At 35.1% G+C, this 53627-nt stretch overlaps 1 protein-coding gene across 1 annotated transcript; it reads right to left on the bottom strand.

Annotated features, from left to right (window-relative positions):
• Positions 1-2750: 2750 nt before the first annotated feature.
• On the bottom strand, positions 2751-51821 carry LOC107193778 (protein gooseberry-neuro-like). Its single transcript, XM_015583283.1, has 6 exons — positions 51770-51821; positions 45796-46109; positions 37606-37717; positions 7580-7776; positions 5294-5717; positions 2751-2974 (listed from the first exon to the last, which is right to left on the bottom strand). The coding sequence occupies exons 1-6, from the start codon at positions 51819-51821 to the stop codon at positions 2751-2753; spliced, it is 1323 nt and encodes a 440-aa protein (XP_015438769.1).
• Between the last annotated feature and the right edge of the window lie 1806 nt (positions 51822-53627).

Below are 53627 nucleotides of genomic sequence, written 5' to 3'. Positions count from 1 at the left end.
GAATAACGAATAAAAGACGAAAAAGTACACCGCCATTTTTAATACTTCTTCTCGAATGACTAGACACTGGGCAAACAATTATTTCATTTCATTAACTGTTCAAAGGTCAGAATGACGATCCCAGATACTGCTGCTTTTCACGAATAAAATTGTGCCCAACTCTGGTCGCCGAAAGCCGAAGGACCCAGCGTAGTCCTCCGCCACCATGCGACGCCAGGTCTGTTTATGTAGTGTCATGCACCCTCTTCCAAGACCGCACGCATTCTAGAAATCCTGGTTTAGAAATTCTCCAACGATCAATGAAGGACAGGCTATCCGCCTTCGATTTCGACTCCTGTGGGCCGTCAGCTGTGTACGAGCGATCACACAGTCAACGAGAATCGTATATATAGGGTGTAACAAAAATGTTGTCCGACCCGGAAATGGGGCACTCGGGGGGTGAATTGAAACAAATTTTTCCTGAGCAACAATGTAATTCGCGGCTTCGTTACCGAGATATTAACGAAAAACTCCGACCAATCAAAGCGCGAGTTTGCCAGCCGAGTTCCCGCGGTAGCGTTGGCTACAAATCACAGCACGTAGTCACCGCTAGAGGGAGAACTCGGCTGGTAAACTCGCGTTCTTGTCGCCTCAAGTTCATGATTGCTAAATGATAATATTTTTTTTACATAATACATCGCGCTTTTACGAACATTTTTATATGATTTATGATAAGAAATAACTAAGGATAATTATTTTCTATCCTGAAGTTAGTTATTATATTATAAAAATTTAATATTAATAAAAATTCACGATAGTGTTCCATCACCAGGACGTGTCCAACCACTGAGACATTTACCTTATATGCAATGTACAAGAGAGACAGTCGATTTCGTAGAATCTAACTTCCGCCTTGATAATTGCACAAATGAGATTTTCGCGGGTGTAGTACTCATGGACTTCACTACAGGGTGGTCTGGATCTTAGAAACACCAAAAAACACCACATGAGTTGCATTCTCAAGACGAGTGCAATTCAACGTTAATTTTCTGTGATGTTGTCAAATGTTCGTGGCTGAAATATTATTAAGTAGCAGTTTGCATTAAGAAATAACAAAAGAAACGTTTGCAGCAAATCATGTTACGGGATGGATGCCTTGGCAGGAGTATTTTTGCACGATTGTTGCCCCATATGATTTACCATTTAATTAGATGATTAAAACTATAAGAATTATAAATTGAGAAACGGACCGAAAAATGTTGAGAAACAGATAAGCGAATATGCTTTACATATTTAACGGTAATTGTTATAATTTTTTGAAAAAGTATAAAGCATCTCGTTATGTATTAAGATTTTAATTATTTTTCTTATAAATTTTCACGTACAAAGAATTTATTTACATAATAAAATTATACTAAATAAATTGTACATTTAAAAAACAGCTGGAAATTGCTCTAGAGACCATATCAATATATGTATGCACTTACAAAACAAGTGTTCATCAGAATGTTGAACCTAATAAACGTTGCAAACTATTTATCAGAATAAGTTTTTATCTTCTTGTTGCTAGAATCATTCTGTATTAATAATTGTACGAATACAACATAAATGAAATGGGTTCATCTATAGTCTATAGCTGTAAAGAGTGCAGAGCAATAAGTAATGTATAAAATGTTGGAAGTACATAGAAAAATGCAGTTGATAGTTAACAACATATTTTATATACACATTTTAAAAATATATTTTACATCAGTATCATTTCAAATATTGGTACATACAAAAATATTTTGTTGGACGTATTTACAAATTGCCAAATTTAATAATAAAATCCTTGTTAAAAATACTATTTTCAATTTCATTAAATTCCCTATTTCTTCATTAACATCAAGCAAGTAGAATATACAATGCGCCCTGCTTATTAAAAAAATCAAGGTCTGTTGTTTGAGGTATTTCAATGAGATTAACAGTAAATGTAAAATAATTAACAATCAAATAATCACTATTAATGTCTTATTAATAAATAATTTATATTACTTTTCTACAATAATGTGTATGTTGCAAATAATACAAAATAAAAGTGGCGCTTTTTATACCTGTCTACTTACTTAATTTATAATAATATTTTTGTACAAAAATTACAAGACAATTTTAACAATTACGGAATGTGAGTAATGTACCATGGAGTCTCTATCTACGTCTGTTTACATTGTATGCCGACTGTCGATCGTTGGCCTTTGACGTTCGACGCTCGACGCTGTCAGCGCGTTTTTTCGAGCTGGTTGGCTGGCCAAATTTATTTATAGATTTACTCGAAGTTTCCGGATAAAGATAAAAGTGAAAGATGAGAGTATCGTCAACGCTATGCGTGAAACACTATGATTACAAAAAGTAACTTTTACTCATCGGATAATTCTCGGTCAATAAATTTATTTAATCGACGCTCGTCGATAAAGTTACTTTTTTCTTCAAGCTGTGAGTAACGATAAAAATTTGTTTAACTTTATTTTTTTAATCACGATTTTTATATATATAAAAATTTTTCCCGTCTCCGGCGAGGGAACGAAGTTGAAGAAGAAACTCCCCTTGCCGCTGTGCCGGCCCGCTAATCATTCCGTTAACTCTCCATAGTACATAATAAACCTATTTTGAGCTGGCAGTATAATACAAGAAGGAAATACAAAGTTCATTAAGAAAAGTAAATCTGCCGTGTGAACAAGACAGAAATGGGTCCGAAAACTCACATTCACTAATGTTCACAGAATCATATTTCCTCAAAATATTCCACCCGCGCTTCGATGATAATTGAGTTGAGTGTGTTGAGAATAATCGTAACCCTGGTCGTACCACTCCGCTGCCGATGCAGCATTCACGCTACCGGAAGGTGGTGTGCCAGTATGTCCCGTGTGTGCCGCATGTTGATGACTCGATGGATATTCACCTTGAAAGTGACTGAACTGTCCCCAACCGAATTGCGCTCTACACCAATCAGGGTTTCCTGGAATTTAATATTATTATTGTATAATTTACTGTTAATTAGTTTGTGATTATATGCTAACGCACCCAACACAGTAAATATTGTGCAAAAATATTGAGCAACCTATTACAGTAGACTACATATCTCCGTTATTTTTAGAGATATCAAAAAAGTTTAATCGGGGGAGTTATTGAGTATTGAAACTTTTTACTAAAACAATATTATATACACGGCACTTTCTGTGATGAAAAATATGCGAGTCAAATGCGACACCGTGTGTATTGCGTTCCTTCTTTGCTGGTCAACAGAGTGGGCTATGCGCACGTGTGTGAGAAATATGTATCAGCGAGGGGCGTTCTCAATATACAATAAAAGGGACTCCATTTAACGAATGTTTACTGTATTCCTATACAGTAGACAATCGTTTAATGTAGGCCCGTTTATTGTACTTCAGGAATGTCCCTTACTCACATGTATTTCTTCTCATACAGGTGCATGCACCCCGTTCTGTCGCCCAGCAAGGAAAGAATGGAATCATACTTTTGGAATCACTTTTGTGAATAAACATTTTTGATATGTATAAAAATAACGGAAATAATTAAGATGATCAAAGAGTGTGTACATCCACGGCTCGCCCTATATATAGCTACGTCGCACAATTGAACAGATGATTTACGGGGAGAGCTCGTGGGTGATTGGAGCTCGCTTAATGCAATATTCCAAGAAAAACTCTCTACGGTTTCAAATGCTGCAATAAACGAGCTTCTATAGTAAACAGGTTGTAGAAATAATTGTTTCAATGTCCGGTAGATGGCAGTGCATGATTGACCCATAGCATATATAATAAACTGCGCGTTCTTATGGTAGGGATAAAGTCGGTACTAGAAAGAGAGGACAGTAACTGAGTAACTTCCCTCTCTTTCTAATGGGGCTCTTGGTGGGGGGTTCTCCTACGGCTGTAGTGGAGATATTACATGCGTGCAACATTCCTTCCAGAGGTGGACAAACTCATTATCTGGATAAAAAGTTTCGAATAACGAATAATAGATAAAAAAAGTATTTTATTATTTGTAACTGTTTAAACGTTGAAATTTTAATTTTTATAATAAGATGATACTTCTTTATGAATGAATCGACATTTGTCGAATAATTATTTAATCTCATCAACTGTTTAAAGTTCAGGACGACACCCTTAGATACTGCTGCTTTTCACTGTGTATTATTCGAATAAAATTCTGTCCAAATCTGATTCCTTCTTCTCATCGCCCACCAGTCGCTTTCCCCCCTCCCACAGCGATGTGCGAGCAAAAGAGGAGTTACTCCAGCGCTACTTCTGTCCTTCGGTCTCGCTTCATCCCTACCATAAGACTGCGCAGTCTTATTTATCAGAATTTATTATATGTATAATATGTATTGTATATTGTATGTCTATGGATTGACTTATCCAATAGGTAAGTGATCAAATGTGTCCAGCCAAAATACAAATTATGTAGGTCACAGTAGGTTCGAAAAAAGAAGCAGTGTTACAATGGGTAACATTTTGTGGGTCTATACAAAATTCAATAAACAATTCAAACACATTGGTGAAAAGAAACTAGTTTGATTAAAATTGAAACAAATTAGTTTACATACTTTTCAACTTTAATAGAAATAAACAATCAAGAACTACCTATACCACTACCTCACAAAAATTTCAGATCAGTTACTGAACAAGTATTTAAATTGGACTTTCTAATGAAAATCAGAGAAATAATAAAATTACAAACGAATTTAATATGACATGATTTTGAATGAAAAGAATGCAAAAGGTCATCAAAAGATCGTATTTCTCTATATTACACAAGTCATTAGTATTTTATTAAATAGAGGGGTATGCTCTTTCATAATGTAATGATACTTCGAATTGAGTTAAGTACCCTCAAGAGCAAACTCGGTTTTCACTGAAAGAGTGACATAGGGCAAGGGCTTCCTACAACTTGATAAATTTATTCCAAGTACTGAAATAAACGTTAAATTGAATGTTAATTTGACACACATTTCCGAAACCAAATGGCAGAAGGTCCTTCCTCTACGTCACTTTTCCCCTAGTGGAAGCCGAGTTTGCTCATAAGTGTACAAGGGCCATACACTTTCATATTTCTCTCTTATTACTTTATTTAAAAATATATTAACTACTCTCTAGCTAATGGAAATATATTTTTTATATTATCCATAGAATAGAAGATTGTTTCACATTTTATTTTTCTTTGTTAACTATCTACGCAAATACGAGGATTGTACCGCTGAAAGTATGAAACACTGAGATGGTAAAGTAAATGATAAAAGAATTTAACAACTAACCTGCATTGTGAGAAAGTGTTGTGGGTGCTCCATGAGCAGCGGGTGGTTGAGTCGTGGGAACCTGTCCGATTTGCATCGCGTGTCCTTGCAACGAACTAAGGTGTCCAGAGATGGATACTGTGTGACCTGGAAGGACGCTGCTAATCGTAGTCGGCACTTGGGTAACGGAAGCGCTGTTGTGTATTTGTGAATTCGTCCCTGGGACCTGGTGAACACCAACGTTTTGCTGCTGTAATGTTGTCGGACTGTGGTGCAACGCGGTTGGTACCTGTGGTATTCCAGCTGACATTTGAGGTAGTTGCGGTAGTTGTCCCAACTCATGACTGGCTGCATACTGACAGGGAGTCAAGGGTAAACTGGCTACCGAATGAGCTATGCTGCCAGCGTGTTTTCGCAGCCGCGCTCTACGATTGCTGAACCATACCTGAAACAGAGACGACACCGATTTACCCTTTCAGTACAGCAGAGTACATCAGAGAAGTATTTTCGTTCATCACGTGGTCATGCCAAATGGTTTTATGCAGTTTTTAGAATACACTAAAACCTCAATTATCCAAAATAATTAGGAGACAAATCTGTTCTACTCGACTCTTCGACTAATTAAATTGTCTAGGACAGGGGTCGCCAAACTTTTCAGAGGGAAGAGCCAAACCTGTCCCTTACAACAATTTAAAAATTATTTCAGAGCTATAAATATATTTTTATAAATAAGGAAAATTTAAAGTAACATTATAACGAGTTTTAATATTAATTATATCTTTATTAAATGAAGAAAAAATCTTAGAAAAATTGCTTTCATTGATTGTATTTTCATTTTTAATTGTACTTCAGAGTCACGTGTAAGTAGGTACCCAAAGAGCCGCATTTGGCTCGCGAGCCGCAGTTTCCAACCCCTGGTCTAGGAGGACCAAAGTTGCAAAGTCATAAGACAATTGAGAATAAAAGAATTTTGAAGGACAGACGTTTATTGAGTGAAATAGCACAGAATAAACAAACTACAGAAAGCAAATAAATTATTTTCCGGTACGACCAAGTTTCGTACTCTTTCTAGAATAAATGTTTGAACATCTATTTCTTCTGGTGCTCTAACCCATCTTTATCTTTCAACTTCGGATTATCATTTTTTTCGGCAAGAATGGGTTGGAAACAATATCGTCTTGATTAACATCGTTTTCAATTTGGCAAGCTCACTTCAGAGTTGCAGCTGGTAATGTTCCGATGTTTTGCCTAACATCCGTAACGTCACTTCAAAGATTCAATAACTGGTACATTAACTGACATAAACGAATTGTTTCCCATTGGCAGAATAAATAAACTTTATACGTACTAAACTTAGGCGAGATAATAATCTCGGACACTTGAATTATGGAAGATACGCGTTATAAAATGTGAAAAATGTTAGCATATAATAATTCTGTATTTCGATAATGGGTCTTTCGAATAATTGGCATTTGGATAGTGCGCTTTTCTATTAACTGCTATTGTTTTTACTCATTCCTCGTGTCTATATGCCCTTTGAAATGCGAGATTGACAAAAAGTAGACGTTAAATTAAAACACGTAGAATGCTAGAAGCAAATATGTCTCGTTTGATTCTGTAACTTTTGAATACAGTAGAATTTTGAAAAAATTCTTACACGACGAGAAACCTTGATTGTTGGGCAACATAATCAAATTTTAAAACTTAGAATAAAATGGACCGGTTTTTTTAAATAAAACTTCCTTTAAAACCACTCATTTATTACTTGTCCCTACCCCTATGATTGTAACACCGTAATTAACACTAGAACTACCATGCAAGTCAAAATGACTTGCCTATACATTCTTAAAACGATGATTAAAATGTTATAACAATCCATTTTCTCAGATCTTTTGTAACTTTTATTACGATACGACATTAAAGAAATTAGTTAATTCATAAATTTATAAATTTTCCAAAGTTTGTCGTATTTATCGATCGATCGAAAAATATATGCGTTTATCGTTGGTAATTCTAGTGTTCAAGAAAACCAATTAAAAGGAAAGATGCTTTTAAATGATATTTTTATTTAGTCTACAGATAAATATAAAGATGAATATAAACAGAAACGTAACACAAAATTTTAAAATTTGTAAAAATGCAAATATGTATGTAGTATTAACAGCTTTTTTTTCATGATGTTACAAATTTAAGTTAATTACGTTTGCCGATTTTAAGGTGACTGAAATGAAGTATGTACACTGAAATACGATATTTATTATGTCACAACTTAATAGATTGGATTTCCATGTGCGATAATATACTCACTTGTATTCTAGCTTCCGTGAGACCAGTCCTTTGGGCTAATTCTTCCCTGGCGTAAACGTCTGGATATTGTGCCCTTTGGAACGCAGTCTCCAGTTGCTCTAGCTGTTCTCCGGTGAACGTAGTTCGGCTTCTACGCTGCTTTCGCTTCAACGGAATGCCTGGTTCGCTTTCCGTGTCCGATTCGTCCCCACAGCGACCTGTAAGTCATATAATTATTGTTTACTACGTTATCAATTCATTTCCAATGCATAATAAAGCTTCTGCTGATATTCAGTTGAATATACAATTTTCTGTATTTTTTACTTCTCATTGGTTTTCTTTTTCTGTTTCTATCTAATTTTTCAAAGCTTATCTATTGTTCAAGTCTATTTTGACCCACGATCTAGAGACCCTCGTCGGACACTTCCAGCTTTCGACGACTGTCTTAGGCCTAACACTATTTATACATATTAGAGCCTGTAATCGCTTGGAAAGTGTGGAAGATGTTTCATATGCTTCGGCAATGACAACAAATATAAATTCAAATGAGACAATTGCCAATGATATACGTGCATATGCAAACAAATTACTCACATCAAATTACCTTCCCTCCCATCCCGAAACCATGCAACTTTTAATTGAAAGAGGGGATCTATTGAAATGACTCATCTTATATGAAAAGAAATCATAAAGTGTAGGTACCGTCGCGTTGCCTAGAAAGGTATTCAGCGTTGAGGAGTGCCAGAGATAGAAGAGTACAGTTGGATCTCGATTATCAGAAAAAATGGGGAGATAAAAGTGTTCGGATAACAGAACTTTTGGATAATAGAACGACACGTTTGTCGTGTGAAACATCATATTTTCATGATACGAATGAACAGAAAAGGGATACGTAGTGTATAAAATTTTATGCGTCCCATATATTTTTGGTCGTTAAATCGCATACACTTTTTTTGTAGAGTTGCATTCTTTTTGTACCTGGAACTAGGGATGAATCGATACAAGTAAATACGAGTACATTACTCGATACTTTTGTTTCGATACAGAGTACTTTTGGTATCGATAGGTACGCTTGCGATACCAAGTAGGTATCGAAAAAAAATATTCGTATCGAATGGAGTGAGTATCGACGCATCAACATTTCATATGGTAATTACTTTCAACACAGAACAATATTGTTTATATTAATAATCAAGGACGGTATATTTAAATATTTTTAATATTAAAATAATATAAGTATATATGGTTATATATTTAAATAAATATATAGAGTATAGTATTGTATTTTATTTTCTCTTAAGTAGAGATGGCGTGAACTGCTACTTGTGAATCACTCGTGATTCGATCACGTTCATTTCCAATCACGCTGATTTTACACAGTGATTCGTGATTTTTCGTGATCGTTTCTGATTGGTGGAGAAACCTAACAGTTCTTTACACGCGACACGTAATCTATTTTATATTAACGACATCAAAACAAAAATTCGAGTTATATCGTATAAAGTAAAGAAATAATTACAAACAATGAAGAATAATGAATAAATTAATGATTATAAATTATAATCTCATGTTACCTAGCAAATCATTCTTATAGAATTTCTAGTTTTTTCTACTGATTTTTAAAAACACAAATATTAATGTAATTCATCGTAAAATCATATTGATTACGTTTTTCTGTTTAAAGATCAAGGACTTATAAACGCAGTGTGCAAATTCAGTCAAGATAAAAAAATCGCAATCACGGTCGTGAATGAAGTTAAATCACGACCGTGATCGTGATTCGGCGATCTCTGTGATAAATCACCGTTAGTGATTTTGCACGCCATCTCTACTCTTAAGGTATAAACAACGTTTGTGTTGGGTATCAAGGTTAGGGAAATATAATTCGATACAAGTAGGTATCGATACTTTTGTTTCGATACCGAGTAAGTATCAATACCTTCATACAATACTAGCAATAAGTAAAAGTATCGATACCTTGGCGGTATCGATTCAACCCTACCTGGAATCATCTTAACATTGTCTGAAGAACCATAAATGTTTCCAAATGTTGTATTCGTTCACTACTTCGATATTATTTAGAGTACTGTGGAGAATATAATCGAAATGTATCGATAACCATTGCGACATGATTATCATTGTGTTGAACACACCTGAAGTCTAAAGAACATTGTGCAGATAATAGAACGTTCCGATGTTTGGTTAACGTAGCGTTTCAATAATCGAGGTACTACTTTATTCTGTATACGCAACCCATTCGTCAAAAGCATAACACTTAAAAAGTTAATGTCTCTATGAAACCGTTGTAAAAGCATTTCTTCTACTCATTCGCATCGATAAACTATTTTACGAAGCAAAATACGGTCACACAATAATTATTGACCGGTAATTTTTTCGTAGTCAGTACATATTATAATGTTATAAAGGGTTTGTCACTTTTGTATACACCACATTTACTTAAAATAAAAAATTGAATCGGTGTACATATAATTTTCTACAAAATTTCTGTTCAATGTTGTGATTTAACGTTAATAGGTATCCTTATTTCATTGTTTCGAATTTAGCGTTAAACATTGCATTTCATGATTCTTATTTTATACTAGATGAATTTAACATTGAAATTTATTTTTAACTTTAGATACAGTTCAAATTTAAGATTCTTATTTAAGTAATTTAAATATCACGTTAAGATGCCCTTTCTAGTAGTTTCTGTTATATAAAATGAAAAAGTGTACACATTGAACACGTAGCCTTAAACTCGAAGCACTCTAACAATAACTCTAAGGAAATAGCGTCTCGTTTAACATTAAAATTGTATTTTATTCATTACATATTTTCCAGAAAGTATACAGAAACCACCGATAAATACTCGAATTCACGAAAATAATTTCGATACGAAATACATTCTCATCTCCAATTGTGTTTCACTAGCGCGACAAATCGTTCCCCCTAACAAGGATTTACGAAAATATCATTGAACGAAATTTCCGTAACTATTCCAACGATTTTTAAATCTTCTTACTCATTGTGTTACATTTAAAGTATCGTTGAAAAGCATTTCTTTCCCGCGGCCTTTTTATGTCTATTTCGTCGAGACCACGAAAGATGCACTCTCGTACCTATTTGTTGTCAATAACAGAAAAGACATTGAGCGTAATGTACAAGAAAAATAAGCCAAAAGGATGACCACTGCGATTACTTAGAAATAGTTAGAAAACGTTTGATTTTAAGTCGACTCCATTCCATTGTCCCATTTTTGTCCCATTATCGTTCAATCGAGCATTTCAACGAAGTCCTTTGTACCTCTCGCGAGGATCGAAGCTCAACGTCGAGAAGCACTTTCCCTGTTTCCCTCCCGTTTTGTTCGTTCATTGCATTCAGTATTCAACGACCCTACAGTGAAGTCGAATCAAATCTCACGCTCGATTTGACGCCGATTCCTGACGTGTTTCGCGCGTGTACCTTTCGCAGACAGAACCGAACCAAAAGAAGACATTGAGAGGAGGATGTCTGTTTTGACAGGAAACTGCTCGCACCTCGATTGCTCGTTTCTCGACAAGGGGATTACTTCACTATTCTGTTTGCCAGTCTGTGGATCAGTTTCATGGTGCGGAATTAAATGCCATGAAAACGAAATTTATTTCACAATTTCCGAAACATTGTTCAGTCGATGCGCTTGAGGGCCGTTTGACTGATTAATTAAAGCATGAGTCAGGCAGGACGTACGTAGAATTTTTTTTTTCGTTCCATACTTTTTTTTAATTGACCAAAAACGAGTGATTTTTAGATGAAAATCGCACTTTTTCAGGAAAATGTCCACCATTTTGTTCCTAATCAATATTTCGAAAAACCTCACGTTCAAGGACAAGATTGGTTCTTCCATTACATAAATCTTACTGAATTTTTAATTTCAGATGAACCGTTACGAAGTTACAGTGATCACGGCAGACCACTTTTTGTGAAAAGACATCCGGGAGATCGCTTACCATTTATTTACTAATAAATATGTTTAAATGAAAAAATTACCTTATAATCTAGAAACTGCAATCTTCGAAACACATGCACATTTTTTGCAAAAGGTTTTATAATTTTTGAGAAAAAAATTCCCAAAGAACACTCTTTTTTCGGTCTCCTGACTGAGCATGACCCCTTAAAGCAGGAGTCAGGCAGGACGTATGTAGAATGTTTTCATTATAGATCGTTTGAAAAATAGTAGTAAGAAATTTTACCAGCTAAATGTGATCGACCCTATAGTCAAGCCTGTAATTGTATGTATAATAATTGTCAATCATATCATTCTAGACTGTCCAAAATTTTGCAAATGTGTGCCAAAAGAATGTGATTGTAACGATCTTAAGAAGTAATTTTAGAATAAACAAGATCCCTAAAGTGTTAACGTCTCTCAAAGAAACGCAGCGAATGAAAAGCCTACCAAAAAGAAAAACACCAAGGAAGAAACAGCAATATCTCACACAGAAAAGCCGTAAATTATTCAATGAAATTTTAAAGTGAGGACCAAAACTGTCAGGAACATCATGTTCGTGTATCCTTACCATTATTCGCCTCCAAGGAGTATCAGGCCTCACGAAACGAGTGTATAGGTACGTATGTATGTATATGTAACGAAAAATAATGAATTCCGGCGTTCTCGTGGCCAATGCCCATGGTAGCAGTAATGAAATATCGACGAATACTTTTTTTCGGCTGGTCAAGTTCTCCGCGCCGCGCCGTCCCACTACGATGTGACAAGAATTTAAACCGGGTGCCCGTCGGCTTTATGGTAAATGCAACTTGTCTCCGGAGCATTCTTTCATTCTTCCGTTTGCCAAAGAGAAAACGGCCTCTCTAGACCGGCAAAGGTGCCGCCAAAGGGGATCACCAAAGATTTCCTGACCGTTTATACGGCAGGAAACTTCAGTTCTCGCACGGATATTAAGCCTTCGTTTCGAATTTAAGGTGCATTCGTGTGTCCCAAGTTACACGCGCATATGTAATATCACTGTTTGCCTGTTAGAATGTGAATCTTTTATAATTCCTTTGTACCTTAATGAATTTCAAGCACCTAAGTAACATTTTTCTTAATGTCATCGTGGAAGTTGTATTCCCATTGAATGCACGGTCTATCCTAAATGTTTCCAAATTGAAATTGAAACAGCAGTTTTTCGTAAAATGATGACGCTCTTTATCATTACATATTAAAAATAGTTCTCTTTTAAAGATATACACTGTTCATAATAATTCGATTTAGAAACTCTAGAAATGGCTGTGATAATTCTTCTTCAAGATGGTAGAAAGGAAGACGGTCGAAACTTTTGGTTTCACGAATTATGAGTTTACACACTTCGGTCTCAAAAGGTATCTCACTGTTGGATTATTCACTACATACCTATATTTATCTATTTCAGCTACATGAAACTAATTCCTGTTACCCAAATGGGAAATGGAAACAAAAGAACGACAAGTTAAAATAATTCGGTCATCCGCAGGGCTTCAATAACTACTTTCTCTGCCATCCCCAGATAGCACCGTATATCCTAAGGACGTCCGTTTCATGTTCAGTTTATATCCGAATGTCCGACGTCCATTTTGGACATCCCTAGGATGTTCGTAAGACTTAAGTTTCGGATGTTCTAGAAACGTTCGGCTCAAAAGTCCTACGGATGGTCTCAAGACTTAAAATTTGATTTACTCATAATAAAATTTGATATACTCATTATACATAAATTGACTTGAAAATTAAATTTTGGATGGTTTCATTTAGTATTTTTGCCAATGTCATTCCATGCAAGGTGATGGAACCCTATGAACACGGTGTCAGTCTTTAAAGAATCAATAGAGAAGTATCAATAGAAAGGTGAAAAGCATGTTTTTTTTAACTGTCTCTAATCAACACAGAATCAGAGTTTTGCTGTGAAAATAGAAATACACACAATGTACTTGGAGATCATAATCCCCAGACCTATATTTTCATTATAATTCCTTATAGGAAATTTAACCTTTTATTTATTAACAGGAACTAACTAGATCTAATTTCCACAAAGTGCGGAAATCGCAGGAAAGTTAATCTTTTATTTGATAAACACAAAGCAACCTAACCTAACTCCTGTCACCTTGCACAGAATGAAACCTAACCGCGATTTTAAACATTTGGGAAACGTTTCTTATAAGTCTTTTAAGACATTATCATAGCGTTTTTAAAATCTCTTTAGTCGTTCCCAAAACGTACAGGGAATGTTAGTTTTAAACAATCAGGAAACGTTTTGAGATTGTTGACATAGACGTCCTCCGGACGTTCCATTTTGTAAATAGGACATTTAAAGATCTGAACGCGGACCTAACAGGAACATATGGACCTTTTCAGGACATCCTCCGAATGTACAGAACGTCCGGAACGTACGTCCATCGGACGTACATAGGACGTTTTTGTGCTATTTGGGATGGTACCAACGTAAAAGATGATTTTTCTATGGTTTTTGTCCTATAGACTCTTGAAACACACTTTAAATCCATCTTATCGATATTTACTTGAAACTTTCGATTTTTAATGAGTAGGGAATGTACAGCGACCAACCGACGATCTAATTATAATATACTTAAAACTTGTTTATTAGAATAAAGATTTCTATTGAAAACACTTTCTGTTATAAAATAATCATTATATTACTGTCATTCAATTATCATTAAATTATACTGAACTTTATTATTAGTCTATTTTTTTAAAGCAAAATTCATGAAAACTTTTGCACTGACCCAATATTATACGTATGGGTTGAGCGGTCGCATTCGTGAGTAAATTATAATACGTACATAATAGAGAACGTAAGTTTTCTTCCGGTGTTATAGAATAAGCTATGAAATAGTTGGCCGAAAGTAGAAGGTTGAACGAAATGGTATTGTATTTTAGAAAGAATAGCGTGCACCTATTTAAAGAGAATATATCACTAGCAATTCTTCTACATGTTCACGCAGTGGCCCCCACAGTATTTCAGTTTCGTTACTAGGAGCGAGAGCCTCGTTCATATGTAAACGTATAGGACTTTACTCAGCGGGGATGCTGACCAGCACATTTCAAGATGACGTTGCTTCGAAAGAGATATTTGCTTTTGACTCCACAAGTCCCTTCTAATTGATTACACGCATCTTTTCACGCGTTCTATTCAGTCGATCGCATCTCTTTTCATCCTTGAGAAGCCGATATTGATTGCGCCTATCAACGAGTGAACCCACCGGAGAGTCGTAGATCGGCTTCATGTGAATCAGGTAATTCATTGATCGGACATTTGTCGTGTGTCAACGAACATAGTACATACATGTATATCGGCTTCTGATTATATTCTCTATTGGCTTGTGGCCATCGATCTCTTGAAAGAAATTATTAAACGATATTTTTAAATAAGAAGAATCTTTAAAATGTTCAGCATAGAAAATGATATACGTACTAAATATTATAGGACTAAAGTATCATTGGAGGCTTACGCTATACATTATGCAATATACATATTTAAGAACGATTTAAGAGATTTTAAAAACGCTATGGTAATGTCTTAAAAGACGTATAAGAAACGTTTCCCAAATGTTTAAAATTGCGGTTAGGTTTCATTCTGTGCAAGGTGACAGGAGTTAGGTTAGGTTGCTTTGTGTTTATCAAATAAAAGATTAACTTTCCTGCGATTTCCGCACTTAGTAGAAATTAGATCTAGTTAGTTCCTGTTAATAAATAAAAGGTTAAATTGCCTATAAGGAATTATAATGAAAATATAGGTCTTGGGATTATGATCTCCAAGTACATTGTGTTTATTTCTATTTTCACAGCAAAACTCTGATTCTGTGTTGGTTAAAGACAGTTAAAAAAAACATGTTTTTTCAACTTTCTTGAGGTTTTCGCACAAAACCACTAGTGTCGTTACACTTTTCTATTGATTCTTTAAAGACTGACACCTTGTTTATGGGATTCCATCACCTTGCACAGAATGACGTTGGCAAAAATACTAAACGGGACCATCCAAAATTTAAGTCTTGAGAACATCCGTAGGACTTTTGGGACGGACGTTTCTAGAACATCTGAAATTTAAGTCTTACGAACGTCCTAGGGATGTCCAAAATGGACGTAGACATTCGAATATAAACTGGACACGAAACGGACGTCCTTAGGATGTACGATGCTATCTAGGATTGGACGTCACAGGAATATTTGTAGATAAGTATCCATTAGAGTAATAAGAAATGTTACAAAAAAGCTAAACGATTCTATAATAAAAGTGAACACGTAAACAGAGAGTTTACGTCGACTCCATATGTATCTATGTACACTGTTGTAGCGATTAGAAAAATCGCGATGGAGGATGGCTACGTGTTCCTGCGAAAGTGGGGAAAATATATCGCGTGCACACAAACAGTAGTATGTACATACATATGTATACATATACTTGGCTGCGTCAGTTATGTTTCGGGAGGGGCCGGTGCTTTCTTGCGCCTTCCTTTTGCTTTCCGCATGTCGAATCGCGTTCTGAATGGTGGAAAAGGTGCCGCACCTTTGTAGGTTGTAAATGTAGCCAGCCCCGTACCTCTCCCACCTTTTTCTCATCCAATGGTCCTAGGGGGTCTTAGAGCGTGTGTGAGGTCCCCTAAATGGTAACAAATGTCTTCAAAATGCCAACAATGAGCCGCGAAGCGGTTGACATCCGAGAGCGCACTCTATCTTCCTGTCAACGTTCTCTTGAGGGGCGAGAGGGAAGAGGAGGGTCAACAATAATACTGCGGTGAACTATTTTTTAACTAACACTTTAGGTAGATTTCCTGTGGGACTGTCGTTTAGATAAACGTTAACGCGATTTGTTATATCACATTTTTCTAAATAAATATTATAATTTACCATAGGAAAGTCAGTTCAGAACGTTTCATTGGAACTATGACATTCTATTTTTGTACATGAAATGCAGTCTCATGAATGCATGACTGTTATTTTGTTATCAGGGTCATTTCAAGCGATGTGGTCCAATGTCGTTGTTCGACCATTTTTTTTAAATCTAATTTTTTGTGTATGTTTATGCTCGTATATAATCCTCGTATATCGTAAAATTATTGTGAAAATGCATGTGAAATGCATGTTAAAAAAAGATTCCAAAATAAAATGACGTGAAACTGGATTTTAAAAAATACAGTGTTGTAATGCTCATCACAACACACATTTTTTTTATTTACAGTTTTTTTTATCCAATTACTATTCGAGATACAAAGTATAAACAAAAAATTTGTCTCCGTACGAAGTGAAAATTTGTTGAAACATAAATTGTGGTAACTTGAGTAAATATAAACATAACTTCAGAAAAATATGTACAAAACCTTTATGTTACAAAATGTAATAATATTTAATTACAAAGTAATACCGAGCAAAATCCACGTTTTTCAACATTTGCCGATAAAAAGTATCGAGGCAATTTTGAGGTATGATATGTCGACATCATTGCAAGAGAAGAATGATTGGCCGATGGGACAAGGCTGTCGACACGAACAACGGTTTCTGCCAATATATCGACAGGCTGATCACTATAATGCATTCTTGACGTAGGTACAAATCGGGGCACGTATAAGGTGCTAGTCTTTGGATCTGTAAAGAAGTCACCGCCCAGGAATCGTTAACCGCTGGCCTGGTGGTCTTCGGCAGTAAAAACCCAAGAAGAATTTTAAGCTTAAACCTTCAGATTACACGGAGATATTTTCGTTGAAAACAAGAGAAGACACAAGAATATTATGTTGCTCATGTAAACGCACAGCATTGTTGGAGTGCATTGCAGCACTGTGTTTTATAATATATATGAAACTAAAAATAATGTAAAATAATACATATAACAAATCCGGTTTAAAAGAATAAAATATTGCTCGAATTGTTCAGTTCTCTTACGTACACCCACGAGCAAATGCGGCTTCCACTAGGGGAAAAAGTAACGTAGGGGAAGGCCCTTCTATCACTTGGTATTGGGAATTATTGAAATTTATGCCAAATTAACATCCGATTTAACATTTATTTCAGTACCTGAAATCAATTTACCAAGTGGTAGGAGGCCCTTCTTTTACGCCACTTTTTCCCCTAGTGGAAGCCGAGTGTACCTACATATGTACATATGTAGTAACTAAGGTCCAAAAGTTCTCCGCCTCTCCTATTTTGCTCATACGTGGAAAAGTATTAATGGCGAGGATATGAACCTTAATATTGGAGACACCAACGACATTATGTATGCAGTTTCATTCTTATGCGTTCTTGAGAAAAGACGGTAGTGTGTCAAAGCAATGAGTAAAATGGTTTGAAAGGGAAAGAAAATCTCTTGAAGACAACCAACACAGCGGCTGCCCCATAAAAAAAATATCTTGGGATTGCGATGACATGTATATTGTTGATCGATTTCAAAAACAAAAATACGACGGTATGTAAACGTGAAATATTATGCCAATTTTTATTCAAAAACTCTGTTGTTATTAAAGAGAAAAGGAGGGGTAAAATTTTGAACGGAGTGCGGCTTCTTCACGACAACGCATTTGTCCACACTGCTTACGTAGTGCAGACAATTATAAAAAACAACTAGTTATGTACTGGACAAGACTAATTTCGATGCGTGAAACGACGTATGAAAATTATTTTAATTTCTTAAAAATGTTTTTTGCATTTTAAGTATTTATTCGATATTTTCTAAATATTCAACGCACATTTTTTAAATATTAATTTTACATTGTCATAACATTTATTTTATATTTTCTGAATATCTGCTTTACTTTTTTGAAATATTTCTTTTATATTCTACGAATATTTAGTATGTACATATTTTTTAAACATTTATTTTAAATGTCCTGTATATATATACAATATGTGGATTCAATATTTTTTCAAATTAAAAAGTTTGGCTTAACAAATATTTTTTCAATATTTAAAAAAAATTTAATTAATATTCTTGTGCTACTAGGGTATTTAATGATCTTCTTGCAAATATTCGTTAATAGCTTATTAAGCTTTCTTTACAATCAATGTTTTATAACTGTTATACAAGCTTCTAGATTTCTGAGTACAATTGTAACGATATTTTATAAATTTTACCTTTTAGTATTAATACAGCTAATTTCCGCATAAAAAGTGTTACAGAGAATACCTATCACATGCACCTACTTTTTACAATAATTTTACAAATTCCTAGATTATTTCATGAAAGTTTCTATTATTTGGCTCTATCTTAAATCCAACAAGCTTTGCCGGATATAAATAATATCAACATGATTTATGAAACAATCTAATACTGCAAGAGACTCGAGTGTACAAAAGCACAGAAAAATTTATTATTACTTTTGGTACGTTTCATCAGTTCTGTCTCGGTTATCATTGTGTTTGCATTCTCATACTAATACGAGTTTCTCGTCTCAAATGTAAGATGATTTTTTAATGCAGAAAACGTAAATGAATATATAGGCGTCCGTAGAAAAAATTGACAGAGATATTTTAAGTACTGATGTAACAAAATATGCTGCATGTACATAATGTGATTTCTTTTGTGCATTAAGAGCAACTGATTGCATAATGGTATGGTACTCTTCCGTTCGACGTACATAATCCGGACTGTAGTATAGCATGGCTCCTTTAATCTGGCTTATTACATTAGTGATTTTATCACATATCATTTACAGATCATAATCAAACGTGAATGACTATACGAATCGGGCTGTATATTCGTGATCTCAAAAGGATTATATGCTCACGTGACAAGGACTGCAGCGACCAGCGACGGCGCAACACCTTGCAGCGTAAGTAACATATTAGATACAGAGCTTGATATCAGTCTAGACAAGCTGCCCCTTTCCTTTGACGTTTCTCCTTTTTCCCATCTGACACACTCGCTCTCCTTTCTCACATTCAGTCTCACCTGATTTCTTCTAAATCTTTAATTTTTTAAATATTTTGATAAGCTCGTAACCAACTGTTTAAGACTTCCATTAAATGCATGTAATAAGAAGAAAGATTATCCACAAGATTCTCCTTAAAATACGTTATATTTTCGTTTATTTTTTAGTAACTTTAATGTTTAGCAGCCACACCAACCCAATATGTTACATTACATTTTAAAAGATTGTTATGCTGACGTTTGTGTCCCATGTTTTTGCCAAATGCGAGAATTAGATTCGTAATTTATTTTACACTTTGAATTATTCTATGCATTCCGAGAATATAAATATCGTCTCTTGAGTTTGTACGTAAAGCCGTACACTCAACGCACGAGCGAGCATTCACTCGTGCTTGCAAGTGCTCGCAAGTACTCGCTCGTGTCCAACTGAAATGCTCGTCCTACGTCCACACTGCAAGCAGATTGTGAAATAATGAATAAGATGGAATTAGCTGAAACGCTGTTTGACAGAGTTTTTGCCGTTCTCTTCTAAACGATGTCTGTTACTGCATTTTCTTTTTTGCTTCTATGATTTGGATCTCAACTGAAGTTAATTACTTTTTCATTAGATCATTCTATTTTTATTACACGCGAAATAGAACGTTTCCAGGCTAGAGTAGCAACTATAAAATACTTGCCAACCAGTCAAATGCAACAGATGACAGTCTTAGACTAGCCGAGCATGAGCACGTCTTTCCTTTGATGTACACCGACGAGCAAACATGGCTTCCGTTAGGTGAAAAATTGGCGTAAGGGAAGAGCCTCCTACCATGCTTCTACCATTTGGTATTTGGAATTACTGAAATTTATGCTAAATTAATATTCGATTCAATATTTATTTCAGCATCTGGAATAAATTTACCAAGTGGTAGGAAACTTTTCTTTTACTCCGCTAGGGGAAAAAGTGACGTTGGAGAAGAGCCTCTTAAAATTTGGCATCGAGAATTATTGATATTTATGCCAAATTAACATTCATCATCCGTAGGACTTTTGGGACGGACGTTTCTAGAACATCTGAAATTTAAGTCTTACGAACGTCCTAGGGATGTCCAAAATGGACGTAGACATTCGAATATAAACTGGACACGAAACGGACGTCCTTAGGATGTACGATGCTATCTAGGATTGGACGTCACAGGAATATTTGTAGATAAGTATCCATTAGAGTAATAAGAAATGTTACAAAAAAGCTAAACGATTCTATAATAAAAGTGAACACGTAAACAGAGAGTTTACGTCGACTCCATATGTATCTATGTACACTGTTGTAGCGATTAGAAAAATCGCGATGGAGGATGGCTACGTGTTCCTGCGAAAGTGGGGAAAATATATCGCGTGCACACAAACAGTAGTATGTACATACATATGTATACATATACTTGGCTGCGTCAGTTATGTTTCGGGAGGGGCCGGTGCTTTCTTGCGCCTTCCTTTTGCTTTCCGCATGTCGAATCGCGTTCTGAATGGTGGAAAAGGTGCCGCACCTTTGTAGGTTGTAAATGTAGCCAGCCCCGTACCTCTCCCACCTTTTTCTCATCCAATGGTCCTAGGGGGTCTTAGAGCGTGTGTGAGGTCCCCTAAATGGTAACAAATGTCTTCAAAATGCCAACAATGAGCCGCGAAGCGGTTGACATCCGAGAGCGCACTCTATCTTCCTGTCAACGTTCTCTTGAGGGGCGAGAGGGAAGAGGAGGGTCAACAATAATACTGCGGTGAACTATTTTTTAACTAACACTTTAGGTAGATTTCCTGTGGGACTGTCGTTTAGATAAACGTTAACGCGATTTGTTATATCACATTTTTCTAAATAAATATTATAATTTACCATAGGAAAGTCAGTTCAGAACGTTTCATTGGAACTATGACATTCTATTTTTGTACATGAAATGCAGTCTCATGAATGCATGACTGTTATTTTGTTATCAGGGTCATTTCAAGCGATGTGGTCCAATGTCGTTGTTCGACCATTTTTTTTAAATCTAATTTTTTGTGTATGTTTATGCTCGTATATAATCCTCGTATATCGTAAAATTATTGTGAAAATGCATGTGAAATGCATGTTAAAAAAAGATTCCAAAATAAAATGACGTGAAACTGGATTTTAAAAAATACAGTGTTGTAATGCTCATCACAACACACATTTTTTTTATTTACAGTTTTTTTTATCCAATTACTATTCGAGATACAAAGTATAAACAAAAAATTTGTCTCCGTACGAAGTGAAAATTTGTTGAAACATAAATTGTGGTAACTTGAGTAAATATAAACATAACTTCAGAAAAATATGTACAAAACCTTTATGTTACAAAATGTAATAATATTTAATTACAAAGTAATACCGAGCAAAATCCACGTTTTTCAACATTTGCCGATAAAAAGTATCGAGGCAATTTTGAGGTATGATATGTCGACATCATTGCAAGAGAAGAATGATTGGCCGATGGGACAAGGCTGTCGACACGAACAACGGTTTCTGCCAATATATCGACAGGCTGATCACTATAATGCATTCTTGACGTAGGTACAAATCGGGGCACGTATAAGGTGCTAGTCTTTGGATCTGTAAAGAAGTCACCGCCCAGGAATCGTTAACCGCTGGCCTGGTGGTCTTCGGCAGTAAAAACCCAAGAAGAATTTTAAGCTTAAACCTTCAGATTACACGGAGATATTTTCGTTGAAAACAAGAGAAGACACAAGAATATTATGTTGCTCATGTAAACGCACAACATTGTTGGAGTGCATTGCAGCACTGTGTTTTATAATATATATGAAACTGAAAATAATGTAAAATAATACATATAACAAATCCGGTTTAAAAGAATAAAATATTGCTCGAATTGTTCAGTTCTCTTACGTATGGGAAAGAAAATCTCTTGAAGACAACCAACACAGCGGCTGCCCCATAAAAAAAATATCTTGGGATTGCGATGACATGTATATTGTTGATCGATTTCAAAAACAAAAATACGACGGTATGTAAACGTGAAATATTATGCCAATTTTTATTCAAAAACTCTGTTGTTATTAAAGAGAAAAGGAGGGGTAAAATTTTGAACGGAGTGCGGCTTCTTCACGACAACGCATTTGTCCACACTGCTTACGTAGTGCAGACAATTATAAAAAACAACTAGTTATGTACTGGACAAGACTAATTTCGATGCGTGAAACGACGTATGAAAATTATTTTAATTTCTTAAAAATGTTTTTTGCATTTTAAGTATTTATTCGATATTTTCTAAATATTCAACGCACATTTTTTAAATATTAATTTTACATTGTCATAACATTTATTTTATATTTTCTGAATATCTGCTTTACTTTTTTGAAATATTTCTTTTATATTCTACGAATATTTAGTATGTACATATTTTTTAAACATTTATTTTAAATGTCCTGTATATATATACAATATGTGGATTCAATATTTTTTCAAATTAAAAAGTTTGGCTTAACAAATATTTTTTCAATATTTAAAAAAAATTTAATTAATATTCTTGTGCTACTAGGGTATTTAATGATCTTCTTGCAAATATTCGTTAATAGCTTATTAAGCTTTCTTTACAATCAATGTTTTATAACTGTTATACAAGCTTCTAGATTTCTGAGTACAATTGTAACGATATTTTATAAATTTTACCTTTTAGTATTAATACAGCTAATTTCCGCATAAAAAGTGTTACAGAGAATACCTATCACATGCACCTACTTTTTACAATAATTTTACAAATTCCTAGATTATTTCATGAAAGTTTCTATTATTTGGCTCTATCTTAAATCCAACAAGCTTTGCCGGATATAAATAATATCAACATGATTTATGAAACAATCTAATACTGCAAGAGACTCGAGTGTACAAAAGCACAGAAAAATTTATTATTACTTTTGGTACGTTTCATCAGTTCTGTCTCGGTTATCATTGTGTTTGCATTCTCATACTAATACGAGTTTCTCGTCTCAAATGTAAGATGATTTTTTAATGCAGAAAACGTAAATGAATATATAGGCGTCCGTAGAAAAAATTGACAGAGATATTTTAAGTACTGATGTAACAAAATATGCTGCATGTACATAATGTGATTTCTTTTGTGCATTAAGAGCAACTGATTGCATAATGGTATGGTACTCTTCCGTTCGACGTACATAATCCGGACTGTAGTATAGCATGGCTCCTTTAATCTGGCTTATTACATTAGTGATTTTATCACATATCATTTACAGATCATAATCAAACGTGAATGACTATACGAATCGGGCTGTATATTCGTGATCTCAAAAGGATTATATGCTCACGTGACAAGGACTGCAGCGACCAGCGACGGCGCAACACCTTGCAGCGTAAGTAACATATTAGATACAGAGCTTGATATCAGTCTAGACAAGCTGCCCCTTTCCTTTGACGTTTCTCCTTTTTCCCATCTGACACACTCGCTCTCCTTTCTCACATTCAGTCTCACCTGATTTCTTCTAAATCTTTAATTTTTTAAATATTTTGATAAGCTCGTAACCAACTGTTTAAGACTTCCATTAAATGCATGTAATAAGAAGAAAGATTATCCACAAGATTCTCCTTAAAATACGTTATATTTTCGTTTATTTTTTAGTAACTTTAATGTTTAGCAGCCACACCAACCCAATATGTTACATTACATTTTAAAAGATTGTTATGCTGACGTTTGTGTCCCATGTTTTTGCCAAATGCGAGAATTAGATTCGTAATTTATTTTACACTTTGAATTATTCTATGCATTCCGAGAATATAAATATCGTCTCTTGAGTTTGTACGTAAAGCCGTACACTCAACGCACGAGCGAGCATTCACTCGTGCTTGCAAGTGCTCGCAAGTACTCGCTCGTGTCCAACTGAAATGCTCGTCCTACGTCCACACTGCAAGCAGATTGTGAAATAATGAATAAGATGGAATTAGCTGAAACGCTGTTTGACAGAGTTTTTGCCGTTCTCTTCTAAACGATGTCTGTTACTGCATTTTCTTTTTTGCTTCTATGATTTGGATCTCAACTGAAGTTAATTACTTTTTCATTAGATCATTCTATTTTTATTACACGCGAAATAGAACGTTTCCAGGCTAGAGTAGCAACTATAAAATACTTGCCAACCAGTCAAATGCAACAGATGACAGTCTTAGACTAGCCGAGCATGAGCACGTCTTTCCTTTGATGTACACCGACGAGCAAACATGGCTTCCGTTAGGTGAAAAATTGGCGTAAGGGAAGAGCCTCCTACCATGCTTCTACCATTTGGTATTTGGAATTACTGAAATTTATGCTAAATTAATATTCGATTCAATATTTATTTCAGCATCTGGAATAAATTTACCAAGTGGTAGGAAACTTTTCTTTTACTCCGCTAGGGGAAAAAGTGACGTTGGAGAAGAGCCTCTTAAAATTTGGCATCGAGAATTATTGATATTTATGCCAAATTAACATTCAATTTAATATTTATTTCAGTACTTGAAATAAATTTACCAAGTGGTAGGAGGTTTTTCTCTTACGCCCCTTTTTTCCCCTAGTGGAAGCCAACTTTGCTCGTGGGTGTACACTGACGTATAAACTCGGCTTCCGCTAGGGGAAAAAGGGGGCGTAAGAGAAAAACCTCCTACCACTTGGTAAATTTATTTCAAGTACGGAAATAAATGTTAAACCGAATATTAATTTGAACCATTATTAATTTGCAATAAATATTGGACATTATAGTAGAAAAATAATAACCCAAGCTACAGCTCCAATTCCTGAAGGACACAGCAGTACATACAAGTCTAATACAACTAAACATTGCCGTTGTTAATAACCTTTGGTAGTTAAAAAAAAGAGAGACAAAATTTTTATTTGATTCTAATTACTATAAATTAGTTCATGAAAATCTATATTTAGTAGGTATGTACCGAATTATTCTACCTCGTCTTCAAATTACTATTTCATCCCGCTCGAAGCCCAACACAGCGGATACATCCGTACAACAATAAGACATCATTTTGGGTGCGCGCAATATCGGTTAAAAAGCGATTTCATTGAATCTCAATTCGCTTTCATATTATCCGACCAGGGAGTATCGCTGATCCGCCAAAACTCTAATTTCCATGGCACAGCACTCAATACAGGAATGGTAACAATCAGCGTTGGAAAGTACCGGAAAGCATGCGGGTAAAGAGTTAAAGATTAGAGATTAGGTACTTAAATCAATGTCGAGTATATTCTTAACAGCGCGTCGATCATCAGATACAATCAATAAACCTGATTGTGAATCACTTAGCGGCGTTGTTCATCGGATGGCGGGTTCCGATTATGTAGGAGGTCGGAGGTGGTGTAAAGGATCAGAATGGATATACATATAACACACGCGGAGAGGAATGGGAGGGGTGGGCAGGACCCATTAGGCTAATCCCTTTCCTGCTCGCCTGCCGACACCTATACCGACCCTACTCCCTTCGTAGCCAAGCTACGAGTATATCCGCTCAGAGGTGCTCCCTATCACGATTGCTGACGGCTCCTTTCCACTTTCGGCATCTTTTTTTCGAATTTAACCCCAGTTCTCATTCGATCGTTTCACGTAATTCAAGTGATCGTTTGATCTTCTTGTTCCTGTAGCTACGGGTTCGGATTTTTTTTTCGTCTAACACAAGTTCGTTTTGTTTTAGTATGCATTCAACCTCTTGAGAGGTATACTGCAAACTGTTACTGACATCATCAACATTGTGTAATATTTGTAACGAACACTTTCCGCGTGATATGTGCAGTATCGTACAAAAGTTTCGAAGCAATTAAATACAATCTGAATCAATCAAGTTACAGATATTTTACAGATATTTTATTACACTACCGTTCATATGTGTCCGTACATAAAACATTGTTGATATGTATTAGAATGTTACTATTTTTCAATAAATAAGATTATCATTTCTGCTGCTATTTGTCGAATTGGATAGCTATTTTTGGCTAATTTTACAATATCAGGATCTCTTATTGTTAATTCTTCTTTAGAACTCGTGTTCGTAATTTCTTTTTTAATATGATTCTTAATGAAGTACGTCAGCATAGGTACGTATTTTACATATGGACCACTAATAGCTGATAGAATTTCATTTTGTATTATTACGTGTACCAATATGTTACCATTATAAGTGGGTTTACCACTACAAAGTAATCCACTATTTTTATTTCAATGTACTGGTAATACCTACAGTTTAAACACAAAATACTGTTTCAACCTTTTAAAAAATGGGGGAATTATTGGAGAACGTAGGTGAATTTTACAGAAGTAGCAGCTTTCAATTTTCTGAAAAACAAATATTAAACTTGATAAACCTATAAATTACTTATTGCTACACCTGATAATTTAATAACCATTAGATATGCGTATGATTTTAGTATATTTATTCAAATGTTGTAGAATTTTTTAACACTACACTTTAACAATACATACACACACACACACACGTCTTCGAGGTATCAATATGACTATTCGTTTTTTGAATGGAACTATACGTTTTTATTCAAATAGACGTGTAATCCATTCCATGGCGAATTCATCGACCTATAATATGTTGACGTTCCAAAAACATATGGTTCTATTTAAAAAAACAAAGGTCATCTTGAAATCTCGAAGACACGTCCACTTAGATAAGTTTTGTGACCATCACGAGATGTCCCCCTTAAAACCAAGTAATCTTTGCTTAAAACATCTTTTATATATACAATGTTATGCTGCGAAAAAGAACTCAAAGTACGTATTCGTATACTACATATAATCATGAAAATTTCTGAATTTCTTTATTGCAAACGATTTGTAAGACCTTCTTTGTTTATTCGTTTTCCCATAATTCCAACCAAATTTAACACTTACAATAGGCTCGGTGTTCTTCTATTTGTGAATTATTGCATGTTTTTAACTTTTGGTGTTTTCAATTTGATATCTTATAGTCGTCTTCCTATTTATTCCCATCCATGTCGTCCACTTTAAATCGTCTTCCTTAAACATACAATAATACGCGACTGGTGCAAGAAGACGTGGTATTATGATACCGAAGCTTTGTTGACCCATTGGAAATAATTAATATATCTTGTAATTTTATAAGTTTTACTAAATTGTCGTGAAATAATATTTTACTCAGTCATGAATTGTGAAAGCTGGTCTCGTACATACTTCTGACCGTAGTTTAATAAAGTTAATAAAGTGTTATAAACCTAAGAGAATCTTGAAAAAAGTGAACTTTCTTTTTTATTGCAGCTTCTGTAAAATAGTATGTAAAGGTGTATATTTGCATAAATATCCACAGTCTAGTAATAACTACATAAAGTCAATTCTTGAAAGCCTTAAGTATCTCATAAACTTTAAAATAACCTGTGAATGTAATTATACACTAAAGGTGTTTCTATGGTCGATAATGTTCTTAGATTTGACATTTGTGTTAAGTACACTTAACCTATCTTGGTATTTATATGTATAAGATCTAATGTATTTTTCGACAAGATCCGTACCAGTAATTTTTATAAATATTTCAATTATTTATTCCTTTTCTTCTTGGTGAACCACTCTATACCATAATAAAAATAGTAAGGCTGCAATACATGAATAAATATTGGGTTGAACCAAAAGTTCGTTCGAATTTTAAAGAAAAATCCAGATCTAAATATTAAACATCTATTTTTGTGTTTAGTCAGTAATGTATCCACCATTTTAATGTCTCAGTTATCTCGGTGCCAACCTTTTCCAAATTTTGCAATCCATTTTTGAAATATACGATCACTTACAGCATTGTTTTCATACACCGTACAAATTTCTATTGGATCTCAGTGACATTGTTGTCCTCCCAAAAGTAATGAAGCATTAAATGTCGGAAATGCACTTTCTAGTCTTCCATTCTCAAATTAATCACATACAAGCTTTTGATTATCCCAATGTTTACGATTTCCATTTTAAACTGAAGAGAAAAGATCAGAGAACACAATGCTGTATAATTTATATACATAGGTTACAATGCGGTCAATAAAACGAAAGATCAATCATTTTCATTTATCAGTAGAAAACAGACCGAACTTTTGCTTCAACCTAACATGTACCAAGATTAGCAAAAACTTGACTCATCGAGTGACAGTTTTTCTATAGGTGCAGTGGTGAGGGAAAACTTCAGATCAAAGATCAACTTGATTTTTTAAATGGAATGCCGTACCTTTTTATTTATAATATAATACTTCCATTCCATAGAAGCTCGTAAACTAGTGAAGACAATAGGTCTTGTCAAGACTACGTACGCGACTCTCGACTTTATGGTTAATTAAACAATTGTAGGAACTATTGAACAGTCAACGAAGGTCGTAAATCTCAGTGAATTAATGAGATTTCTTTGCACTTACCAAGGTGTTTGATTTGGAGTACATACATACTAAGCATTATGCTGTAAATCCCCCAGTCGCGTTCCCTTCGATACGTCTACCATCGAAAAGTATAAAATTCTCTATTCCGTTTGAAAATTCCTGTTCAACATTTTCCAGCATTTTTGGATGTTACTGTTCCGCATGTGTCAATTTTATCGCAGCAGAAATATTAGACCGCAACCGATGTGGTCCCTTTCGTTTCAATTGCACGGTCAAGGAAGGTTTAGTTAACCGTGGAGAGTCGAAAGTCGCGTTAACCTGAGTCCTTTAGGCCTCGCTAGTTTACGACCTTCTGTGGAATGGAAGGACATCATGTTGCACTTCTTTGAATTTGTCTGAAAAAAACGCTGCCCTATTATACATGAAAAGGAACGACACTGTATTTAAAAAAAATCAAATTGTCCTTGAAGTTTCCGCACTTACAGAAAAACTACACTGATCAGTGTTGGTCTTCCGTACCAAAAAATTTATTTCAGAATAATTTTGTATATTTTCATTTGCTTACGAAATATTAAACCGTTCTCAGTTAACTCGGACGGACTGTTTAAAATATTTAGGATTGATGTACTGTTATATAAAAATTATAATTTTTTCACGATGGTACGACTACAGATGTTTAGTAAAATGTATGTCGAAACAATTTTCTGATACGGCATTTTTTCACGCTACTATAATATATAATTATCTAATTCATAATCCGATCTCGCTTTAGAGCAATGCAAACTGTTCGGAGTAATAAAAATAATACAAAAACTACATTTCAGAATCTACCAAATTAAGAACAGAAGCAATTATTCGACATTTTATTATAACATTGATGGAGTACCTATGTTTTTAACAAAAAAGTTGTTTAAATAAAATATGTAATTGTGCAGAACTATATGTATACTTTAAATCTAATCTTAATATCTGTCAGAATGTTATAAATCAAATGATATGGACTCGTTCTATGTATTATATTATATACGTACGTTTAATTGGATATAATTATCGTTCAACTTCAATAACTATTAAAAGTGATAATTATAAATATTTCCGTAAAAGCATGAACACGAAAAATTTGATGAAATAAGCTTTAATTAAAGGGTATTAAACATTAACGACGGTCATTTACAGGATCGATGAATACTTCAACACGGGCACCGCGATGGGTATCTATAATTGAAGGGTTCAGTTTTAAAGCGGGCCGCAACACTTTCTAAAGAACACTCTGAGAGTACCCCTTAATGGTTTTACACCTGTCTCACCCCGCATTTTATTAATATTTATCTCCTGATATCGTGCATGCTTATTTAATTAACATTTTTTATCTTCGTTTGTAATGATACTGGCAACTTTCGGGTTAGCATGATTGCTACCAATTAATTAATATCTACTATTTCAATACAAATTACACAGAAACGAAAAAAATGTAAGAAATGATAATAAGAATAATATTAAAAAGTATCAAATACTGACATCGAGCATTTACATACTTCTTTGTTTTATTTTGTGATTTCAGTTAAACAGAAATAAGAAAATGAAAAATAATCGAGACACGTTAAAACATACTTCTTCAGGGTCTAAATTTTAATAAAATAAATATTGAATTTGCGTAACTTCCCGTATTTCTTCCTTCAATGCTTGCAAAATAAGAGGAGGAATTGAATTCCATGAAATAGCATGCAGTATTTATATTTATTACATATAATATCTCAGTTATTACCTAAACGGTATTTCATCGAATCTCTGAATATTTAAATAATTTTCTTCTAAGCTTCTTTGTATTTTGTAATGAGCTGGATTGTACCTATATACAATGTGAAAAAAGAAAAAATATTTGCACAGTCATAGTGATATTGTATGGCAGAGTTAAAAATGCATTTTCACTACTCAACCGTTGCTAGCTGCCATAAAAACATTCATCAATATATTTGGTAAAGTAATATTCACACTGTTTTGACAAAGATAATACAGTAATTATTTATTTTATAATTATTTATATTAATTATTTTTTTTAAATACAAATGTTATTAGCATTTGTTATTCCATTACGCGTCATTGTAACTTAAATAATTCTTTTTATTCATTTGGCTTGTGAAGTAGAATAGATTTATTATATAGGAAACTACATTAGTTTCTTAATTCCAGATTTTTTTAGCAAATACGGACGTTTCTAAAATCTTTCCACTGTGTGAAAACACTTACGTTTATACAAATTTTCTTGCCCTTCATATCTATTATTTGATATAACACATTTTAATCAACGTATTCACTTTTAGATATTAATTCATTTGAAATCGTACTGTGAAATAATAAGTAAAAATTTTTGTATAATGTAATTGAAAAGAAAACTGCAGAGGTACAAATAACTATCGACCTAATCATTAGATTGTAAACATTTCCAGTAACAAATATTTGGTTAATGATAAATCTTGGCAGAAATCTGTTATTTCGGAACAGAAGTTTCGTGATAAAAGAATAGTTTTATTTTTCCGAAGAAGGAAATTAAAAAATATTTAAATTTCAAATAAAATCATAAAATTGAAAAGAATCTGTTATTTCTAATATTTTACGACTGAAATGACTGATTAGTACTCATTACGTTGTTCCATAATAATTGTTATTCAGCGGGTTTCATTTCAATAATCTTAAAATCCTTGAACGTAATCAAGTTGAGGTTACACTTGTTGATAAAAGTGTATTGATCCAGACGTATCTAACTTCGATAAAAAATCTTCATTCTAAAGTAAGCTGCAATCATGAAACCGTTAGAGTCCAAAAACGACATTTATTATGCAACAATCCTAATATTTCGAATCCAATCGTTAGAATCAAAAATTTATTCTGATAACGCCCACTCCTATTTTCAAGTATTACTCATCGCCTACATCGACGCGAGGTGTTGCGAAGCTGTGGGGGTTCATAAATGAGCACCACTGCCGACGTGTGGCAGGCGGCCCGTTTGATCTCCGCGGGACCCTCATGGGGCCCGCGGTCCCTGCTGCCCTCCTTCATCCACTCCTCTCGCCTCTTTCTTCACATTCTCCGCGTTTGAAGCAGTTATCTGTCCTTTTCCATTCCTTATTCCCTGCCTCCCTTATACGTTTCCTTCTCGTATATCCGTCTCTCTCATTTTTTCTCTAAAAATAAGCGTACATATATGTATATGCGCGTCTCTTCCTCTCGACAGCTCAGTTCTCTCTCTGTTTCATCGTTCCCCGTCTCCTTTTCTTTCCTGCCTTTTCCCCGTTTCCTTCTTCGCTCTTGCAGACTATTTTTATTTATGAGACCCGATCCCTCATTCCCCCTCCCTAGCCTCATCCCCCCACCGCTGAATTCTGTCCTTCTGAAGGCAGCGTACCTGACGGTTTGACTTTTAAAACTTCGGAACACCTGTACTGCTAATTCCTCCTTGTCTACCTGTATCACTCACGAAAACAAATTCTTGGCTCATGTCAACGGGGACCGTCGAGTTTGATCGTAGGTAATTTCTCAACGTTTCGGATTTCTATATCACTCGAAAGTCACGCATATATGTACAGGGTGCCAAGAAATTACATGTCGCGGCTACCATAGCAGGATTCCATACCTTTGGTTTGGTGGAGATACAGGTAAGAACGGTGCCGCAAAATTAACCTTGACCTTGGATTTAAAGGTCAAATATTTTTATTGTTGCATTATATTCTATTCATCGTGAGGCTAAAAATTCTGAAAGGAATATAACTATTCTCTTGAAAAAAGACGTTGAAGTTTTATTAATTTTCAAAGTGCTTTTATTTGTAATATATTCAGATAAACTCAATATCATGCTATTGGGCGAAGCAGCAAGGATCTTTTATCTTTAACTTTATTTTATTATTCAAAGGCTTCGAATAAAACTTCGAATAACTTTCGTCAGCGTGCTTATTCGAACTATTGTTGAGGTCGACACTGGGCATTTAAAGAAGTGAAACAATGTTATGCAATGCATCGTTGAGAAAAGCACCGTAAGTACCCTCGCGAGCAAACTAGGCTTCCGTTAGGGGAAAAAGTGGCGTAAGAATTTATTTCAAGTAGGTACTGAAATAAATGTTAAATCGAATGTCAATTTGGTATAAATTTCAATAATTCCCGAAACCAAATGGCACAAGGTCCTTCCTCTACGTCACTTTTTTCCCTAGTGGAAACTGAGTTTACTCATAAATAGACTGCGGATTTTATGCATTTATAGCCTATAGGAGTCTGTAAAATATAATAAAGGACAAAACTTTCATCAGATCCAATAAGTTTTTGATTTATTCGGAACCGAATATGATACTTGAGAAAAGAAAGAAATTTCTACATTTACTCTCCTCAGTATGAATTACTTTAAAAAATTTCATTTTGCATAAAAATCCGCAGGCTACTCATAAGTGTACACCCACAAGCAAACTCGGCTTCCGCTAGGGGAAAAACTCCTACTATGCTCCTTCCTTTTAGTATTTGGAATTACTGAAATTTATGGCAAATTAACATTCGATTTAACACATTTATTTCAGTATCTGGAATAAATTTACTAAGCGGTAGGAGACTTTTATTCTACGTCTCTTTTTCCCCTAGTGGAACCCGGGTTTGCTCGTGGGTGTACATATCTTGTGACTCACAGTCAAATGCGTGATCGGTAGGCCGCAAGATACAAGTGATACAACGCATTTCTCGACGATGCACACAGCACAGATGGAGCTGGTCAGAACGCCGTGCGCATACGTTGTTGCACTTTAAACGCCGAGTGTCGAGTTATTCGAACTTTTATTCGAGGCCTTTGTGTAAAAAAATAAAGTTAAAAATGAAAAGTCCTTGCTGCTTCACCCAATAGCATGATATTTGAGTTGTATCTGACTGCGAGATTCAATAGGTACTTATATTACAAATAAAAGCAGTTTCAAAGATATGATACTTCAACATCACTTTTCAAGAAAACCACTTTTCCCCTACGCCACTTTTTCCTCTAGCGGAAGCCGAGTTTACTCGTAGGTATGCATACACGCAGCTCGACGTTTTATGTGCACCGAGAGTATTTTCAGAACAGCCTCCCGTATCGGGACACCCAGTATACGAATACCCTAATATTGGAACGTTTTATTGTCTGAACAGAATGTCTTCCAGCCACAGATACCGTCCGTATTGCTTACACACAATGCATATTGCCTTCTGTTCGTTCATATTCTACACAGTTACTTATGTTGAAACACTTCTGTAGTTTAGTAACCAAAAGAAAACATTGTTTAAGCAATCTGTCAATTTACTTGGTCTCTATTGAAATAAATGAAGTTTAGTATCAGACATGATTGTTCCCTTATGCGAAAATTCGTTTATCCACACACTTGTGATTGCCTATTCATTCGGATACGTGAGGCTAGGTAATGGCCTGGTAACAACATACCAGAAATCGTAGAACATAATTAACACACTGTTTATGTATCGTTTTACACTTTTTTGTTAGACATATTTTCTATTCAACTAGAATCACTCGTGTCAATATACTGATAACTCGTACTATCGATTTTTTAAAAAATTTATTAATAGTGATCTATAGTGTTATTGATAGAAACATCCCGAATATAATCTACTGAAATCCCTTTCTGTTCAAACTGACAAGTCGACATGATATTTTTCTAATACATAATTCACGTCTTTCACAATCAGTCTGAACAGTATCTTGAGGAAAGTGTACTAATTGTAAGTGTGCTATCCTAACAAGGGAATACCGAAGTGTCAATCACCGATTTTGATGAAACACAAGTATAATGTCGTTCTCATAAAGATATTTTGCATGTATTTTTCTATATCGGCAGCCGTTCATATTGAAGCGACGAAAACCGCCCCTAATTTTAGGGGCTGTATGGAATCTATTTCGACGAATATCTCGGAAACTACCACATATACAGTAATTGTGTAAAATTGATGAAATTAGTATTTTTGAACGACGAATTCGACTGTCTAAACTATTTTATAAAAAAAGCCCGTGTGTTTAAATAATATATTAAAGAATAGCATATCTTTGTCAGTTTTTCCAGTCATATGTTAATACATTTTCTTGTATGAAACCATGAAGGAAGTCTCAAAGGAGAGTACAAACCGAAAGAGGATTGAAAGAAAAAGGGAAAAAGAGGGACGGCAGAAGAAGAAGAAGAAGAGAGATAATGCGTGCTCCGTAAGATATTGACACTCTGGTAATCCATTTGACGGACGTGTGGGCAACCTAGCTAATCCTGCTCACGCCCACCGAAGATTAAATCCTGCAGGCTTCCTGGCTCGCTCGAACTAACTCGGCCTAACCGACGACGTAGGACAGGATTTAAAGTCCCATACATCGCATCCCCTTGTGTCAAACTTCATTCGTAGATACAAGAGGTTAAAAGCTGTTGGTGCCCTCCGAGGATGGATCGGTCAAATTCCTCTTCTTTCTCATATTTTATTCGCGTTATCGCCTAGCTGTTATTTTTTTTTTCCTTTCATTTACTCACGATCCCTTCCTGCGTATTTTCGCCGTGTGTAATTAAGCACTTCAAAGATTTTTGGCGTCGTATGATGCATTTCTTTCGAAAGTCACGAATGTCATTCAGCGACGAGAGGGATACGTTCCACGTTCCGCGAGTAAACGGACTTTGCGAAGAACGTTTGTTACAGGAAGCAATTGTATTAACGAGTATCCGATGTCGATGACGAAAAATGCACGATGCAAAAAGAATATTGAGTCGTTAGGGAGACACACTTGTTTTTAAAACGGTTCCAAAGTACACACTGGGGGACTATACTTGTTTTTAAAACGGTTCCAAATTTTTCCAATTTGTTGCAGCCACATGTCGCAGTCGTTTGCATCAGATCATCAATGAACACTGATCGTGATACACGTGTGTTCAGGAAGGTACGTGTATTTTTTGTGTTTTCGAGTGCTCTAATCTAATTTTCGATCATTTAAAAACTTCACAACTACTGACAGTGTTAAGTAAGTAGTTTTTGGTGTTCATTATGTTACTTTGTCGTGTATTAAAGTATAAATAAAGTATGATAAAGTGGTTTGGGGTCTGAGGAGTTGAATTAATTCCGTCGCCGCAGACGAGAGATTCTGCTAATAAGCAACAATTCCAATTTCAATTCTTGTTTTATTAATGTTAGAGTTATGAAGTTATATATATTATAAGAGCCACGGTTTTACGTCCACTCTCCCGTACCAATTGTAGATATAACCTTCTAAGAGTGGTTTGGCCATAAAGCGTTCAATTGAACCTCTATCACTGGAGTAGATTTAGTACAAAAGATGGAAATAGATTTATCGTCTACGCTAGTGGAAAAACTTTCGTACAAACATGTAGCAGAGTACCTTGAAAATTTCGATTTTATAATTAAGTTATTCCGAATAAGAATTCTTTTTCTGCTACACTTTTTGAGGGTAAAAACACATCTTAGAAATTAATCTGTACGTTCAGTCTTTTTCATAGACTTTGAAACTTATTTTGCGCCCAATAAGATGCTGCCATGAAATTGTTTAGAATGCGAAAAGAGACGCACGTAGTAGAAGACATCCTTCATATTAATGAAAATAGTAGGGGAGACCAGGAACAAACGTAACAACTTTTCCTTTTGAGTATGTAACTTTTGAAGACAGCAGAAATTTGAAAAAAATTCCTATACGATGGGAAACCTTGATTATTGGACAACATAATCGAGCTTTAAAACTTAGAATGTATTATAAAAGTTTTTTTAAATAAGACTCTATAAAATCACTCATTTGTTACTTTTGTCCCCACCCCTAGGGATGATTGTAACACCGTATCTAAACTGAAAAAAACCAACTAAAAGGAAAGATGCTTTTAAATGATATTTTTATTTAGTCTATGGTTTGGCATAAACATAAATATAAAGATGAATATTAACATAAGAGTAACATAAACTTGTAAAATTTTTAAAAATGCAAACCTATATGTAGTATTAACGTTCATTTTTTTGCCAGGAGTCAGGAATAGATTTTTCATACTTTATTGCCAACTCGTAAGTCGTAAGCCAGTGTTTTTACTTCTTTTGTTTTCTTCGTTTGAAAACAACGTTTTTGTCGAAATATGTATAACAAACAGAAGGTAGGCTAGTTTGACCCACTACAATTATATTTTTCTGCCTTTTAATATGTCGAAACAATGTTACATAATATAGTTTAACCGATTTTGAGGCGTGTCTGGGAGCCCATGGCCTAATGGATAACTAATACTTAAAAATCAATGATTGGGTAAGTGGATAAATTTTGATGGATTTTGCTCTAAAAAAAGTAAACTAATAATAATTTTAATTCTTGTTACGCAAAATCATGATGATCATATCTACAGAAAACCCATCAAAACTTGCACCGACCCAATATGTACTTCATTTTTATAATTGTAATATGAAACTTATCACTTCTACAGCGTGTTGAGTCATCAATTTGTCTTTAAATGTTTCTCTGTAACGTTTATCGCACGACAAAATAGTAGATCACAGCAAATAAAAACAGCAAAGCAAACAACTCAACTAACGTAATATAAAAATAGTTATATGTATACTTATTCGCTTCTGAAGCTCAGGATTTGAGCCTGTTTGGAAGAAAAAATCCTACGCGTTTCACTGGTTCCTATCTGTTACTCCTAATATTGTACATAAATCTAATAATGGATAGACTTACGAATTATAGTTTACTTTTTCTTCCTTAATCGAATAAATATTTGTGAAAGTGAAAGTATTTGAATATGAAATTTCAATTACTTACCACCGCCGAGTATACCGTCTATGGTGTAATCCTTCTTCCCATCGTCACCAGGTCGCCCACCACGAAGCAGTCTACTGATAGAACTGACACTTGGAGGATCCGAGAAACCTTCCTATTCAAAGTAAGTGTCATCATAATTCATAAAAGTGTTATGAATTTGGTTGTGATTAGCGTGCTCGGACACCAAGTAGGTAACGTAATACGCATTACTTTACTATGTAAATACAGTTGGTATTACTATTTGTTGGTAAATCTAAATTGTGGTTAATCTCATTGCATTTAAGGATTGAAAGATTTTAAACAGAGTTAAACGTACCAAAACATTTGTAGATTTAATGCTTCCCTGAAATGAATGCTCATTACATACTATATCCGAGTAGACAAAATTACTTCGGTGAATTACTTTCACAGATACAGTACGGGACACATGTTTTTCGGACAAACACTACAACATTGTAGTATTTAGGAGTCTCTATGTAACTTTTATGAAAGCAAGCGTCGGAGTACTTAATAGTAAACAAAATGAAAGGCAGAACTTTTGTCACATCGCCATAAGAACAAATAAAAAGAAAAATGTCTGTGTTCGAATTCATTTGTTCGGTACTGTATGTCTTCCTACGCCGAAGGAGGCTTTTGGTAACATACAATATCAAGGTTTTACTGCAAAGATATTCATTCGTTTTAGGTCACTTCCATTTACATATATGTATATTAAGTATTTTTAATTTTGCATAATTAAAGAACATCATTATGAAGATTAAATAGTCCATGATGCACCCGGTATGTAGTAAAGTCATTGAAGGTGAGGAAAATGGAGTGTGAAAGTATGTACACCCACGAGCAAACTCGACTTCCGCTAGGGGAAAAGTGGCATAGAAGAAACGTCTCCTTATCATTTGGTAAGTTTATTTTAAGTACTGAAATAAATTTTAAAAACGAATGTTAATTTGGTACAAATTACAGGAATTCCCGATACCAAGTGGTAGAAAATTTTTCTTCCACGACATATTTTCCCCTAGTCGAAGCCGAGTTTACTCGTGAGGGTACCTACATAGTTGTTAAAGACATATTCCGTCCTACCGCGATAATTTCTGACTCGTTAAAATCTTGTGAACATATTCTTTTAACGCAGAAATATGTAGGCTTTTATATGATATTCATAATTGTACACTTAATTAGAGATTCTTATAAGCAAATATTTCTTATAGTTATTCATATTAGGAGAAATATCCTGTATATGTATTAGTTGAAAATAATTCATACGTTCTCATCAAGAATTTTAACCGTAAGAATTCGATGAGCACTATATATTCAACAGAAATGAACGTGTGATAAATACTTTGAAATATTGTTTTTTATATTTACGATTTGCAATAAAACTTTTATCCACGTGTGATATTTTTGCTATGTTTTACTACTTTTTGTTATTGTTACACAAAGCTACAATTATTCTGAATAATTAACTTTACAATACTAACTTTAACCGTATAAAAAATGCAATGTTTAATGTAACATTAATCACAGTGAAATACAGTATATAAACTGAAGTAGAAAATTATTTAGAAGTGATTCTTCCTTATTTGGATACCAAATAACGGTATTTTTGGTAAGATATTTTTAAGATGAGTGTGATAAAGTCATTTCAATTATTTATTATTTCAAGTATTATTTTTTTACTTTGAATAAGTACTACTCGTGTCGGCTTCACTGTAATAATGTAAATTCGTTGACGTAGTACACTGGATTACACTGTACACGTGGCGTTTACAATTTGTAAACGCAATCTATTGCACTACAATTGCGTGCGATTATTTTCGAAGCGAAATATACATTTTGCGCCGCATATTTAGCGTTATTATACATCTACAGTGCACCGTTATTCGCGACTGTATACTTACTACGCTTGAATTCTCTAATCGTGCGGTAAGCCAGGTCACGAAGTCTAGCTAGCGAGCTAGAAAGAATTTGCTTCAAGAAAACTGATAGAATAAGTCTTAAATGATGTTTTGGTTCCTACTGCAGTAATCATTTTAATGGAAATTTTGGGTCTTATGTGATTTTTAACGAAGATTGCGATATTGCAACCAGAGATCGGTGTCACGAATTTGTATAATATTCTAAAATCGGATTATTCTCGTTAAAATCTGTTGTTTTGTTTAGGCTCCACTGAGTTGTAAATGTTGCTAACATGCGAGATTATTAAAATAAATTTTAAAACATTTTCCGAATGTGTGACGTGTATACTGATTAATCGTGGCATATAATAGTGTCGCTTGATAACACGACAGAGTGTTATTTCATTTAATTCGTAACTTTCTACACTAACAAGCATGCACTTTCAGTATGGATGTAGCGACGGAATTACTGATAACTGTTGGTGTTATAAATAACGGGAAATTAATAACGAAACAGAATTTATAGTTACATTCGTAAATGCGATTTAAGGGGTCATGCTCAGTCAGAAATTTTCAGAAAATCGATTTTTCACTTTCTACATTTTCTTTAAGTACAACATCTCGAGAATATTCTATGCAAGTTTCAAGGTAATCCAATTAAAAATGACAAAGTTACAGGTGTTAAAAAATGAACATTTTATATAAGTGTAAGTTTGACTTGAAACTTTAAACGCGTTTTTCTCGAAACTACATTTCTCACATCTATGATCAATATTTCTCGAAAACTACTGTGTCGATTTACATGAAATCTTTTGCGCCTTACTTCGAATCAGAAAAGCTTGTCCTTGAACGAAGGATTTTTTTTTCGTTCCATAGTTTTTTTTAATTGACCAAAAACGAGTAATTTTTAGGTGAAAGTCGCACTTTTTCAGGAAAATGTCCACCATTTTGTTCCCAATCAATATTTCGAAAAACCCCACGTTCAAGGACAAGATTGGTTCTTCCATTACATAAATCTTACTGAATTTTTAATTTCAGATGAACCGTTACGAAGTTACAGTGATCACGGTAGACCACTTTTTGTGAAGAGACACCCGGGAGATCGCTCACCATTTATTTACTAATAAATATTTTGAAATGAAAAAATTACCTTATAATCTAGAAACTGCAATCTTTAGAACACATGCACATTTTTTGTAAAAGGTCTTATAGTTTTTGAGAAAAAAATTCCCAAAGAACCCTCTTTTTTCGGCCTCCGGACTGAGTATGACCCCTTAAGAATGTAGGTTAGTCTTCGTAAAAGTGGTAACGTAATATAAAATATATAAAATTACAAGTTTCACCTATTACAAGGAACAAATATATAGCACTTAATCGATGCCAATCATGAATCCTAGTAAGGAAACTTTCATTTAGATTTCGCTCCTATAAAACACTTCAAACGGAGACCAAGATCCGACTCGATCGGTAATAGTCCTAGTCCTAGTTGAAAGAACAAAGAGAAACAAGACAAGTATTCCCAGACGAAGTTAAAAGAATCGTGTCCTCAACGTTCAGCAAAAAACGGAAAAGACAAAACTGTACGGAAAATACAATGTAACGGAGAAAGCAGAGAAAAAAAAAAGGTGAAAAAGGGGGATTGTCGGTGTCGATGGCTATCTTTCGGATCGACGATCTCAGAAACAATAACGATCCTTGTGCCTGTTGGTGGCGGTTGAGGTTTTAGGTCCGGGGCGATGACAGGAGGAAAGAGACAGAGATCTCTGTTAGAGGGCACCAGGAGGATCGGGAAGAAGGATGGATGCCGCCTCGGGTCCTCCAGCCCAGGAACGCCTCCTTCCAGTATTAAATGCCGTATTAATGCCGGCTACGACCGCCTGCTTCCACGACCGCAACGGCGTACGCGTTCTCGAAACTGTTTTTTCCCTTCGACTCCCGTCCTTTTCCTCTCTTCCTTCTCATCGCTATTCCTTTTCGTTTCAGTCCTACCACTCGGAGATTCCTCCTTTACCGTCTTAGAATTTATCTCTTTATCGAGAATCGCCGTAGGTACACCTCGTAGTCCGCGATGAATCGGTTTTATTGGGGCCGAGAGCTGTTGGAGGAGGAATTTCCGCCGGATCTTGATTCGAGAACCTCCGGTGATTCTTATATTTCGTTGCGGGAGAGATATTTAGCTATCGGTTACCGACTATTTTTCTTGCTTTACGAAAGGAAGCTGCTACTGCCCACCCCAATAGTATCTCGATCAACGATTCCAGCGGTACAGGGCTGAACAATTCCAACTTTTCAAATCGAACGGAATATCCACCAATCTCTCGGACCTTATTGAATTTAGATTATTCAACTGTGCTGAATGAAATGGAATTTATGTGTGTGTGGAAGGACATATATCAGTAGCAATCTTTTCTTTCAGAGAGTGATTTGCGTGGTGTTCAGTTTCCGTACCAATTTCACGCTTTTTTGTTTTAGTATCCTTGGAAGAATTCACAGAAAAGATGAAAGAAATTATGATTCCTGCGCTTGGACCTCATCGACGGCTTTACACACAGGTTTTCGCGATTTTTTAAGGTGTTGTGATAAACCCCCTGCACGGAAGAGCTATTCTTGGAAAAGTCGTTTTGCATACCTACTCGAAAATCGCATCACGAACGAGGGGAGCGTTACGCCAATGAGGCGTGGGTGTAGGCGGCGGGCAGTAACGTATTAAAGGACACGCGAGTTGCCTCAGGGCGCTCACGTACACCCCTGCCCGCCTCGTGCACGCCTCGTGTGCAAGATTAAAAAGCCCCATTCACTGCGATCTTGGGAGAGATAGAGAGACCCCGCGGAAACGTCCACCCCCCACTCCCCCTCCCGTCGTCGATCGAGAGATCGAACAATAGCTTTCAGCGTTTTTCTTGACGAAAAACTGAGTCCGTTATATTAATATGTGTCGCGGCCAGATTCTTCGGATAATTGCAGATTGTTATTTCGTTGTTGTTATTAATTTCGAATTCCTGGTACACCGACGAGCAAACTCGGCTTCCGCTAGGGGAAAAAGCGGCGTAGAAGAAAAGTATTTTACAATTTGGTAAATTTATTCCAGGTAGTGAAATAAATGTTAAATCGAATAATAGTTTGGCATAAATTTCAGAAATTTCTGAGTTCAAATGGTAGAAGGCCCTTTCCCTATGCCACTTTTTTCCCTAGCGGAAGCCGAGTTTGGTCGCGAGTGTACACCCACGAACAAACTCGGCTTTCGCTAGGGGAAAAAGTAACGTAGGGGCCCTTAGGGCCTCCTACTGCTTGATAAATTCATTTGAAATACTGAAATAAATGTTAAACTGAATATTAATTTGGTATAAACTTCAGTAACTCCCAAAACTAGGTGGTTTAACCCTTACATCACTTTTTCCCCTAGTCGTAGCCGAGTTTGCTTGTCAGTGTACACCCACGAGCAAAGTTGGCTTCCACTAGGAGAAAAAAGGGGGGTAAGAGAAAAACCTCCTACCACTTGGTAAATTTATTTCAAGTACTGAAATAAATATTAAATCGAATGTTAATTTGGCATAAATTTCAATAATTCCCGATACCAAATTTTAAGAGGCCCTTCTCCAACGCTACTTTTTCCCCTAGCGGAAGCCGAGTTTGCTCGTGGGTGTACACCGATAAAGAAAATTAGTATTTGCTGAAATAATTGTGTTAATACTTTGTAATATGAAAAAAAAGATTGAACATGGACAGCTTCGTTCACTAACTCATCCACGTTCGCTCGTGAATTTCATGACATTAGTATACAGGGAGTTAGTAAAAATACGGGAGAATTTTATACGGTAGATTCTACATGCCAAACTATGTAGATAAGACGAAAATCAAGAATTACGAAATTGCGTTCGAGGCTTCATTTTCGAGTTGTCTGCTGAAAATACGGACGAAATATGCGACATACGTGTCTGACGCGACGGGTTATTCTACTTAAGATGTGAGCTCTTCAACTGTTTCACGAGTTCATTCATTTCATTTCATTTTATTTCATTCATTAAATTGAAGTAGGCCAGCAATCGAGCCTGTGTGTCAGCTGGAAATCGACTGTGCAAATAGTATAACCAATCGCGCGAAACGTATTTCACGCGTATTTTGCCAGTATTTTTAGCAATTAATAACTCGGAAATGAAGGCTCGAACGAATTTTTGTCATTCTTGATTTTCGTCTTAATTTTGCACGTATAATCCACCCTGTCAAAGTGTCCCATATTTTTATTAACACCCTGTATACAAGATAGTGAAATAAAGTCAATGATACGAAAGTATACGATCAATTAATAAATATTAATGTAAAAATATCAAGCGACAATCGTTCGATTCTGAGTCAAAGTATCCAATGCATCTAAAACCGGATTTTAGTGGAGACGTACTCTGTTAAAATTCGAATTCAGTTCTTTCGAAAACGAAGTGAGTTACAAAGAAATGTATCTTACATTTTCCCCGTAAAAAAGTAGATTGAAAATGTAAGATAAATTTCTTTGTAACTCACTTCGTTTTCGAAAGAACTGAATTTGAATTTTAACAAAGTACCCAGTGCATCTAAAACCGGATTTTAGTGGAGACGTACTCTGTTGAAATTCGAATTCAGTTCTTTCGAAAACGAAGTGAGTTACAAAGAAATTTATCTTACATTTTCAATCTACTTTTTTACGGGGCACCACCACTTTACTGTTTGTACAATTAATTACGAGATAATTTGAATAAAGTGAATAGTATTCTTATGTATTTAGATAATTTTATTCGAGTACCGTTTCAAGAAATAAGTTTGAAGACTCCATTTTCACATACAGAAGAGTTACCAGATGGTAAAATTTTTCAAATTATACTTTTACTGTTTCTTACTTTTCATTGTTTTCGGAGGGCTAGATCTTTAGGAATATTTACTAATTTTCGTACAATGCCTAAAGCAAGAAGTGCCAAACAAGTTATAATTGACAAATGGATAAGTTAAATAGCTAATACAAATTTTATAATGGAAGATGACATTGTTAATTACTAGACGTGTAATAAAAAAGACGTGTGATTTTCAATCACAGTTGACTCATTCGGTAGGCATACTTCCTGTATATTTTTTACATATTTTCTGCATATTTTCTAAAAAATTTCTGCATATTTGTTACATATTTGGATATGTTCTAGCTGCATAGAAATCCGCAGTCTAGTGATCAATTAACAATTTGATCAATTGTTTTTATAATATTATGTAATACACCAGTTTGATGCATTTATTGAATGTTCGCTAAATTCCCGAATATTGCGACGGAAAGCAAGTTGTTATTATGACCATTATGTATCACTATGTTGGGACATTCAGAAAATTCGTAGCGTTTCGACCGCAATATCTTCAAGGCCTGATCATTAGAGAAATAAAAACCCAATTGAATGTGGTGCAGTGACTTAGAAATACATACATTCTCAATGTAACCTCACGAGCAACCTCGGCTTCCTCTGGGGGAAAAAGTTATGTAAGGAAAAAACCTCCTACCACTTGGTATTGGGAATTATTAAAAATAATATTCATACAGATATAGTGACTTACACAATTTTTTCATGTACCTTTAAAATCATAGTTGTAATAATCATAAATTTGTATGCAATTCTTGTTTATGTACACTCACGAGCAAACTCGGCTTCCACTAGGTGAAAAAGCGGCGTAGAAGAAAATTTCTCTACCACGTGGCAAATTTATTACAGGTAGTGAAAGAAATGTTAAATAGAATGTTAAATTTGGCATACATTTCAGTAATTCCAAATACCAAATGGTAGGAGGCCCTTTCCCTACGTTACTTTTTCCCCTAGTGAAAGCAGAGTTTGCTCGCCGGTATACTTAGGTAGGCTATCCTCTGTGCAAGATACTTGTCGTACTTTGTTTTCGGAGCGAAATACAAATAAAAAGATACGAGTGAGCGAAGAATAAATTTCCATTAAGCTATGTTTAACGTGTAAAAAAAGAACTGTACTATCACGACTGGAAAAGTTTACGCCATCTACTCTATTTATTATATTACATATTCAGTTATTCAAATAGATGGATTGTTCTGTATCAGAAATAAATTCGGAAACTGATATGTCAACTAAAAGTAAATAGTAGAGTTTTTTCGTTGTCAATGAAAATGATAGAAATCTCATCTAATTTATGCAACAAACTTATTCATATAAACATATGTAGATCAGATGCAAATTGAAAATTACAGATTACAATGTACTAATCTTTGAAAGGTTACGAAATTTCGGAATGCCATGAATGGAAATCTGTTTGTATTTCTTACCTTTACAAGCTTCTCTCGAATCTCCCATGAGAAAATTCCAGGATTATCCCTCTTCATGTCTTCGATTCTTGCTTCGATTTCAGGGGTGGCTACTCTCGGTTTGCTTCCACCGATGACACCAGGTCTGATCGAGCCGGTCTCTTGATAACGATTCAGTATTTTCGAAACGCAACCGTGAGACACGCGAAGCTGCCGCGAGATAATGCAAGGGCGAACCCCCGCGGCTGCCATTTCCACTATTTTCAGTCGAATATGATTTGGAAGTGGTCGTCCGTTGATGAAGACACCACCAAGCTGATTCATGCGTCCTTGCCCTGACAAAATATTTCATCAACGTTTTATTCATTAATTTAAGAGCCACCGACGTATTCTTTTACATTTCACCGCTTCGAACTTGAGAAATTTATCGGTGGTTTTCTATGTATGATTTATTTTTACATATGTCGACAGTATAGACATAAAGTGACCGAAATAACGATAGGGTCACTATCCGTGTCGTCTGGTTTACTGTGTTTATTTCTGTTTACATTTTCGGAAACGTACTGTGCCGTTTGTTATTGTTCCACAAGAATGTGCCCTACCCACTGTGTAGACGATAGAACAATCATTTTTCTGATACTAAACTTTATTTATGTAAACAGAGATTAAGCAAATTAATAGTTTTTTTAGGTATCTGTGGATCCTAAACATTTCTGTCTGCTAAATTACAGAAACTTTTCGACATAGGTAACTGTGTATCATTCGATCGAACAGAAGAATGTACCGACACATTGTATGTGAGCAATACATATTTGCAACAGGAGAAGGCATTTGTTGGCACTTGCCCTACAAGAAAAAAAATTGGACTCTGCCCCCCCCCCCCGCGCCAGCCTTCCCAGAGTTACAAAATTTTGTTGTATTTAATATTGCAGTAAAACTTGAAACACAACCAACAGCCTCTATTAACAAAACGCATATATTTTCAACGATTCATGACTTTCAAAATAAAATAAAAAGCTCTATATGCGAATGCCAAGAAAAAGACCAAGATCTAAACCACTTAGTTTGACATAGAATTGATCGACAAGTTGTTAGGTATAAAACTGATTGTTCATTAGGTGAAAATCTGATTGCTGGGCCACATATTCAAGCTTATACTTATATATTCAATTACTTAAAACAATATAACAAATCTGTATGAAATGATACGTACCACGTCACCTGTATAATGCGTGATAAATGTAAAGCAAAAATAAACTTCATAAGAAGTCTAAAATGCTATAATAAAAAAAAAAAGAACTAAAGTGTGTCTGGCTACGTACAGCCTTTTTCACTGTTACTGATAACCTGGCGACGCCCATGAACTCTAAATAATAGACCGAAGAATATTAACACTAGAACTACCAACGAGAAATGCATATTTGCTTCGATCGGTGGAAAAACGTGAGAAACCGTTGAAAATTTAGAAATTTAGAAATTGACTAATTTCTTCACCTTCATATCGTAATAAAATGTGCAAAAGATCTGAAAAAATATATTGTCATAACATTTTGATCGTCGTTGTAAGAGTGTATTGAGAAATCATTTTGACTTGCTTGGTAGTTCTAGTGTTAAGTACACTAGAGTAAATGAAATTCATAGGAAAACTACACGCGGTGTTCCTAAATAATTGTTTTATTACAACAAACAGCGCTTTTTACGGGGTAACCAGAAATAATAATCAAAAGTAATTTACAGGCAAAACTAAATTGTTGCATTAGGACTAAAAGGATCACGATGAAGTTTATCACGTTTCAATGATACATTGTTGTTACACTTTCTCATCTTGAAAGGTTTATAGAATTTGTTGCAGTCTGTTGCCCGCATTCTGGTATGAATTATTTAAAAACTATTTGTTAAAATAAGTCCCAAAAAATTCTGTGATAAAGTTTGAATATTGTAGATTATAGTTTCACGGTTAAAAATTAACATTGAAGGTTCCTCATGTTTAAAAACATGCTTGAAAGGAAAAATATTCTACATCTGTCGCTAATAACTAGACATTTTCTAGAACATTTTCTAAAGTAATTTATAAAGACAGGCGCAAATATAGAAATTTATTTTTCCTCTTAAGTATCTTATTGGGTTCAGACTAAAATAGAAAATTCGTTGGATCCGATGAAAGTTTTGTCTTTTATTGTATTTCACAGAGCCTTATGGGCTATAAATGCATAAAATCCGCAGTCTAGTAATAACCTTCACACGAGAAATTGATGCAACATGAAGTAATAATTAAACAACAATATTTCCGAATTACATGTTTGTAGAATATCGTTTCCTTCTGAGATCAGTAGAAATAAATAATAGACAGAAGTCAGGAGATAGAATATTAATAAAGCAAAGGAGATATAATTAAATAAAAATTGTCCTGCAAACTATGCAAGTTTTCCGTCACGATCAAAGAATATTTAATTATGGAAAAAGAGTAGTTCGAGCTGGACGCGCGCGAAAGTAGCATCGTTTAGAGGCAGGAAGGGGAAAAAGTGTGAGCGCAATTGCGGTGATTGGGCTTGAAATTAGCGGCTGAATCCAGGTCCGAGGCGCAAACGTGAAATTAGATAACAGGTCGGTGAAGTTCAGGTAATACCAAAAATGAGACTAACAACCGTAAAATTGAAGAAGTTATGCGCACGGGAGGCCGTTTCCAAGGCTGACGGGTATAATGTCCGATCGTTAGTCGAATCAACCATCCTTCCGTAGGTAGCATTATTTTCTTTGCCATCGTACACCGCAACCCATCGTTATAATTACCGTTTTTATATGCAAAATCTGGTACAAACACGAGCAAATACCGGAAGCATATGATTACGTTAATCGCGTTTTTGGAAAAGTCCATGGAGTATGCACTATATTACGAAACAAGGATTAATTGTACACTGTTACGTGTTCATTCTTCAGTTATCGATACTACTAACAAACAACATCAAATTATTAAAAACTGACAAATGTAACACTCGTAAAAATCGAATACGTACGATATAGCAAAACATTATCTTATCTAACAAGAGAACATAGGTACTGAACTCGCACACGTCGATTTTAATAAACCTTATCTAGGAGATAGTTTTCCAAAAAATACTTGACATCTATTTTTTTTATAGGCCATTGTCCATGTTAAGGGTGTGATAACAACCCCCAAAATTGAGGGATGAAAATATATTTTTTGGAACATCTCCGAGACCAGAGGGAGTAGGGAAAAGTATTTTTTTGTTATTGTGTGTTTTTGAATAGGGAATTTAGTTACATAAGAATGGAGTGTTAATGTTTGGTGTCGTACACTTGACAATCGAATAATTGGACCATATTTTATTGATTGAGTATTAACAGGGCAGAAATATTCAACTTTATAACAGGAACATTGCCAATTTTTTTGGAAAATGTACCATTAAATGTCCGTTCAGTAATGTAAATAATACGTAATAATGGTATCAAATGTAATAATGGCATCATGTAAGAATACGTAATAATGGTATCAACATGACGGTTGCCCTGCACATTATGCACGACAGACGGGGGAAGTTCTACAAGGACAATTTCCGAATCGTTGGATTGATCGTAGCGAAATATTTCCATTGTCGCCTCGTTCACCAGGCCTGTCACCATTGGATTATTTTCTTTAAGGTACATTAAAAGATAAAGTGTATCGTGGACCACCAACAACGACAGAGGATATTCAAGAACGAATTCGTTAATAGTGTACCTACCACACTTGCTTCGAAGATAATTCAAGATGCCACTTTTTCATTAATCAATAGGTTGCATTACTCTATTCGTGTTAACCGACATCATCAAACTTTTGAGACGGAAGAGCTAAACCTGTCCCTTACAATAATTTGAAAATTATTTCAGAGCTATAAATATATTTTTATATATAAGGAAAATTTAATGTAACATTATAACAAGTTCTAATATTAATTATATCTTTATTAAATGAAGAAAAAATCTTAGAAAAATTGCTTTCGTTGATTGTATTTTCATTTTTAATTGTACTTCAGAGTCACGTGTAAGTAGGTACCCAAAGAGCCGCATTTGGCTCGCGAGCCGCAGTTTCCGACCCCTGTACTACACTAACACTTAAAGACACATCTAGACACTTGATAAAGATTAAAATGTTCAACATAAGCAATTTTAGCTCTTACTGCATTTTTATCACCTTATTTATTAGCTACTTCATCACGGAAATCGTGGACGACAGCATCAAAGTAAATAAGAGATATGTTGATAAACATTATCATATAAACGCTGCCGGAACAAACTATCGTTAATATCTCGTTAATTATTAACTTTAAGACATACAATGTTTAACACTCTTTTATTTGGGAATTAATTAGCTTTCAAAGTTGACCTTGTAATAACAAAGTTGACCTTGTAATCTCCTAAATGCCACCACTTATAAAGAAGTCGTGTACATCACGTGATGTCCCTCTTGATACCATGTAACCATTGTACAAATAATTTTTTGTACAACGTATAATTTAGAAATTATTCGAGGTGGTCGAGTTAGGTACCTTGCCCTGTATATCATTAATAAATTGTCGTGTGTTTAGTAAGTCGGTGGTAACTGAACAACTCTAAGAACAGTATATGTGCTCTATTTAATTCATTCTTAAAATTTTCTCATAGGTACAGTTGCTTTTAGTTTACCAAACTACCATTTTCCCGCCTTGAATAACCGTGCACATATACCCAGTATTTGAATAAGCGTATAAATACATATATGTATTTGTAGACGTCACGTTAAAAAACTTTAATATACACTTTTATTTTGTAAACATGAAACAATGCAAGTAAAAATGTCCAATGTATACAACACCAGAGTGATTTAGCCAAGTTTCTACAAAAGCGTACAAAATTTTAAGCGAAATATGGAAACTGGTACCCGAGTACCTACATACCTGCCTACCCAGTTATTGATACAAAGTTTAAATGTTAGAATCAACATGATCAATGAGTTGCTAGTTGAATAAAAATTTACTATCAACTTTGTTGAACCTATAGGAAGAACTTGACGGAACAAACAAAGAAGAATACCTATCTGTATGTAGGTATTACATATTTATAGTGAACCACCGATGAAAACACAAAGTATGGGAAGAGATATACAATCTATTATTGCTAAAAATCTTTGACCAGTTTAGTAATTTCACACGTTGGTTGGTACTAGCTACTTTCCTCAACTGAAACTTTAAATACTTGCTGATTTTTACCAACATAAATATTAGCTTACGATCTGTTCAGTTGTGTTTCTGAAAGTCAAGTTTCTTGTTTTGTGTTAAATAATTGTTGAAGAAATAATTGTTTGTAATATGTATTTTCGAATGGAATCGTATGATTTATCATTTATTGGTATTATATTAGGATCTTCTGTACTGATCTCTATTATGTACAAAAAACTACAGTATATAACAGATTTTTGAAAATTGCAGGTCAACTGTATAGTAATCATTTTGTTAATTTAGTTACCTTTACCCGAAACATTTCGTTTCACCAGATGAAAATTTCACACTTTATACACAAACACACCTTTCCACTAACACCATTGGTTTATTGTAAATAGTTGGGAATTCTTGATTTGAAACGGTACTTATTCCTAACTAAATACTATTCAAAACCGACATTACATTCCATCCACACCAGTGGTCTAATAGTTACTTCTAATTTTCCGCATTTCGCACGCCGATATAAATATTCCGATTTAGTAAAACCGTAAAAACAGTTATTCCGATTTAGAGAATCAATAAGAATTCCTTGCCGTTGTCCGAGTATTTCCCTTAAAACAAACGTTCGGTACCTACGTTTCGCACGTGACAAACATTCGACGATTTTCAAATCCCCATGTCTATTAAAAATTGATTAAAATCCTTTGACACAAACTGTTTCGGAATGTCTCGAGATTCTTATAATTCATTTTTATACCGACATGTCAGTTGAATTTTCACACAGATCGAGTACGAACCTTGAAACGGGTAACCACCGAATATCGGTCTCATGCCGTTGGTGACATCCATCCTGACGATCGTTCGCGTAACTCCGTTCACTGGAAGATCCGTGTGTATTTTTTATCACCACTGTTCGATCTTGACAAAAACACCAACGATCTGTATTCACTAACGTAGAGTATGCGTTGCTACCAGAAGGGCGAACCACGCCGACAACCGATAGTTCGAAAAGCAAAAAAGACGATCACGATGAGACGACGGAGATGGGGACCGAGGTGGACGGATGGGGAACATCAGCTTCGCGAAGAGGGCAGGACACGCGCGCGAAGATAGAAGGGAACGACGAGCGGCGCGCGGAAGGGAAGAAAAAAAGAAAAGGAAGAAAATGAAAGGAAAAACGGGCTCCGGTAGGAAGACCCTTGTATCGTGGTCGGTGCGTCCTGGACTAAGGTACGAAACAAGAAAACGAATAAGCGGGCAGCACGCGTAGCTTTCGCTGCGAGGGGTACCGGTGCAATAACGTGTCAGATTCTGCCACTGGTACCCTCGTGTCCCACCAACTGTGTCGCGAGCAATGGGGGGCTTTCTCTCTTTCTCCGTCGAGCCTGCACGCTTAGAAAAAAAGGAGGGGGGCCGTTCAAGTCCCTGGGACTAACGGGGTATCACTGTGGTCCCACGGTCAGCTACGCCCTGCCATTTGGTTGGCAACCCAATAGCTCGCGGTGGGCGTTCTCTTACGTGGAAACGCCCACGGACCGTAGTTCCACGTTCACTGGACGTTCTCGACTGGTTTCCTTCGTTCTCCCAAGGGCCCGCGGATGTTGTAATGCAACGGACCAGGTGACGGTCTCGTTGCAAAGGACAACTGAAAATCAGTTCGGAGACATGGATGCAGATACGGCAGTGGTTATCGAACGGGTTCAAAGGTGACTGTGGTATAGGACATGTGTGATCTAATGAAAAGGAAATACGTTTCGCAAAGATTGTCTGTAAATAAATAATTAAAGCTTAAGTATATCCATATATGTATGTATATCAGCGTTCATGACTAGCCTCATTCTTGATAGACTGTCTGTAATAGTACAAACACGTTATAAATATGTATACCTACGTACATAAATTGTACACATTTGGGAATAAGTGTAATGAGGACAGTGGACACATGAAGATCAAATTTGTTTTTTTCAAATAGAATCATACATTTCCTAATGCATTAGTCTAGGGGTCGGAAACTGCGGCTCGCGAGCCAAATGTGGCTATTTGGGTACCTACTTACATGTGACTCTGAAGTATAATTACAAATGAAAATACAATCAATGAGAGCAATTTTTCTAAGATTTTTTCTTCATTTAATAAAGATATAATTAATAGTAGAACTTGTTATAATGTTACTTTAAATTTTCCTTATTTGTAAAAATATATTTATAGCTCTGAAATAATTTTTAAATTGTTGTAAGGGACAGGTTTGGCTCTTCCGTCTCAAAAGTTTGCCGACCCCTGCATTAGTCGATGTAGCCCATCATTCCCTGCAAAAAGTATTGAACTATTTATGCCAAAGAACTACTACTTGTATTGCGAAATGAGAATTACCTACTTAATACGATATACGTAGTATTTTATTTTTTAAAGCTGATGTTCATAGTACGACCACCAGCCTGACTGCAGAGATTTATTCAGATTCTAAATGATCTATCACCTTTCTAGTACTACTTTCGAAATTTATTGATGTGTCATTCATACAAGCATAAGATGTTCGATGTCACGCATACTAGCTGTAGGTTCTTAAACTAATGGTTTTATGGCATAAATAATTTCATACTTTTTTACACATAATGGCGAGCGTTAAAAAATATCCGATTCCATTAAAAAAATTTT

Source organism: Dufourea novaeangliae, unplaced genomic scaffold, assembly GCF_001272555.1.
Source record: "Dufourea novaeangliae isolate 0120121106 unplaced genomic scaffold, ASM127255v1 scaffold24, whole genome shotgun sequence".
NCBI classification, from domain to species: Eukaryota; Metazoa; Arthropoda; class Insecta; order Hymenoptera; family Halictidae; genus Dufourea; species Dufourea novaeangliae.
Note: the sequence above shows the minus strand (reverse complement) of the source record. Positions and strands in the feature narration are given on the sequence as shown.

Coding starts and splice junctions, on each gene's coding strand:
- LOC107193778 (XM_015583283.1), bottom strand. CDS start 51,821: ATGGATGTCACCAACGGCATGAGACCGATATTCGGTGGTTACCCGTTT. Junction 46,110..51,769: donor CGGTGGTTACCCGTTTCAAG/GTTCGTACTCGA, acceptor ATATTTTGTCAG/GGCAAGGACGCATGAATCAG. Junction 2,975..5,293: donor AACACTTTCTCACAATGCAG/GTTAGTTGTTAA, acceptor ATTAAATTCCAG/GAAACCCTGATTGGTGTAGA.